The sequence below is a fragment of the Triticum aestivum genome, chromosome 2D, assembly GCF_018294505.1.
Source record: "Triticum aestivum cultivar Chinese Spring chromosome 2D, IWGSC CS RefSeq v2.1, whole genome shotgun sequence".
In the NCBI taxonomy this organism is placed as follows: Eukaryota; Viridiplantae; Streptophyta; class Magnoliopsida; order Poales; family Poaceae; genus Triticum; species Triticum aestivum.
In genome coordinates this window covers 10,044,086-10,115,713 of record NC_057799.1, presented here as the reverse complement: position 1 = coordinate 10,115,713, position 71,628 = coordinate 10,044,086, and the positions used below count along the sequence as shown (strand labels likewise).

Here is a 71,628-nt window from a genome sequence, read left to right as displayed (position 1 = left end):
ATAATGCCCTCTAGACTGACTGCTGAAAATATCGGTCTATGCCTCAAGGGGCATTGTAAAATAATTTTTTTCAAAAATTTCTTTCATAGACATGTTTGGCACATGTGTGTCACCTTGTACAGGAAAATTTGGGTGATTTGGAGGTGGTGGAAAAATTCACCTTTTTTCAAAAACTGGCTTAAGTTAGACCAAATGGTCCCTCCGGAATGCGGGCATTTTTTTGACCACCTCCAAATCACCTCAATTTTGGCACACATGATCTCTTGCACAAACAATGCTAGGTTTCCAAGGTTTTGTATTTTTTTGTATTTTTTTGAATTTATAATGCCCTCTAGACTGACTGCTGAAAACATCGGTCTATGCCTCAAGGGGGCATTGTAAAATACTTTTTTCCAAAAATTTCTTTCATAGACATGTTTGGCACATGTGTGTCACCATGTACAAGAAAATTTGGGTGATTTGGAGGAGGTGGTGGGCAATGTCAGTTCGAAAACTCTAGAGATACTTCCTCAACCAATGATGCGACCCAGGGACCTTCATGCAAAAACTAGGCACCTGCATGCAAGAGTCGGGGACCTGCATGTGAATAGTGATTCATCAAGGCCTTGACAGCTGCTGGCACAGCGGCTGCCGCCCGATTTGCATGCAGCGAAGATGAACGTGCATGCAGGTTTCTCAAATATTTCCAAGCACACCCTACTGGGCCCCGCTTATTTAAAAAATACGTCAGTCATTAATGATCTATAAATGAAGAATATGCATGATGATTATGAATATGCGTGCAGAAATACATCACAAAAATTATTCTACTCGAAAATAACAAGTGCTCCATGCTAGCCCTTATTCCTGTTCGAAATACATCATCATTCTTAAAGTTGGACATCAAATGATACACACAGAAAATGAAAACGAAAGATGTCGAACTAATACAGTAACATGGCAGTACAACTACACTTCACTAAATTACCGTCACGATGAAATAGAATGTAAAGACCACGTCACACAAAGCTGAATGGCACACGACTTTCTCTGGCTCATCGTCAGTTCATGCTGTATGTAGACATCACAGTTCAGCCTCGAGATCCTACACAGAAGAATAGAATAAATCACATGGACATCAATTATGAGTAAAACACATGCAAAAAATAAATATGAACATATTTCGTACCTCTAGCAATTTAGCGCATTTACGTCGATTGTGACCAGGATTCTTGCAATAGCTACACATATTCTGTGATCTTGACTTATTTGTCTTTGCCTGCAGCCTTATCTTCGGTGCACCTCGGCCTGGCACATGCACGGGATCCAGAACCTTATCAACTTTCTCCGAGTGCGGCATCAACGGGCCAAACCTAATGCTATTATGCTGAGCATTAGTTGACTCCTTGCTGTCAGCTTGTTCAAAACTTGATTGCTTGCCATGATGTTGTGCTTCCAAAAGCATCTTTAGACGGTGATAGTCCTCATCAGAGTGGCATGCCTTGAAACTTGTGGCGTGACTACAATTCCGCAACTCGCGGTACCTCTGCAGGCTTACCGAATAGTCATACATCTGGTTTTTCCTGGTAGGTGCGTATGCACATTTTGCATTCATAGTCCACCTAGTGGGAACGCAACAACTGGGCAGAATTGTTTGTTTTAAAATCCCCAATATGTAAAAAATGTGGGAACATGGTGTGCCTGAGCATTCCAGCTTACGGCAAGAACAACTCACCCTGTGCAAAAGACCTCCTTGCTCTTCAATGCGCACTCCAAACTTTTTATCCATTCTTTCCTGCTTGGACACAACATAAGTGGAATCTTCTGATCCATCTAGTATCTCTCTCATCTGACATTTGCTGACGGCATCTATGCTCCATAAAACCATCTTAAAGACACTAGGTGTGAAAACTGTTGCGGCGTGTTTCTCAAGCGGCGAAGCATTTTCCACTGTAAATGGAACGGACTGCAAGGCTTCGACGTCTTGGAGAGCTTCGTTAATCCGTCGCGACGCAAGGCAACGCTCATAGTGCTCTAGCATTTCAAACAACGACATCTTACCCTCAATATGCGTATGTAGCACAGAGTTCAAGCTCTCACTCCTCTGATTGCTGCTCAATCCTAGGAAACAACGCCCCTCAAGATATGGAGCACACCACAACTTTCTCATCTGATACATCTGATGCAGCCAAGACTCCTCACTGGTTACTTTATTCCGTTGTAAGAATTGTATCCATTTTATCTCATGCTCTTCAATGAAAGAAGTATCATAAATGAAAGATCTGAATTCCTCCTTTACGTCGTCATCATGCAGATGGCGTACAATGTTCTGCTAAATGTGCCATATACATAGTCTATGGTTTGAGTCTGGCCAGACCACCCTGATTGCTCTCTGCATTGCAAGGTCCCCATCTGTGATCACAGATATCGGATGCTTCTGTGCCATGCAATCAGAAAAGGTCCGCAACATCCACTCATATGCCTGGCTTGTTTCATGAGAAATTATACCACAGCCAAAAATAACAGTGCTGCGGTGGTGATTCAACCCCACAAACGGCACGAATGGCAGATTGTATTTGTTGGTTCTGTATGTGCTATCGAAAACAATGACGTCTCCGAAAGCCTCATAGTCAAGTCGCGATTGACTATCAGCCCAGAACAATCCCTTCAGATGGCCATGCTCGTCTACCAAGTACTTGAAGAAAAAATCCACATCTCGCTCTCGCCTCGCCATCATGTGCATGATCACCGTATTAGCATCACCGGCACTGATTGTCTCCTGCTTATTAGCATGGCAGAAATTATAAATGTCCCTCTTTATGCATCCAACCTTATCAAATCCACCGTATTGAAAGCACAAAATATCCATAATACGGTATTTGCGGATCCCACATTTTTCCTTGTCCGCAATGTCCGCTTTCTGCTCATCGCTAATTCGTCTGTGCGAACGCAGCAGACAAGAAAGATCCCGTGGGGCTAGAGGATGGCTGTGCTCATCGATGAAATCCTTGACAAACCACCGACCGGTTTCCTCCTGTCTCGTAATGACCAATTTAGCATTACACCCAACACGAGTTAAACTTCGTGGCCTCCTCTTTCTATCTTCCATCTTTCTTTTCATGTGCTTATCTTCGCGAAACCCTTGACGACTACACACAATTTTCCTTAAAATTATGTATTTGTTGGATCCATCCCACTCAACGTAGCTTTTCCTCACACTAAAACCTTTTTCAAGAGCATATTTGTTGTAGAATTCATAGCCTTCAGCCTCACTATCAAACATCTTGCTGACAACATTTAGATACTCGAACATACTCTCATCACTTGCATACGCCATGTCTTCCTGCATATGACATGTGAGGGAAACCAATCATCAACATCTTTCTGTTTATCAATGTTGCAGGTGTAAAATAGCTCATAGGCAAAGACAAGTGCATGGAAAAGACTTTGCTCGTTTGACATGTGAGGGAAACCAATCATCAACGCCCAAGTTTAATTCCCCGCAAGATCGGACGGCTAATAAAAGTCAGACGTGATCAGAGATGTAAGTACTGCTAAATTGAATTGCATGCACTAGGGAAACCTAAATCGATGATGACTAAACAAATCTAAGTAGGAAGTGCAGGCTACGAATCAAAGTAAGTTGAGATTCAGGTGATTCATACCTTAAGATGCAAGTCCGGAAGCGATGGGATCAGTGGGGGGCTTTCTCCTATACCGCCGCCGCCGTCGCCACCGACACTGCCGCCGCAGATGTCACGCCTTATTCTTCTTCCTGCCGCCGACCACGTCTTTTATAGTGAAGGGGACCAGGAGGAGGACGAGAACGACGCCGACGACGGTGAATTGGTTCCTCTCGCCGGGCTCGTCGGACAGAAGGAAGAGGACGAGAAGGAGGACTTGACCGAGCTACTAGATCTAGACGTGGTTCTGGTCGAGAAGGAGGACTTGACCGAGCTACTAGATCTAGACGTGGTTCTGGTCGTGGACGTGATCGGTTGAATTTTTTTTTACCCTGGACCATTATGCCCTCCTCTGATTAAACTAATTAAGTTAATTCATTTTTAATCCCCCACCAGATCGGACGGCTAATAAAAATCGAAGGGGTAAGTACTTGAAAGTACTCCCAGTACCGCCCCAATCACCGTAAAAGGGCTCATTTTGTAAGCATGCCTTCTCAGTTCAGCACCCAAACTTAGTTCTTACCCTATTTGTGGCTTGTTATGCAGCAACAAAATGCTCAGCTAGGAGTGCCGGTTCAGTGAACAAGCTGTGCTGTATGCTTGCTATGATGATTGTCTGAGCAAAATTGAACAAGTTGAAAACAGGTGCAGGACAGAAGGTCTGAGCGTGTGCATATCAGTTGAGCTCCTGGTTGAGTTCCTGTACTGACAGCGATGGGGAGGGTGAGGCTTCAGGTTCAGGTCCTGGCAATGCGTAGGGGATCGCCTCACTACCGCTCCAGCATCAGGATGCAGCGGTCGAGGAGGGTCCAAGATGGTTTGGACAGGGACTTCAGCATCAGCATCAGATTGTTCTCATGCTCGACCACCTCGCGTCCTGAAGACAAAGAGCGTTCCGAAGGCACCGTAAGAACCGAACAGCAGCGGGAGAGGTGATGCCAGAGTAGAAACTAGAAAGCTAAGGGTTCGTCTGGTGACAGTCAATAGATTGAAACATCTACGCCAATCCTTCACTGAGAAAAAAAAATCAGAGCGAACATCCCATAGCTGTGCTGTGATCAGGCAGTTACAGAGCAAGTTTGAGCATTGGCATGCTCTGAATAAAACACACGAGTACACTCATAAATTGGTCTAGCCGGATGATATAAATGCAATGGGCATGCTCTGGCATAAGTGGGGTAAGTTTGCACTGAGTGACAATAAGTACCCTGGGCTGTCCAAGCAGTTGAAGACGAAAAAAGCTCTTGCCAAAGGCTACCCAAGTCCTGAATGTCCCTGGAGCTTTCGGGCCGAAATCCTTACCTGAGCAAGAGCTGCAAGACCATGTGAGCAGCTCAACCCTTTTTGTCAGATTGTGGCAATCATATGTTTTCCTTTTGCAGTTCTTTGTGATACATACCTCTGTTAGTTCTTGCAGATTAAGTGTTTGGCAGATTGATTATTTGGTAACCAATAATACATACGGCTGGGTGGCATAAAACTCTACCTCACCGGCGTTGGTACTTTATATTTTCCATGCAATATATTGAATGAAACAGAAATATCTTGTCTTTCTCTTATACCATAAACATATATGATATATCTCTTCAGTTCAACATCCTTTGTTCCAAGTTCTTACTCAACTTTTGGGCTCTTAATGTGAACGGTAAAACATTACCGTGGAATTTCCTGATGTTATCATGGCGGGAAGACGATCCACTCCCTGTACTTTGGTAACACCCACATCTTGAAAAGAGTCGAAGCCGACTGTAGCCTTTTATTAGAAAATGGAAATGCTCATCGTCTGTATCTTCGTTCCGTGGTGGCTACCAGATTATGGAATCAGTTGTCTGATACTCCCTCCGTCCGGAAATACTTGTCGGAGAAATGGATGTTTCTAGCTAAAATATGTCTAGATACATCAATTTCTCCGACAAGTATTTCCGGACTGAGGGAGTACAATTTAATGTAGCATGCTTGCTATTTATGTAATACTCGTATCACAGTAGCTGGCTTTTGGTTGAGTGAGCAAAAAACATCCTGCAGTTCTGAACTTCTGAATACTATTCCTTGTGCTGCAGTGACATTGCGTTTCAGCGAGTGCAGTGGACTTCGACCAACTGGGTCTGTTTGCTTCAAGATGAGGAGTCTGGCAAAGTTTCATATCAATGGTAAGGAGTTGGACGTTGGCACTGGATTGTGTGTGTCCATGGCTCCTTCTGCAGCCACTGCTGCAGCAGCATCAGGTTGAAAACAACGGATGCCGCGAACGAGTGAAGTTGCTGCAGAAGAAGGCAAGCTGCATGACCAAGCTGCCCGCACCATTCCCATCACCCTACTAAACTCCGCCTGGTGGATCTAGCCTGGCCTGGAAAGAGACACTGGCCAACAAGATTCCTAGCAACATCAGGAGGATCAGGTATTTGCGCTTGCCATCATCTAGAGCATTGTTTGGTAGTACAGCACCGTAGTGGGCTCTGTTCATCTACCATGTCATACGAATTGGCATGCCTCTGTTTTCTACTTTTTTGTTGCTTCACCAAAAACTTTCAGAAGAACCTCATTTATGGAACTTTGTAGTCTAGAATCAAAGCCTGTGCCATCCACCTCCTCCTACAGTCAGCATTGCATGATCTAGTCTATAATCAAACCGTTGGTTGATTGGATAGAACCTTAAAGATTGCACACATATGATACTGTTGGTTGTCCTTACATCGCATGGTCTCAATTTTGTCTCTGGTAAGCTTGATTTATAGTTGGAGCAATCGGTATTTTCCTTCCAACGTTATGTATGTTCCCCTCTCCTTCCCTCTTTTATCTCTCGTAAGGTTGATTTATTGTTGGAGCAGTCGGGTGCCACCTTCAACATAACAGTAGTGTGCTGCATCTATATAGCCACTATAATAAAGGGCGTTCTCCTTGTCCAACGGTGCCCTGTGTGGTGTGTGCTATGCTGGCTGAGAAACTTTCCATACGAGGCTGTTGCGGCAATAAGTGAAGCTAACCATATTGTATGTAATCCTATCCATGCAATTTTTAAGGTAATATATAATCTTTTCATGCTTATTGGTATCGCTTTTCCCTGGAAATTAATAACTATATTTATAGCTTTCTTCAAAGTGCCACTTGCCTTGGTGAGTGGGTGCAAGTACAAGCGTGGGTCGTGTTGTCGCTCCAAAAGGTCACCATAGTTACCAGGCAGCAAGCCTGGTAAGCCATCTCAAAAAACAACAAAAAGTCACCGGAAAACGCTTCCTTCCAACCGACTTATTTCTCGCTCGCGTAAATCTCCTCGCGCACCGTCCGATCGCGAGAGATCCGACGGACCCGGTGTAGCGCACGACGCGAGCTGACAAGGACGCGTCTATCGGGTCGGGTTGTCTCACCCGCACCCCCTTCCCTCACCCCTACCCGCATTGCAACATTTTGAAGGAAATATGCCCTAGAGGCAATAATAAAGTATTATATATTTCCTTATATCATGATAAATGTTTATTACTCATGCTAGAATTGTATTAACCAGGAAACATAATACATGTGTGAATACATAGACAAACAGAGTGTCACTAGTATGCCTCTACTTGACTAGCTCGTTAATCAAAGATGGTTATGTTTTCTAGCCATAGACATAAGTTGTCATTTGATTAACGAGATCACCTCATTAGGAGAATGACGTGATTGGCTTGACCCATTCCGTTAGCTTAGCACTCGATCGTTTAGTATGTTGCTATTACTTTCTTCATGACTTATACATGTTCCTCTGACTATGAGATTATGCAACTCCCGTTTACCGGAGGAACACTTTGTGTGCTACCAAACGTCACAACGTAAATGGGTGATTATAAAGGTCCTCTACAGGTGTCTCCAAAGGTACTTGTTGGGTTGGCGTATTTCGAGATTAGGATTTGTCACTCCAATTGTCGGAGAGGTATCTCTGGGCCCACTCGGTAATGCACATCACTATAAGCCTTGCAAGCATTGTGACTAATGAGTTAGTTGCGGGATGATGTGTTACAGAACGAGTAAAGAGACTTTCCGGTAACGAGATTGAACTAGGTATCGAGATACGGACGATCGAATCTCGGGCAAGTAACATACCGATGACAAAGGGAACAACGTATGTTGTTATGCGGTCTGACCGATAAAGATCTTCGTAGAATATGTGGGAGCCAATATGGGCATCCAGGTCCCGCTATTGGTTATTGACCGGAGACGTGTCTCGGTCATGTCTACATAGTTCTCGAACCCGTAGGGTCCGCACGCTTAAAGTTACGATGACAGTTTTATTATGAGTTTATGTATGTTGATGTACCGAAGGAGTTCGGAGTCCCGGATGAGATCGGGGACATGACGAGGAGTCTCGAAATGGTCGAGACATAAAGATCGATATATTGGACGACTATATTCGGACTTCGGAAAGGTTCCGAGTGATTCGGGTATTTTTGGGAGTACCGGAGAGTTACGGGAATACGTATTGGGCCTTATTGGGCCATACGGGAAAGAAGGAAAAGGGCCTCAAGGGTGGCCGCACCCCTCCCCTTGGTCTGGTCCGAATTGGACTAGGGAAGGGGGGCGCCCCCTTCCTTCCTTCTCTTTTTCCCTTCCTCTTTTCCTATTCCATGGGAGGTGGAATCCTACTAGGACTAGGGAGTCCTAGTAGGACTCCACACTTGGTGCGCCCCCTCCTAGGGCCGGCCTCCTCCTCCCTTGCTCCTTTATATACGGGGGCAAGAGGGCACCCCAGAGACACAACAATTGATCCTTGAGATCTCTTAGCCGTGTGCGGTGCCCCCCTCCACCATATTACACCTCGATAATACCGTTGTGGAGCTTAGGCGAAGCCCTGCGTCGGTGAAACATAATCATCGTCACCACGCCGTCGTGCTGACGAAACTCTCCCTCAACACTCGGCTGGATCGGAGTTCGAGGGACGTCATCGAGCTGAACGTGTGTACAACTCGGAGGTGCCGTGCGTTCGGTACTTGGTCGGTCGGATCGTGAAGACGTACGACTACATCAACCGCGTTGTGATAACGCTTCCGCTGTCGGTCTACGAGGGTACGTGGACAACACTCTCCCCTCTCGTTGCTATGCATCACCATGATCTTGCGTGTGCGTAGGAAATTTTTTGAAATTACTACGTTCCCCAACAGTGGCATCCGAGCCTGGTTTTATGCGTTGATGCTATGCACGAGTAGAACACAAGTGAGTTGTGGGCGATATAAGTCATACTACTTACCAGCATGTCATACTTTGGTTCAGCGGTATTGTGAGATGAAGCGGCCCGGACTGACATTACGCGTACGCTTACGCGAGACTGGTTTCACCGTTGCGAGCACTCGTTGCTTAAAGGTGACTGGCGGGTGTCTGTCTCTCTCACTTTAGTTGAACCGAGTGTGGCTACGCCCGGTCCTTGCGAAGGTTAAAACAGCACCAACTTGACAAACTATCGTTGTGGTTTTGATGCGTAGGTAAGAACGGTTCTTGCTAAGCCCGTAGCAGCCACGTAAAATATGCAACAACAAAGTAGAGGACGTCTAACTTGTTTTTGCAGGGCATGTTGTGATGTGATATGGTCAAGACATGATGTGATATAATGTGTTGTATGAGATGATCATGTTTTGTAACCGAGTTATCGGCAACTGGGAGGAGCCATATGTTTGTCGCTTTATTGTATGAGATGCAATCGCCATGTAATAGTTTTACTTTATCACCAAGCGGTAGCGATAGTCGTAAAAGCAATAAGTTGGCGAGACGACAACGATACTACGATGGAGATCAAGGTGTCGCGCTGGTGACGATGGTGATCATGACGGTGCTTCAGAGATGGAGATCACAAGCACGGTGCTTCGGAGATGGAGATCACAAGCACAAGATGATGATGGCCATATCATATCACTTATATTGATTGCATGTGATGTTAATCCTTTATGCATCTTATCTTGCTTTGTTTGACGGTAGCATTATAAGATGATCCTTCACTAAATTATCAAAGTATAAGTGTTCTCCCTGAGTATGCACCATTGCGAAAGTTCTTCGTGCTGAGACACCACGTGATGATCGGGTGTGATAGGCTCTACGTTCAAATACAACGGGTGCAAAACAGTTGCACACGCGGAATACTCAGGTTAAACTTGACGAGCCTAGCATATAACAGATATGGCCTCGGAACACGGAGACCGAAAGGTCGAGCGTGAATCATATAGTAGATATGATCAACATAGTGATGTTCACCATTGAAACTACTCCATCACACGTGATGATTGGACATGGTTTAGTTGATATGGATCACGTGATCACTTAGAGGATTAGAGGGATGTCTATCTAAGTGGGAGTTCTTAAGTAATATGATTAATTGAACTTAAATTTATCATGAACTTAGTCCTGATAGTATTTTGCAAATTATGTTGTAGATCAATAGCTCGCGTTGTTGCTTCCCTGTTTTATTTTTGATATGTTCCTAGAGAAAATTATGTTGAAAGATGTTAGTAGCAAAGATGCGGATTGGATCCGTGATCTGAGGATTATCCTCATTGCTGCACAGAAAAATTATGTCCTTGATGCACCGCTAGGTGCCAGACCTATTGCAGGAGCAGATGCAGACGTTATGAACGTTTGGCTAGCTCAATATGATGACTACTTGATAGTTTAGTGCACCATGCTTAACGGCTTAGAATCGGGACTTCAAAGACGTTTTGAACGTCATGGACCATATGAGATGTTCCAGGAGTTGAAGTTAATATTTCAAGCAAATACCCGAGTTGAGAGATATGAAGTCTCCAACAAGTTCTATAGCTAAAATATGGAGGAGAATCGCTCAACTAGTGAGCATGTGCTCAGATTGTCTGGGTACTACAATCGCTTGAATCAAGTGGGAGTTTATCTTCCAGATAAAATAGTGATTGACAGAATTCTCTAGTCACCATCACCAAGTTAGTAGAACTTCGTGATTAAACTATAGTATGCAAGGGATGACGAAAGTAATTCCCGAGCTCTTCGTGATGCTGAAATCGACGAAGGTAGAAATCAAGAAAAACATCAAGTGTTGATGGTTGACCAGACCACTAGTTTCAAGAAAAGGGCAAAGGGAAGAAGGGGAAGTTCAAAAAGAACGGCAAGCAAGTTGCTACTCAAGTGAAGAAGCCCAAGTCTGTACCTAAGCCTGAGACTAAGTGCTTCTACTGCAAAGGGACTGGTCACTGGAAGCGGAACTACCCCAACTATTTGGTGGATAAGAAGGATGGCAAAGTGAACAACGGTATATTTGATATACAGATTATTGATGTGTACTTTACTAGTGTTTATAGCAACCCCTCGGTAATTGATACTGGTTCAGTTGCTAAGAGTAGTAACTCGAAACGGGAGTTGCAGAATAAACAGAGACTAGTAAAAGTGAACAAAGGTATATTTGATATACAGATTATTGATGTGTACTTTACTAGTGTTTATAGCAACCCCTCGGTAATTGATACTGGTTCAGTTGCTAAAGAGTAGTAACTCGAAACGGGAGTTGCAGTATAAACAGAGACTAGTAAAAGGCGAGGTGACGATGTGTGTTGGAAGTAGTTCCAAGATTGATATGATCATCATCGCACACTCCCTGTACTTTCGGGATTAGTGTTGAAACTAAATAAGTGTTATTTGGTGCTTGCGTTGAGCATGAATATGATTTGATCATGTTTATTGCAATACGGTTATTCATTTAAGTTAGAGAACAATTGTTGTTCTGTTTACATCTATAAAAAACCTTCTATGGTCATACACACCAACGAAAATGGTTTGTTGGATCTCGATCGTAGTGATACACATATTCATAATATTGAAGCCAAAAGATGCAAAGTTAATAATGATAGTGCAACTTATTTGTGGCACTGCCGTTTAGGTCATATTGGTGTAAAGCGCATGAAGAAACTCCATACTGATGGGATTTTGGAATCACTTGATTATGAATCACTTGATACTTGCGAACCGTGCCTCATGGGCAAGATGACTGAAACGCCGTTCTCCGGAACTATGGATAGAGCAACAGATTTGTTGGAAATCATACATACAGATGTATGTGGTCCGATGAATATTGAGGCTCGTAGCAGGTATCATTATTTTCTGACCTTCACAGATGATTTGAGCAGATATGGGTATATCTACTTGATGAAACACAAGTCTGAAACATTTGAAAAGTTCAAAGAATTTCAGAGTGAAGTGGAGAATCATCGTAACAAGAAAATAAAAGTTTCTACGATATGATCGCAGAGGTAAAATATTTGAGTTACGAGTTTGGCCTTCAATTAAAACAATGTGGAATAGTTTCACAAATTCACGCCACCTGGAACACCACGGTGTAATGGTGTGTCCGAACGTCATAACCGTACTTTATTGGATATAGTGCAATCTATGATGTTTCTTACCGATTTACCACTATAGTTTTGGGGTTATGCATTAGAGACAGCTACATTCACGTTAAATAGGGCACCATCAAAATCCGTTGAGACAACGCCTTATGAACTGTGGTTTGGCAAGAACCAAAGTTGTCGTTTCTTAAAGTTTGGGGTTGCGATGCTTATGTGAAAAAGTTTCATCCTGATAAGCTCAAACCCAAATCGGAGAAATGTGTCTTCATAGGATACCCAAAGGAGACAGTTGGGTACACCTTCTATCACAGATCCGAAGGCAAGACATTCGTTGCTTAGTATGGATCCTTTCTAGAGAAGGAGTTTCTCTCGAAAGAAATGAGTGGGAGGAAAGTAGAACTTGATGAGGTAACTGTACCTGTTCCCTTATTGGAAAGTAGTTCATCACAGAAATCTGTTCCTGTGACTTCTACACCAATTAGTGAGGAAGTTAATGATGATGATCATGTAACTTCAGATCAAGTTACTACCAAACCTCGTAGGTAAACCAGAGTAAGATCCGCACCAGAGTGGTATGGTAATCCTGTTCTGGAGGTTATGTTACTAGACCATGACGAACCTACGAACTATGAAGAAGCGATGGTGAGCCCAGATTCCGCAAAATGGCTTGAGGCCATGAAATCTGAGATGAGATCCATGTATGAGAACAAAGTGTGGACCGTGGTTGACTTGCCCGATGATCGGCAAGCAATTGAGAATAAATGGATCTTCAAGAGGAAGACAGACGCTGATAGTAGTTTCACTATCTACAAAGCTAGAATTGTCGCAAAAAGGTTTTCGACAAGTTCAATATGTTGACTACGATGAGAGTTTCTCACTCGTATCTATGCTTAAGTCTGTCTGAATCATGTTAGCAATTGCCGCGTTTTATGAAATATGGCAAATGGATAAACAAAACTGCATTCCTTAATGGATTTATTAAAGAAGAGTTGTATATGATGCAACCAGGAGGTTTTGTCAATCCTAAAGGTGCTAACAAAATATGCAAGCTCCAGCGATCCATCTATGGACTGGTGCAAGCATCTCGGAGTTGGAATATACACTTTGATAAGTTGATCAAAGGATATAGTTTTATACAGACTTGCGGTGAGCCTGTATTTACAAGAAAGTGAGTGGGAGCACTACAACATTTCTGATAAGTATATGTGAATGACATATTGTTGATCGGAAATAATGTAGAAATATTCTGCAAAGCATAAATGAGTGTTTGAAAGGAGTTTTTCAAAGAAAGACCTCGGTGAAGCTGCTTACATATTGAGCATCAAGATCTATAGAGATAGATCAAGACGCTTGATAAATTTTCAATGAGTACATACCTTAACAAGATTTTGAAGTAGTTCAAAATAGAACAGTCAAAGAAAGAGTTCTTGCCTGTGTTACAAGGTGTGAAATTGAGTAAAGACTCAAAGCCCGACCACGGCAAAAGATAGAAAGAGAATGAAAGTCATTCCCTATGCCTTGGCCATAGGTTCTATAAAGTATGCCATGCTGTGTACCAGATCTATTGTATACCCTACACTGATTTTGGTAAGGGAGTACAATAGTGATCTAGGAGTAGATCACTGAACAGCGGTCAAAATTATCCTTAGTGGAATAAGGATATGTTTCTCGATTATGGAAGTGACAAAAGGTTCGTCGTAAAGGGTTACGTCGATGTAAGTTTTGACACTAAATCTAGATGACTCTAAGTCTCGGTCTAGATACATATTGAAAGTGGGAGCAATTAGCTAGAGTAGCTCCGTGCAAAGCATTGTAGACATAGATATTTGCAAAATACTTACGGATCTGAATGTGACAGACCCGTTGACTAAAATTATCTCACAATCAAAACATGATCACACCTTAGTACTTTTTGGGTGTTAATCACATAGCGATGTGAACTACATTATTGACTCTAGTAAACCCTTTGAGTGTTGATCACATAGAGATGTGAACTATGGGTGTTAATCACATGGCGATGTGAACTAGATTATTGACTCTAGTGCAAGTGGGAGACTGAAGGAAATATGCCCTAGAGGCAATAATAAAGTATTATATATTTCCTTATATCATGATAAATGTTTATTATTCATGCTAGAATTGTATTAACCAGGAAACATAATACATGTGTGAATACATAGACAAACAGAGTGTCACTAGTATGCCTCTACTTGACTAGCTCGTTAATCAAAGATGGTTATGTTTCCTAGCCATAGACATAAGTTGTCATTTGATTAACGAGATCACCTCATTAGGAGAATGACGTGGTTGGCTTGACCCATTCCGTTAGCTTAGCACTCGATCGTTTAGTATGTTGCTATTGCTTTCTTCATGACTTATACATGTTCCTCTGACTATGAGATTATGCAACTCCCGTTTACCGGAGGAACACTTTGTGTGCTACCAAACGTCACAACGTAAATGGGTGATTAAAGGTGCTCTACAGGTGTCTCCAAAGGTACTTGTTGGGTTGGCGTATTTCGAGATTAGGATTTGTCACTCCAATTGTCGGAGAGGTATCTCTGGGCCCACTCGGTAATGCACATCACTATAAGCCTTGCAAGCATTGTGACTAATGAGTTAGTTGCGGGATGATGTGTTACGGAACGAGTAAAGAGACTTGCTGGTAACGAGATTGAACTAGGTATCGAGATACCGACGATCGAATCTCGGGCAAGTAACATACCGATGACAAAGGGAACAACGTATGTTGTTATGCGGTCTGACCGATAAAGATCTTCGTAGAATATGTGGGAGCCAATATGGGCATCCAGGTCCCGCTATTGGTTATTGACCGGAGACGTGTCTTGGTCATGTCTACATAGTTCTCGTACCCGTAGGGTCCGCACGCTTAAAGTTACGATGACAGTTTTATTATGAGTTTATGTATGTTGATGTACCGAAGGAGTTCGGAGTCCCGGATGAGATCGGGGACATGACGAGGAGTCTCGAAATGGTCGAGACGTAAAGATCGATATATTGAACGACTATATTCGGACTTCGAAAAGGTTCCGAGTGATTGTCGGGCTGTTGTTTCTCTTCATCTTCATAACTTTTCAATCTCACTAAAACAAAAGGAAATGTAATGCAATATCCTTTCTATGTGGCAACGGGCATGTCAAAAGTTTTTGCTACAGTTTCTCCAGTGTGTTTTTTATGGAAAAGTTTTTAAAACAGGATGCTTCAATGTACTTGTATGTTTAAGTAGCCAGCAACAACATCATGCACATTTGTCCCAAGGAAACCTTTCAAAATAAAAGCTACAATGGTGGAAGTACAATGAGCCAGCAACAATATCATAAGCAACAGGGGGAATTGTAATTTCAGAAAAAGAAGAACATTATATCAGGCACAACTCAATGCATGATGAAATAACTACTTTTTGTCCTCTAATGTAAATTGCACCATTCTCTTTGTCAAGAAACTAATCTATGTAACCAATATTACAAATGTGTAGTAGCAAGGGAGTTTTCTTTTTCTTTTTCTGGTCGAAGTTGATCACAGCCTAAGCTCTGTTGCTCTAGCCATGCTAGCATCTGTCTTCATTGCAGCTTTTAGGTAGGGACATTCTTGCACAACATGACCTTGCTCTTCACAGTAGGGACATTTTTTGACCCCCATTGCAGCCTTCAAGTACTGGCATGTTTGGACACCGTGACCTTCTTCGTTGCAGTACGAGCAAGGAGGCGCTTTCTTCTTTAGTCCAGGTTTTCCTCTGGGCTTGGTTTGCTTCTTTTCATCTTTCTTAGCTTTATTCTTATGTGCATCTTCTCGTTGCTCAAGAAGAGTCTTTCTCCTCTTTGATTTTTCAGTCGGATGCCCTTTTTTGGAACACGTGCGGGCTTCTGAAGCATGGCATCACCATCAGGTTGCGGCACAGTGGTTGGCTCGGGGGTTTGTTGTTGCTGTTGCATTGCTTGCCGCTGATTTGCTTCCTGTTGTTCTGGGAGTGCCCCTTGCTTTGCTGCAGCTATGAGGGGCTCAAGTTGGTGAGCTGCATCATTCATTATTTTGTAGGCAAGATCGTTGCTGCAAGCTTGTGAAGCCAACCATGTATACTTTCTGCACAAGGCGTTGTACTTGAGAGTGTTGGTTGCAGGGTGCCCAAAATCTAGGAGACATCCACCACCACTCATTGCCGTTGTCGCAGCTTCTGACCACCTCTCTAGCATGTATCTTTGTGGAATTTTTTGGACATTGAGATGCACCATTACCCTTATGATGTGTGCACAAATAATCCCATTCATCTCAAAACAGTTGCAGCTGCATTCAAACTTCTCCTCTGCCAACACAACATTCACTGAAAATATTCGGGGGTTCTCAAAGTAATTTGAGTGCAGCTCAAACCTCACGCTTGCATTGTCAAGAGCAGGGGCTAGGTTCATGATGAAGCCTGTTGATGCCATGACCTCTTTTTGAAACTTGAGAAACACGCTTCAGGTACAGAAGTGAACTGCTTGGCGCTCAAAGTTGTACCTGAATGTTGCAATGAAAAGGTCAATGATTTTGAGTTTTTCAAGTTCCCTGTTCTAACTTTTTCTCTCTACAAAGCACACACATACCTTGAGTAAAGTGGTGCAGTTGTTGCGTGTCCTATGAAAGCTTGATTGTCTTCACGGTCCAACATTGTTTCTTGAAGCACCTCATATTGACGTACAAATCTCCAGACAGAGTCTTGAGGGTTGACAAATGTCTTGAAGTAGGAGTTGAGACCCTCAGACCGCCCTGTAGTTCTTGTAAATGGGAAGAAGTTCTTTCGGAAGTATGCTGGAGCCCAGATCTCTCGCGTACGCCACATGTTGCTTAGATGTCTGTTGTCAACCAAGTCAAAGCAATGCAGCATATGCTGCCAATTCTCCTCAAACTCATCCACCGTCTCCGAATCATTGATAACCCCATAGAAAACCTGCTCAAAAATTTCATCCATGCTCAGGATCCTACCCAACTTTTCCCTTGCTTTTCGCTGGACGTGCCATTTGCAGCACCTATGCACTGTGTTTGGGAAGACATCTTTTATTGCTGTTTCCATTGCCTTGTCCTGGTCAGTCATTAGGTGCAACGGGTGCTCATTATTCATTGCAATCATCCAATGTTGAAACACCCACTTGAAAGTTTCTATTTGTTCATTTGGCACCAAGGCACAACCTAGCAGCACAGTTTGCAAGTGGTTGTTCACACCAACAATAGGAGCGAAAGGCAGATTGTACCGATCTGTGCAAAATGTTGTGTCAAAGAACACACAATCTTTGTACTTTGGGTACAATGCTCTTGTCCTTCCATCCACCCAAAATAGAGCTGTCACTTCGTTTGTTTCTTTGTCAACTTCTGCTGCATAGTATAATTGAGCATTCTCAGCTTGACGCCTCTTAAAGTAAGCAACCGTCATATCCATGTCCTGAAATGACTGATTTTGTCGCAGCTTGGAACGCGAATTTGAAACATCCCTCTTCACATATGGCAGTTTGCTCTGGTCTCCGCCATGGACCATTCCAAGCATTCCCATGCAATTTGTAGTTGACAAGTTTACATCATGCATTGTCATCAGTAGTTGGTAATCTTCTTCTGGAATTTTACGGTGTGAGCGGTAGAACCTCACAATCTCCTCATGCTGCATCAAAGGGTGTGTATGCTGTGCAACAAAGTAGGTAACAACCCACTTATTGCCCCTGAGGCCAACAATCATATGAGCTTTGCAATCATAATGCATAATCCGATTCCTCTAACGCTTGACTGTCACATCCATTTCAACCCCGGCCTGCTTGCTTGATGAGCTTCCCCCTGCTGCAATTCCTTCCGAGTGGCTGCTTGTCTCACATGTAGTCTCCGGTTTTCCAGCATGCACACATTGGAAGACCCTCTTGATAAGTTGTTGTGGACCTTTCTTCTGGCTGTTTTTTGAGGAAGCTATGCGTGAGCAAAAGCCCGTTCCAAATGCGTAGTCATTATAGAACTTTTGGGCATCTTCAATTGAGTCAAATTCCATGCCAACATAGGGCAGAAGTGGCTGAGATGAAATATCATCATCCTCATCTGCATCATGCATTCCACCATGAGTGTTTAGGACACCATCTAAATCCCCACCACCATGACTTGTGAAAGGTTGCCGAACAAAACTCTCCTCATTTGCCGCCCCATCTTCGGTATGCTACATCATTGCAACAACAGTAGAACAACACCATCAGTAGCAGTTGAACAGTATTTGAGGTCAACATTTCTTTGCAATAGAAACATTTTTATAGATGAAACATCAACATGTATATCAGTAGTATATTTTTCATTGCAGCATGTTTATAAGATCTATAGGTAGTACTGTAGTAGTACATTTTACGACATGTTTTGGTGCTGCATAACTTTTTTATCAACTTCAAATAACATTTTTTTCATCATAGAGTTTTTGTGCTTGCTGAAATCCATAGACTAACACCACTATAACATGCATAAGGTCTCTAATCTACTACTGTTTTTTGCTATTTTCAGCAGCAAAAATATTTTTCTGAAGCTGAATTTTCAACATTTTTTTGCAATATCTGAAATCTAAAGCAAAGCAAACATTCAGTAGTCTTACATCCTCTGAATTTAAAGCAAGCAAACATGCAGTGCTGTTGCATTCTCTGAATCAAAGCAACATTCAGGGTCACTGAAAGTAACCTTTTCCAATTTTACACAACCTTTTTTTCTTGTTACTGAACTGAACCAAAGCAACACAATGTGTAGTTTCAAACATTTTTGTTTTTTCTACTTTTTGTGAATTAAAACCAATTAGCATAGCAACATCCAATGAGCATAACTGGCAAATGTCAATGCAGCACATAAACAAGTGGAGGATTTCAGAGGATTTGGCAGCAGGGGAAGCTCACCCAATTTGCAGCGGATCCAGCCGGAGGAGCATCAGAGGAAACAATGGGAGGATCTCGGTACATGCGCATAGCAGAACTTTGTCGCCTGAGATCGAAGGCGCTCGCCGGAGCTGAAGTCGTCCGCCGGGGAACAGCCGAACCCTCGCCGGAGCTACCACCTATGGGGCCCCGGGAGTAGGCCATGTCTCTGGCGATGTGGTGCGCCATCGCGGGCAGGGGGTGGGGGTGGGGTTGGGGTGGGGAAGAGGTGGAGGGAAGGGGAGGCGGCCGCCGGTCGTCGTAGTAGATCGCGACCTATCCCTGGTGGGGGGAAGCGCCCGCGATCTGCGGTCACAGGTGGGGATCGGTCAAAGTTTCATTGCAACAGGCTGTCAGCTGCAACGGCTAGCGGGGCGGAGGTGGGAGCGTGCGCGTGGTTCAGCTCAGAGATCGGACGGACCAGGGTTGTTCGATCGGACGGACGCGAACGCGGTTTATAAATTGAGAGAATCATCTGACTTACGCCTAGCACCGACCAAAGTCACCATAGTTTTTTTTAGAAAAGGGCACATCCTGAAAAAGAACACTCACTACTGGGAAAGGGCTTATAGGTGAACACTAACCAGTGGTGGGCAAGGTGGCACACCTGCCACAACAATTTTAAAAAATGAGCAGTGACCGGTAATAATCTGTGCCCGGCACAACTAGGAGCTTAACTGTGGCGGGTGAAGCCCGTCGCTGGCCACAGGTATGACCCCCCAGGGGGTCTTGTTTCCCGTAATCTATTGTGATGGGCGACCGTTGGTGCCCGCCATAGTTAGTGGACCAAGCAGTGGCGGGCGTACCTTAGCAGCCGCCACAAGTTGACCTTGCCTGGTGCCCACTTTTGGCTGAACATAGCTGTGGCGGGTCACTCATTGTGCTTGCCAGTGGTGTGCTTCTCACCTGCCACTGCCGCTAATTTTTCAAAATTTTAAAGCGGCACTTGACGAAAATTACGTCCGCACGGTCTGTCGGGAAAGATACCCGGCCATGCCCACCCAATTTCAGAGCTCCCTCACCCAATCCCTCCTCCCCCAAACGCCACCGCGCTCCGCCAGTCCCCACAACCGCCGGCAACACGGCGCGCCACATGCTCTGCCACTCCCGGCCTGCATCCCTCTTTCCCCCTTCCACCCACACCAGCGCGCCATCGGCCGCCCCCGGCTCTTCTCGACCGGCCCTCTCTCCAGCGACCCCCTCCGCTCGTACTAACGGACGACATCGTAGGCCATCTCCACATACCCTTCTACCGGCACGCGTGCGCCGCCCGCACCAACACTGCTCGGCCATCTCTACACAGGGCTGCTATGGATTGTTGCTTGTATTCATTGTTTTTGCTATACATGTTCATTGATTTCAACTGGTTTCTACTATTCATTGTCTGTGCTATATATGTTCGTGTTCACGGGTTGTTCTGCTATGATGGATGAATATGATACAATTGATTGTGATGTGTGTCGATGCTCACGCGTGGTTTGATTTACATGGAATAGAAAAGGAGTGCCAAAGTTTTGATGAAATGTTGATTCACTTCCATTTCATCGAATTTCTGGCATTCTATACGTCCAATTTTTAGCAAAGGTCATGTCAATTTTCTTTTTGATAAATGGTGATGGCCGGTGGTGAATTTCATTGCGGTTTTGTTTTCTTCTTTAACAGTGAATATGAATGAGTGCGAAAGTTTTGACGAAATGTTGATTCACTTCCATTTCGTCGAATTTCTGGCATTCTATACATCCAAGTTTTAGCGAAGGTCATGCCAATTTTTTTTGATAAATGACGATGGCCAGTTGGTGAATTTTATTGGGGTTTTGTTGTCTTCTTTCACAGGGAATAGAAATGAGTTTAAAAGTTTTGACAAAATATTGATTACTTCCATTTCGTCGATTTTCTGGCACTTAATATGTCTCTTTTTTAGCACTCATCTTGCCAATTTTTTAATTATTATTAATATGTAATTCTTTTTTTACTCATTATGGATGCAATCTTCATTTTGCAGATAAAAGATGGTGAGACATACACGGTCTCGGGCCGAGGCTTTGGCTCCCCAACAGGATGAGCAAGGTTATGCTTACGAGTTGCACGAGGAGACCGATCATGCTGCAGATGGAGGGGTAGATGGGGAAGAATCAGATGCTGTTGAAGAGGAAATGCAAGATGGGGAAGGATATTCCGACGCTGCTGCTGAAGAGGAAGGAGACCTCAATGGTGCACAAGATGATTTGGAAATTCAGCTGCGAAAGCGTAGGTCACAGAATAAGGTGCCTACATCTACTTACATAATAAAACGGATTAACAAAGTGGGGAGACCCGTTAGTCCGATCAAGAACGCAACAAAATGGGGTAACGTCCTAGCTGCCATCACCCGTGGAAACTGTGACATCAACGTTAGATGCTTAAGGGGCCCTAAAAACAAGCAATAGTCAAAGCTCCTGTTAGCAAAGATGGGAGATATTTTCAAGTTCAACGACCGAGACAATGCACTTGCAGAAATCCATGCCATGCGTGTGTTCAGTAAGGCCTTGAATAGTAATAGATACCGTGCAAAAAACTACTTGACGACGGGCATGATTTAGAGTTTATCCAAAAACTATATCCTGGTAGTACCGATGAGGACCGGAAGGAGTACCTTGATTACCAAGACTATATTAAATGCCTATATAGTATATCCAAAATATATATCCTAGCAGTACCGATGCATACAAACAGGACAAAGAGAAGTCTATGCAGCTCCGAAGCCAAATGGTAGGGAATCACAATCTAGGCACCCGTGGTTATGAAGGGAAGCAGCAAATCTGGGATAAGCATGATGCTATGTTTTCTTCACAACGTCAACCGACACCCTTCAGTAATATCCTGGATCCGTGTGCCAAGAAATATCTCCGATCCCTAGCTGTGCTTCATAAAGAAACCGGACTCTACTACTTCGAAGACCCTGCAGTGGCGACGGCGGCCGAAAGAGCGGTACGTAATTAGCCTATATAACCACACTTTCCATCATATATATGTTTAGGACCAGTTTCTAGACGATATTAGTTTGTTCATACTGGAAAATTTTACCCAAAACACACCAAGGTATGATGAGTCGCTAGATGCCCCAAGGTGGTCATCCGACCCAAATCTCTATGCCCTCGAGAGGAAGGGAGAGCCCACACGAGGCCATAATCTCTACGTGGATAGTACTTTCTGGGATGCCTACTATCCCCCAAGAAAAGGATCAGTAAGTAAGAAAAATAGAGAAGGGACAGAGACAAAATAGTAAGTTAGTCAATGAAAGGTTAAAGGAAGTCTTACCTGATTTTCTAGCAGAGGTTCAGAAGCATATTCAGTCAAAAGGGTCGACAAGCATGCCAGAAATGGTGGATACGCCGCCGGCCCTTGCTCCCACAAAGATCATCAGAAGCCCTCGGTCACTAATGTCATTCATGGTCATGGTGGGTCACCACATTCGTTGGAGGAAGAATCCTTGCACTGTCCTAGATAGAGTGAGTACTAGTGGCGACTTGTTGGAGGTTGCAAAAGGTAGAGTCTTTACAGGAAATGTCATGCACAGCAGCAAATTAAATGAGAACATGCGGAAGGTTTCTTTGCTTAGGGTGTTCCCAGAATACCACAATTTGATTCTGCCACAGAACATTATAGAAGAGGGTGCTGAGCCGCAGCCCCTTTCGGTACGTTTTGCTGGTTACCTCAAGTGGCTTGCGATGCATATCATAATGGAAAAGCCATCCCCAAATAGACACTACTAGAGAAAACCCTAGTAGTAGCGCGGGTTTTGAGGCTATCAGCAGGGCGGGCAGCCGCGCTACAGCTAACTGCTAGTAGTAGCGCGGTCTGTACCCGCGCTACTACTATTGACTATATTAGCAGCGCTTTTCCGGAACGCGCTACTATTAGTCAGGCTTAGCGATTTCCTAGCCCCGCGCTACTGCTATATCTTTCATCATTTCCCCCTGGCTTCCTACCCCGTTTCAGCTTCAATAAATTGCAATTTCCAGATACTAGGTACTACTAGATATCAATTTCATAAAGCATTATAGGTACTAGGTAGTACTCCCTCGGTTCCAAATTACTCGTCGTGGTTTTAGTTCAAATTTGAACTAAAACCACGATGATTAATTTGGAACGAAGGGAGTACTAGATAAAAATTTCATATATACTCAACATGCATCCTCAAGCAGTACTAGGTGATATCGACGACGATCATCATATGTAGTTCTAGATGATATCGACGACGATCATCATATGTAGTTCTACATGATATCCACGACGATCATCATATGTAGTTCTAGATGATATAGCCACACACACATATGTAGTTCTAGATGATATCGACGACGATCATCATCCTCAAGCCTGGGCGGTGGGTGTTCCTGATAGTAATTAGGATGGCCTGTCCAACACGAAGATTCTTGCCAACAAGGAATCTCTTCCACCCAATCGAGTTTAAGTGTGTGCGACCGTCTGTGTCCATGCGGTAAGTATAGGTGGTGATGGAGCCCCTTGCGGTAAGGCGTAGTCCAACTGAGCCTTCTACATCAGGCTCGATACCACAACTCACAGATAGGTTCTTTGGCAATTTCTGAATAAGAAAAACATATCAATTAATAAATAGCCTCGCACATACTCTTGCAAATATATTTCTATTAAGTATAGATTTCTACACTATCAAAAGACACAGTACCACACATTTGTACTAATTAAGCATTAATTCTACTAATAAGTATATATGGATTATCTACACTATTAATAGTTCCTTGGATTCTACACTAATAAGCATGTGATCAGACTCTACACTAAAGCATATCATCGACTAGATTCCACATAGCATATCATTGGACTCTGCACTAAGCATATCATCGGATTCACTAAGCATATCGTCGGATAATTTGCATTTGTAAGTATAACAATAAAGCATATATATATCATCAAATTACTAAAGTCATATATATACCATTTCATGCCGATCGACCATGGTACTTGTCAGGCGGGTCACGAATGGCACACAGACAAAGTCATCATGTGGCGGAATTATGTCCCATAGGTTGCACACCTCCTCCTCGCTCAGCCTCATTCTTTGAGCTACGATGGCTTCATGAAGTTGGTTCTCATCATCTTCATCGAGTGGGTCCTCATTATCTTCATCATCTTCGTCATCTTCATCATCTTCCACCAGGTTGATATAAATGACAGCCAGCTTGGGTCTTCCTGCTCTGAAGGAGAAGCTGATCAACTCACCACCAGTAAGACGCATGCGGGCGAGGAAATGGGCCTATCCATCTCCTCCAATCTGCGACATATTGCGTCCTTTCTCGACCTCCATAGTGTACGGCCCCCCAGGAGCCTCAAATGTCACAATGTCTCCTGTCAGCTTGTTGAATTTCAACCTCACATTGCATGGGACGATCTGTGTAAAAAAAGAAAAAGACACAATGCAATAATGCCAACACTAAAAATAAAATAGTTGTTAGATTTCATCTAATTTCTTACCGCCGCATAACGAAAACTCGGCTGGAAGTAGAAGCCGAACAGCTTGCCAGTTGCAAGGCTGCTGGCGCACCTTGACTTGCACAGTCGACATGGTGGTGGTGGTGGTGGCGCCATTTTCCTAAAGCAATATGAGCAAAGCATTAACGATCCACTTCACAGGAAAGAAAAAAACAGTAGCATGTGATATTTTTGGTTCTTCTTCAGTTATATTTTCATAGTGGAACCCGATCCCAAAAAGTAAACAACAAGCTCTCAATTTGATGATGAGATTCTTCCGCGAGAAGCAATTTGATGGACAATTATAATCCTAAGATCTAGTAACATACAAGATGACAAGGTATCACCTACGAAAGCATTTCAGTGGCACCTATTGCCGAAAAAACTATTTGACCCCTACCAAAGGTATAATCCTAAGATCTGTAATAAGTTATCTACCAAATCAAGGTACCACCTACCAAGACACATTTCATCTAACTAGATGACCCGTTGCGCCAATGGCGCAAAGGGCAAGAGCAAGCCAAGTATTGAAAGAGTACACATAAACATATCTATAAACATATTTAGAGACAGACTGAAACATATGGAAATATTAAATTGCAGCTGGCAATGTCATGATTTTCTCTAACCAGTGTAAACATATATAAATAGTCTTATGAAAATATTAGTAGAAGGGCTGTTGATTACATATATAGAACAATTGATCACAAACTTCTTTTGACCACAGAGACAGTAATGAGGTCTAAAGTGTACATGCAGTATCATACATGAATGAAAATCTAAAGGCTATACATATCTTGCTCAGAGCAACGCCAAAAGGGCAAAGATACTGGATCTATTGATACGAAACAAAAGGTGGTTGCTGTTGGTTAGGACATATAGACTGAAGGTCACCAGAAACTATCTTGTGTAGTCTTCAGGCGCTGCTCTGACTTCATGCCAACATACCGTAACTTTATGCGTCAATTCTTCAATACTTGGATTAGCTACTACTTTAGTTCTTTTGATAAAACGGTTTTTACACCTGTAGCAGCACCCCTAAGATTAGCAAGTTTCCAGCAAAAGGAGCACATGAGAATCACATATCTGTATCCTATATGAAGAGAAACAGAAATTCCTTCAACACTGATGATCGATGGAGGATCATAATGGTAATGCTTGCCAATATTTTTTCTCAACCTGCAAGATTGCCAAGAACATGGACAGCATGTCATTTCAGAACTCAGACCCTAGTTGCAATTTCTGATCATCATTCCAAAGTACGAATTTAGATATGCAAGTGACAAACTGCACGTAAAAAGACACATACCATGCTAGAGGTTAGTACTCTGCGGATTGTGCACGGATCTGTGACGATGAGAGCGGGGACTCCTCGCAGTTCCAGTCATCCTACACCAGGGCTGCAAACTGCAGGTTCTAGAGCACGTCCTCGTCTAACGGCCTCAGCATTGGTTCCTTGGTCAGGCCCCGCGGGCAGATCTCCATGACGGTCCTCATCGACTCGCCAGAGCATCATATGCTCATGGCTGGGTCGATGAAGTTCCTCCTGTTGCTCAGTCCTTCTGCTGTCAGCGTCGATTGCAAATGGTGGTCAATGAACAGTAAAAGTTGGGTTTAGACTTTATTCAGAAATGAGGCATTGTCAAGTGTACAGGGTTAACAAGGAAAGGAAGCATACATGTTCTTTCATTATCTCTACCTTGAACAGATGGGCCTTGTGAAGTGTACAGGGTTAACAAGGAAAGGACAACTCCTGAGATATTGAGGTAGGCCCATAAATCATATCTTTAGGTCACAAAATAACTTTTTCCCTGTGTGAAGGTAACATGCCTATGTTGGTAATGTTTTCAAATAAGAAATTATCTCAGAACAACACAATTTCCTAAACTAGTTTACATGTATGGTATCAAGATGCATTACACAACAAGCTATATCAGTTCAGCAACTTAAGCTTGAAGATGTTCCGCTAGAATCGCTACAGCTATCTATACAAAATTTAATTCAATATAAACCTGTTGTATGAGCTTGAAAAGTAGACCACAATAGATTAATAGCCAAAGGAAGGACCGAATGATACATAATTAATCAGACTCTAATCTAATCGCCTCGAGGTCGGAAACAGGGGCACCCAGCTCTGGTTGGCCCATGGTAGCCACTCCATGGCAGATCCAGACGCCGAGCGGTATCAACCATGGCCTGAATTAGAAGAAAATTCATTCACTACGCCTACCAAAGGAAGGCCATCTTCACTCCTGAGTTGCAAAAATCAAGGAACTGTCAATAACTCACAGCAAACACAATATTCAAGTTCTTGAGTATACTGGATCAGTGAGAAAACAAAGAGTCATTGGTCAACATGTGATCCTGCTAAATACAAACTGAAACACTTGAAGATCGTAGTGAAACATCACAATATATATCTACATCCCTGCAAAATCTGTAAAAAAAATGTAGTTAGCGGCCGGTGGTACTATGTACTATGTGAACTAATAAATAATCACTATACTGGAAAAATTGATGTAACCAACTTGAAAAAACAACTATATCATTCTGACCAACTTTGTTTGAACACAACCAGACGCCAGACAACAAATAAGAATCATTTCAAATTACAAATAGAAAATATGAGAAGGACTGTTGGAGGTATGAATAAGAATAATTTCATATTACAAATAGAACATACCTTTGCATCAGTAAATGTCGATTAGCATTACATTCAGACATCCAATAGATCCAAAATGCACAGATAATTGTAATGGTAGACCACAGGGTATCCGTTGCCAGGTTATTTAGTGTTCCATGGCCTGTGAAAGTGAAGAGTAGTGTAATGTCACACAATTGGTACATAAAAACTGCTGCAACCACGAAAAGAAAAACTGGAATTTTTGTTTATACACAGTATAGTGCCTGGCCATCAATATTTTTGCATTAAATGTCAGAAAATCGTATAAACACATATATCAGGAAGTTATTCTAATAGTCTAGTAACATATAATATAATAACTAATATATTAACAACACTATTGCTTGAAGGGTCCAATTAGAAGCTCCTAGTTATTTTAGTTTGGCAAGCAATCTGTGTGTGCTACAATCTTCAAGCAGGATGGCCGTGCAAATTTGTGTTCAATCTTGGCTGATATAGGAAGAAGGCGCACATCATCAAATCCGGCGAATACCGAAAGATGGATAAACTCTCAGCCTTTCACAATGAGCATGTTGAGCCAATCAAGAAGGCAAAGAGGAAATGAAGAAAACAATTGCAGACGGATTCAACGGAAGGCGTGCAGTGGAATACTCGCTGAGGAAATCGTTGGTTGGCATGGACCAGATGCACCTCCAGAAGACCGCTCCCCATTGTATTCTTCTCCCGGCGCTGCACCTCCCTCTCCATTGTCCTCTCTTTGTCCCTCCTCTCCTACATTCTCTCTCTCCCTCATCTTCTCTCTCGAGGAGAGGAGGGACGAGGGATTGGGCTTTTCACCGCGCACAGCACGATCCACCCCTTTTTTCACCCAAACTCATTCAGCAACGCACACTGCAACACGGTCCCACCCAGATGGCTGGCCCAGGCATCATCCACCCAACTGGAAAGGCACGACGTGAAGCAAAACAGACGGTCGGATGTTTGACAGCCAGTTAAGAAGGACCAATATCTTTACACAGAGGCAAAACGGGCGATCCAGATCGTTGCGCGCGAGGGATGGCACTGGAATGGCGGGTACTCTAGCAGCGTTTATATGTTCGATTACTGGAATCTGAAAAGTTGGGCTGACGTATTGTTTACCTTCGACCTTCGGAGGTCTAAACTGAACAGTAGGGAGACATGGAAGCCTAAGTTGCGGTCTTTCATTTGCTGCTAACCTCCCTCTCAGTTTGGGTACCCCCGGCTAAATTGTCTTTATGCTCATGCTGCAATTTTCTTTGCCTTCAAACAATAAAATCTACATGTGGAAACTGTGGAGAATACATATGAACATAACATAGTTGCTGACTATTTTTCTCTTAACTAAGTTAATATACAAAAGTTTTGGTTCATATACCTTGCAATTTTAACATGAGTATCCAGATCCAATGGCTAACCTATGAACAAGGGCCAGCCTGCACTTTCCCCCTATCACAGACCTCCTTCCTCTCCCCTGCTGCTGCACCTTGCAGCAGCAACCTGAAGCCAAAAGTACACAAAATTGTACAAACTAAAATAAAAGCATGTCCAGATGCCTAGTAACTTTGAAACTCTGAGTCCTACTACAGCAGCTCAAACAGTCAATGGTCAGAAGAGGCTAATTAAGGTACTGGTACAAGGTACTTAACTGGGCATACATAATATGTAGGCTTAAAGAATTTTGATAAGATGCCAAGGCTTCTTTAGTCTATAAATGGTATACTAACCAGATTATCTGAACACCAAAGCCATGGTTGTCATTGCATATCTCTAGACTACATAATGATGCCATAACCAGAAGATTAATGCATCAGTGCATGAACGAAGCGAAAAGAAAATGAGCATGATTGGTTTGCTGCCAATATTTGGCTAGCCAAATGTTGGAATTGCCAAATATTGGCAATACCAAGACTTGCCAAATATTGGCAACTTTATGTGAGATAGGCAAGACAACTCGGTAACCAACCAAGTAGTAGCGAATATTTGGCACAATGCCAAACATTGGCATGCCTATTTTTGGCACCAAACCAATTATGCTCAATAAGCCTATAATGTCCCATGCTATATGTAGTGCACCAAATCATGGGAACAGAAGTATCACCCAAATTAAAAACGAAACTATGTGAGCACAAATTTCCAGGAAAATGGTAGAATGGTGAGACTCATTGTGTAATAAGGATTATAAGCTCGGATGCTTACATTTGAACAAATAGAAGACTAAGAAAGGGGAACATGCAACAAAAATAACTTCCCAAAATTAGTAGAAATTTTACCTCTGTAACAGAGGAACTACAAAAATGTATTAGTTGGATTGATTGTATGATTCCTAAAATGCCATTATCAGAAAATTTTAGCATCTTCAGATTAGTCCATCCAGAAAGCACACCAAGGGTAACCATTGGATTGATTGTATGATCCCTAGAATGCCATTATCAGAAAATTCAGTTGGTGACTAATAGTAAATAGAAGGGAAGGGGTTGTTTATCATGCTTACTTAGAACTTGAGGTTAATCGTACTCTGGCAACTTTACGTAAGGCCTATCTAATCCCTCTCCAAAGCAAACGATCTATCTATGCGAAATAGTTAACAGAGGTAGGCAAAAATGCTATATACCAAAGTGTATATGTCAATCTAAACTGAAGTACTGCTCACAAGAAACCAAGTATGATAACATGGTGTTCGAGGGGAGGGGTTATTTATATACAGTTTAGTTTAGTGATTTGGTACAAATAAGGACATGTACAAACCTAACATGCACGATAACCTCATGGGGACTGTTTGGTTAGATAAGAATGAGCATATATGAAAAATAGTGGCAAACATTCAGCACAAAGAAAAAATAGCTTTGCATCTACACAATGGCGAAGCAAGGTAATGAGCTAAATTGGTGCATCTAGTACTTAATTATCTGATTCAGTATACACTATAGGCTCACATAGCATCATAGTAATCTCAGGCCACTCATACGGAATCACTTTTTAGAGGTGCACTCTTTTAAATGCATGGATATCCCTTTTTTAGAGGATTAAAGAGTACTATTCAAACTGCCACGAAAAGCAGTAAAAATTGGAGCCAGGTCATAAATATACTTAGTGGGCGGTGTGGTGCTGGGTCATGTGTGCGTGTGTGCACCTGTGTCCAGCCGGCTATAAAAGCCCTATGTTGATCATTGTAATCGCCATGGAGTCGAGTTCGTGCTCAAGAAAATTGCCGTTCGTGCGGCAGGCGTATGTGCGCCGGAAATCCACCGTGTCCTGTGTCTCCACTGTATCTTCTTCTTCTTCCTTTCTTCTTCGGTGTGCGCCAGAGAGAGGAGAGCAGAGATTGAGGGGAGGACTCCGGCGAGCTAGACCAAGGAGCTGCGCCAACATATATATGCATATATGAAACACATGAACACAAGGAAAGCATCTATCAAGTACATGGAAACCCATGTCGCTGCCAAACAGGAAGAAACGGGTACATAAGCGATGAACAAAACATTAACTTTGCCCTTTGGAGCACCAACTACATAGGAACAGTATTAGAAATTGTATGAGATGTAGCATACGGCTAGTCAAATGCTAGATTTCTTGCATTGTTTGAAGTTGGATGTGCACAACATCATTCTGTAGAGATTAATCTTTCAGCACCACATACTGATCACCTAAGAAATAATGGCACATGGAGGTTCCATCCCATAACATAGCCAAGCACCAACAAAAACCCATGAAGGAAAATACAGAAGAAATCAAAGGATAATACCATAGTTCTAGATCATGAATATGAGCACTCACTTGTCGAAAATAATAGACCTAGGAATCTTATATATGAACAGCTTTCCAGTTTCAAAGACCAATTAGCTAGAGGCAAGGTTTGCTTAGCCTGCAGACAATAAAAGAATAAACAAAATAACCATGATTAGAGAGGGAAAAAATGGCCAAAGAAATAGTAGTGGGGATAATTGGTGGATTTGAAGGCATTTGCATCTTCTCCTCGCCACAAGAAAATAGTGGTGGATTCGGTGTGGTGTGTATGCACATTTCCTGGTACACTTCGTCTCATTTACCTCCATGGCAAAGCGGGACCGTGTAGACCATCAGGAGCTCATCATCGCCTGCAACCTAGGAGAATCCATAGCAGAGGAGTTAAAATGAGAAAGAACCTGGAAGATATAAGATCGTGTGTATACACATTCCAATAATAAAAGGAAGCAAGCCAAAAATGTTGTAAACAAATAGATGAAACTACTTCCAAGAAACTGATAAGTACCATCCTAATAATACGCCCCCTCCTTTTATCTACGACCAAACATGTTGAACACAATGTTTCCTCCAATAACAGTAATCCTTATCATGCATGATTTCACTCGAAATAAATCAATTAAAGCATAAAATTTATGCAGAATGCAGATTGCTAGACCCCTTTTGCAGCCAACAAATTGGAAATCTGAAAGAACCAAAATCGAAATAAAAAGGTAATGTACTGGAGATGTATGAATCTGGGCAACCGGTGGTGCAGCGAAAATACATGGAATCTCGAGAGCAAAATCTGAAGAAGGCTCTCCCAAATCCGTCTCTCCTTTTCCCCAAAATTGGGCATGGGCGAGAAGGTAAAGCAATTAACTTTTGAGCAGTATTTTTATGTGCTGAGAGCAATCAACTTGCAGGGTGGAGGAAGAGCTCACCTAGCACCTGCGTGATTACGCCTCTGCTCGCTGTTTACGTGGGTAGGAGAAGATGCAGCCTGGCACCAGTGTAGCGCGCGCTGCGGTGGAGCCCCGGGCCTCGCCCTCCCCTGCTCCTCAATGGCGGCGAACTCCGCCCCGATCTGGAACCACGGCGAGCAACGGCGCCTGATCTGAGAGAGGAGGAAAACAAGAGAGGCAGGGTGGATGGAGGGCGGCGCGAGGAGCTGCAGCGGCCGCCGCACACGAAGAAGAGGAGGCAAATCGGGAGGAGCGGCCATGGCTGTCGCGTTCGCCGCGCACGAAGAAGAGGAGGCGAATCGGGAGGAGAGGAGAAGCCATGCCCGCAGCGTTCCTGGCCGAGGGCCAGCATCCTGGCTGTCGCCGCTGCCATATGCGCGGTGGCGCTCGACGCTCCCTACACCGCGCTAGCCGCCGGAGGTGAAGAAGAGAGGAGGCGGCTGCTGCCGGAGCCGGCCGAGCGCGCAGGGAAGGAGGGATGCGGGGCTCGAGGCGGACGGGGGATTGGTGGATAGGGTTGGCCAATCCCACCGCACGCTCCTACCCACCCGCCTGCCAATCCCACGTCGCCCACGCTCGTTGCAGTCAACCTTTTTTTCACCAGATACACACACGAACAGGAGAGGGACACTGTAAAGCTGGGCCCGTGACGAAAGAAGCCCCTGCTGCAGCATGAAAGAGCAACGTCAAGAGAAACCAGCGGTTGGATGTTTGACACCGCTGTGAAAAATTGCCAGCGAGGTAAATTGTTCGATGCAGATTGCTCGCGCGACGCAGATCGCCCAGGTTTGCAGGTAGCATAGCAAGGTTTATAGGTTAAATTTGGCCCCTATTGCCTAAGATAACTGGTTAAAAAAACAAGTGGCAAATTTAATTGGGATTAACTTAGCACTTGCAAACTAAATACTTGTATCAAAACCAATATCTAGCAGATCACGGTACCACCTATCAAAGCATTTCAACTAAATTGGCACCTACATTTTGCAAAAAATAACTTATTACAGAAAAACAAAAGCATCTAGTTATCCATATGAAATTCGTAAGCCCTCGCTGCATCTAGGTAGGGCAACCCTAGGGGGGTGCTGTCGAGGAGGGGGGATGGCATGGTGACCTCGGTCAGGGGTGCTGACGAGGGGAAGGCCGGTGACTTTCCTACGAGAGGGGGCGACGACAGCGGCCGGTGAGAGGATTGAGGGCGGTCGGCCAAAGGTGCCTGGCCAGAGCTCGCGGGCAGCGACAGAGTGAGCGGCGAGAGGGTGGAGGAGCAGCGGAGGGGCGTCGAGAGGGGGAGGAGCATTACCTGCGGCGGCGGTGGCGGAGGAGAAACCCTAACCGCAGCTGCCGGCGTCGGGCGGAGGGGGACGATTGAGAGAGACGATGAGCGTGCGGGGGGCCGGCCGGGCTGCATGTTTTGTTTTGCATTAGCAGTAGCGTGGGTACAGGGAGCGCGCTACTGCTAAGCCCAATATCAGTAGTGCTTTGTCCTAAAAAAGCTACTGCTAAGTCTAAGCATGTAAAAACATCAAAAATATACATTGGTCATCATTGATCTTTTTATGTAGAATCTAAATAGTCAACATGAATCCTCACCGTACCTGTATAGGTACTGGCGAGAATTCATATTGCAGCCACAAATCCTACACATATAGTTCAATGAAGACCAAGTGCTCGAGATAGTTTGAGAGGTAACATATTTAAGGTGGTAAACACCTTGTTCGCTTAGCAGTATGGGACTAAACTTAATTAGTTGCAAGGGGGTGATACTTAGCAGCATCTAGTTTTGAAGAAAAACGCTGCTACTAATTACTTTAGCAGTAGCGCGTCCAGAAGAAGGGCGCTACTACTATATGTAGCCGGGAGGCAACGCCATGGCAATTATAGTAGTAGCGCTTGTTTCACCTAGAGCGCTACTGCTACTGGGCTATTAGTAGCGCGGTTTCCTGAAGCTTGCTACTGCTAATTAGCAGTAGCGTCTGTTTTTAAACCACGCTGCTGCTATGATTCTGTGTATAAGGTTCTCCCTAGTAGTGAGAACACCTTCTCCAACCATCCCCGGCATTGCAGAACCATCACCATCTCCCAACATCCACGGCGCTGGACAGCCACCTAGATGATCTCCTCTAGGTCTTTGCAACCCCATATCGACTAAGGATGTGCAGGAAGAGCACATGCTTGAAGAATCACAAAATCATAATTATGATGCGGAGACTCCGCCAGCCAATCCCGAGACAACCTTTCAAACAAACAAAGTTTACTCCAACAATACTGAAGAATGTGGTGGCCCAAGAAGCGACGTCTTGTCCGCCCGTTTCCGTCCAACCAGTGAAAAAAAAAGAAACACACATCTAAAGGCTGCAAAAATGAATACTAAGGCAAAAACTTCTGCCACCACACGTGCAAATGGTAGACCACCGGTAAAGAAGGCACTGAAGCAGTCCTTGGCATATGAGCAATGTGCTGACAACCCAAAATCAGTTGCCTATATCCCGGGTCAGAGAATGCTACCAGACAAAGCGTACGAGCACCTGAGGCTCGAGATGAAGATTCTACATGACAAAAATGTGGAATCAGAGCTTGCCAATAATAAGCAGGGATTCATCGTTAACCCAACACACTACACTGCGAAGATGCCAAAGGGATATAGAATTTTTTGAAAAATTCAGCATGGATAAAATATACATAGATTTCAAAGAGATCTTCTATATATTCAGATTCTATAGTATCGTAACTTGTCTAATGAGGCTATGGGCTTTCTCAAGCCACTGTTGTAAGAAGCAAGAAAATTTCTGATATCGCCATAGCCGACCCTTATCTCATGAACGAGGAAAACCTAAAAAATGAGTAATAGAGGCGATGCATGAAGATCTACCTTCTAGATTTCATGCAACAGAACAAGGTTAAAAACTTCCTCCTCGTGCCGTACCGACCCATGTACGTCCTTATTTGTCTTACACTTTCGCTTTTATACCTTTCGTTCATATATTTTTTCACGTCTCAAATTTTGTAACTTTGTCATGATCGCGCGGTATGTTTATTCTGTTTTGGGCAGCAATCATTGGGTTCTCCTACTCTTAAGACCGCAAAGGTGCAATTGTTATGTGCTGGATTCCACGAAGAGCCTGGGAAAAGACTGGTCTCTCCTGAAGGACCTTCTTGGTGATTGTCTTTTTTATTGGAATACTACAGGAGGCCGCACGGTTGAGAAAAACTACAAAGGAAGCTGATTGCCTTCAGATGGAACACTCTATCTTGTATGCAACAACCGCCGACTAGTCTGACATGTGGCTTCCACACCTGCATTCACATGGAAGAATTCATACGGTCCATTAAAATGTTAAATCATCATGATAAAAATCCTCAAATGGGGTCAAGAAGTAAAAAACAATCAGCCCGAAGCTGGCTTAGTGCTCGAAGAACTACAAGTCAAGTTGGCAGCTATCATAAACAAGGAGGTCCGCTTCTCCTCTGGCCTATTCTATAATAACTCCGAAGAATATGCATATTTGGCATCATGCACTATGTAGTTGATGACCATGTATTTTGTGTAACTCGTTTATTCTTAATGTACTTCTCGTTCTTTATTTTAAGTGATTAACACTACTTTTATTTCTGATTTGCTCGCATTTAATTGATAATTGTCCCCTATTTGCATCATCTAACTTTGCTATGGCCGCACAATATATGCTGCAACGGCATTGATTTTCATTCTAGCCTGGTGCATCAATCAGTAGCGGGAACTAACAAGGGCCCGCCGCTCAAACAACACAGACTACAGGCGGGCGGGGAGCGTTGCCCACCATAGGTATGGCCGCCGCCACTACTATGAGAGGGAAAACACAGGTGGGCATATAGAGCCGCTCGCCAGTGCTAGGGCCCTACCAGTGGCAGGAGGTCAGTGGCGGGCAGCCCAAAGAGTCTCGCTCGCCACTGCTGGGCTTTAGGCACCAGCCACTACCAGGAATTCATGCAATAGTGGTTATATTTCCTGGGAGTAGGAATCAAACAATAGATTCCTAATGATCCCCCGAGCTTGATTTTTTTTATAAAAGAAGAGCATCCCCCTCCGATTTTCAATTAAAGAAACCATCTAGTTCGATAACATGACCATACCAGCCTGCCTGAGCTTGATTTTCTTCTTAAAAGAAGCCCCCCCCCCCCCTCCCCCGATTTTCAATTGAACAAACCATCTGGTTCGATAGCATGACCATACTAGCCCGCCTGAGCGTGATAGTTGGAACAACCAGTTGCCACCTTGAACACAACAATTGTGCAGCATCTGTACAGTCGCTAATCCAGGGTGTTTGTGTTCTCGGTGTCCAGCTTTCCATACGTTCTTCAAAGTGCCACTTGCCTTGGTGAGTTGGAGGAATCAGTTGTCACCTTCGGCATAAAAGTTGTGTTGCATCTATACAATCGCAAATCAAGGGCGCTTGCGTTCTTAGGCTACCTCCAATGCATTCGTGCTTACATGAGGTGCTAAGCACATTAAAAACATTAGCAACTAAAGCATCCAATGCATAGGTGTTTAACTTGTTGGTGCTAAGCATCCTTCATGTAATGATTTTGCAACTAAAGTTCTTCATGCATTGGTCGGATTCTTCCATTGTTTTTTCCGGGGATCACCACATTCATCTCTCTCCTCTTAATTACCTTATCACATCAGATTTTTTGCCTACAAGGCAGCCTTAGCACTTGTACAAGGTGGAGCATTGGGAGGGGCCTTAGTGTCCAGCTTTCCATACGACGTTGTTGTTGAGGCAGTCAGTGAAGCCAGTCATACTGTATCCTATTCATGCTTAATGATATCTCTTCTTTTTTCATAGTGCCACTTGCCTTGCTTTGGTGAGTGGGTGCAAAGAGTTGGGTCGTGCTTGCTGTTCCTCCAAAAGGCGACCATATATACAAAATAAAAGAAGGCACACCCTGACAAGGTGCTAGCATTATATGATGCATGGCTAATTATGCAACTAATATTATGCATGCACGTATGTATCTATGTATAGAAACAAAATTAACTAGCGCATTGAAGGGCTTCCAGTGGCAACTAAAATATTTATCTTTTGGCCAAAATATTAATTTCAGCAATTTTAGTACAGCAGTGACATAGTTCAAATATTTTTCAAATATTTTATTGAATTGAAATGAATGTTTCAGCAGGACGCGTAGTATGTAATCCCGAGCTCCAGTGATCCCGGATGAACAGTAAAATCCGAAAAAATGGTAAAAAAATTCAAAAAAAACTGAAACTTTTTGGCAAGAAACTTCGATGTTTTTCCTACATGCGTGCAAAAATTCATGACGAAATGACATTCATGCAGATCTCGGCAATAAAAACAAAATCGATGCTCCAAAATGCTTCCAAAAACATTTTTTTGGAGCATGATTTTGTTTTTTTTGCCGAGACCTCCACAAATGTCATTTCATCACGAAAATTGGCACACATGTAGAAAAAACATCAAAGTTTCTTGACAAAAATTTCAGATTTTTTGAATTTTTTTACTATTTTTTCGGATTTACTGTTCATCCGAGATCACTGGAGCTCGGGATCACAAGAGAGTTTTCGTGCTTGAGCAATACTATATATGCATGGGTGTACCTAATAAGCCTCCACTTGCTTGCTGGCCGGCCGCAGGAGCTTGATTTATAGTTGGAGCAATCAGTTGCCACCTTCAACATAACAGTAGTGTGCTGCATCTATATTGTTGCTAATAGTGGGCGTTCTCCATTTCCAATGGTGCCCTGTGTGCTGTGTGTTATGCTGGCTGCGAAACTTCCCATACGAGTTTGTTGCGGCAATAAGTGAAGCTAACCATATTGTATGTAATCCTTTCTATGCAATTTTTCAGGTAAAATCTGTTCATGCTCAATGATATCTCTTTTCCTTGAGAAAAAACAGTTATAGTTTTCTTCAAACTGCCACTTGCCTTGGTGAGTGGGTGCAAGTGCAAGTGCGGGTCATGTTGTCGCTCCCAAAGGTCACCGTATTTTTTTTCCCCCAAAAAAGGCACATCCTGAGAAGGAGCATTATATTTTCTGGGACTAGGAATCAAACCATAGTTTCCTGTGCTTCATTTTTTTAAATAAAAGAAGGGGCTTCCCCTCCGATTTCCATTAAAATAGACCATACCAGCCCGCCTGAGCTTGATAGTTGGAACAATCAGTTGCAACCTTCAACCTAAGAGCTGTGCTGCATCTATACAGTCGCTAATCATGGGCGTTTGCGTTGTCAGTGTCCAGCTTTCCATACGAAGTTGTCGTTGAGGCAGTGAGTGAAGCAAGTCATGTTGTATTCTATTCATGCTTAATGATATCTCTTGTTTTTTCGAAGTGCCACTTGCCATGCCTTGGTGAGTGGGTGCAAAGCGTTGGATCGTGCTTACTGTTGCTCCAAAAGGGCGACCGTATACAGAATAAAGAAGGCACATCCTGACAAAGAGCTAGCACTATAATCTCGACCAGGGAATAGAACTATGGATTCTTACCGACCAGTCGAACCAGCCCTGCTTCCCTCATCACCATGACGAATGGATTAGACTAGGGTAGTCTACCTTTTTTTGTGTGCAAAGACTAGGCAGACTAGGATAGTCTACCTGTAGAACGTGCACCTTTTCTGAAGTTAATTGCCATAAAAAAGGTCTTCCTGATTTGTTTAAAAGATCCGTCAGCATGACCCATGCAAAAACATATTGCTTCATTCATCATTATGCATTTGCTTTGCCCGGTTAGCGGAAGGTGACGGGTGATGAGAGCTGGTGGAGCAAGGAGAAAATCCCTCCATCCTCGCCGAGCACGAGCGCGACGGCAGACGCCAGAGTCTTCGGCGTGGTCAACATGGTCACAGCATGGCAGATCTTCGATGAAATGATAAAAAAAACCAAAACTAATTTTACTCTATTATATATAGGGGATCAGCTAGGTCCGGCAAAAGCTTAATGGTCTAAAAATCCTCCAATAAGGATTTACTATGCCGGATCCATATTAGAAAAGGAGGTTAAACCCCCGGCATCTGCATCAATCGATGCATGCAGCCATCTTTATTAATTATTTCACAAAGGTCTGACAAGAACATACATCAATCCACCCGAAGCCACCATTCACACCTACAAACTCGATAATGTGGAGTTCTCTCACTCTCCATATCTAAAACCGCATTGTCGCCGATCCATCCACATAACGTATCGGGACCAAGAGCAGTTGCAGCAGACCTAAAGCGCATACCACATGCACACGTTTTAGAAGCCGTCATCATCAACGGACCACTGACCCATCTTCAGGAGAGATATCTGCATCATCCTTGTCTGTCTGGACCTCCGTCGACGCCACCACGGCACCACCGCCCTGTGCTCGTCCGTCCAGACGCGAAGTCTCTGGTAGATTTGTGATGCGTAGCACCTGCCAACCAGGCATGACTCTACGTAGCACCTGTCCGCCAGTTGGCCAGGCATGACTTGACAGCTTCACCGAAGCTCCGTGCAAGACGAAGCCGTTCCAACTCATGCCTCCGTCTTCCAGGGCTGCTCGACAAACGATGCTCCCAAGAGAGAAACGGTACCGTGGTACCGCCATCGTCCTATCTGGAAGACCAGATCCCAGGGTTTCCCGAAGCAGCACGAGTGGGTCGATAACAGTTACAAGACGATGACTTCATCAAGGTAACGGCGAAAAACGCCGCCATCGCCCAATTCGCAGCCGGGACTAGATGACGGATCATGAGATCCGACCACCCAGCCTCATGCCGACCACCTCCAGGGAAGGAGGAGGCCACCACCGCCACGCCCAGGGCCAGAGCCCCCGACGTCCTCGTGTTGCAGGTCGAGCCCAGTGGCAGCATGTCGTTGACAGAACAGGGATGGTACATGACAACAGCTTGTGCGGCCCACCGAAACCCATTTGGGATCAAATCGGGCAACCAAGCCACCGCCGCAGGACCCGTTTCCGTACGCCGCCACCTGCATGCCGAAACTGGCTGCCGCCGCCCCGCGCCACTGCCGTATGTCCAGCCGGCGTAGACCGCCGCCCCCCTGACCGGATCTGGCCGAGAAGAAGCGCCGCCGCCACCGCTGCGGCGCACAGGCTTTGCCTACGAACCCCCGGCAGCGGCGGCGGTATGGGAGATGGCGTTGGAGAGGACCAGAGAAAGGGGGCGGGGGCACTCTGGTGCGGCGCGGCGGCGCCGCACGGGAGCGATCGGGGTTAGGGTTAGGGATTGGTTATATATAGGGGATCGGTTAGAAATGCCCTAACATGATGATCTTTTGGAGCGACATGACCCACCCTTGCACTTGCATTGAACCCACTGAAGGCAAGTGGCACTGTGAAGAAAGCTAAGGATAATTGTTTCTTTTTTCGGGGCAAAGTGATGCCATAAAGCATGAATAGAATTACCTTCAAAAGCATACATAGAATTACGTACAATATGGCTAGCTTCACTGATTGCCGCAACAACCTGGTATGTTAAGTTACTCAGCCAGCAGTGCACAGCGCACCGTTCGACATGGAGAACGCCCTTGATTAGCGACTATATATAGGCAGCCTTAGGGACACCGTTTGTTGAAGGTGGCAACTGATTGCTCGACGTATCAAGCTCAGGCGGCCGACCAGCAACAGCAAGCTAATCCGAAGCTAGGTACGCCATGTAAATGCGCAATATATTGCTAGCTAGTTTATGTAATTAGATCAGGTCGATCCTACATAATTAACTACTCCCTCCGTCCCATAATATAAGAAACGTTTTTGACACTACACTAGTGTCAAAAACGTTCTTATATTATTGAACGGAGGGAGTAGTATGTTAAATTGGGTCGCAGGAAGGAAGAGGAAGGCAGGATCGATCAAGCATGCAGTTGTTACCGGGCGGACTATCCCTTCAGTTTGAAGCCGGTGAGCCGTCAACATGAACATCACTCCGCCGCCAGTAAAATAAGAGCCTTCTGTCAGTCTAAAGGTTGGCAGGACATGTGCAGAGTGGTGGAGATGGAGTTGTCCCTCGTATACGACGTCATGCACACCAAGGCGGCCATCGCACACAGCTGGCCGGGTTACTGCATCCGCATCATGTCACCGCCCTTCACCGCCGCCGCCTTGCTGCTCTTCTGCTCCGACAGCAAAGTCGGTGAGAGTGGTTGGGATGTCATGGTGACATACGCCTTGCTCCTTGTGACACTCATCCTTGATGTTGGGTGGCTACTCGGAACGCTAGGGTCCACATGGACATGTGCATTCCTGAGGCATAGGTCGCACTGGCTTGTTTGGTGCTCGCTGGGGAGGTGCCATCGGCAGCTCCGTAGCTTGGGCTTTGCCGCTGTCAAGGATCCAACTAGCTACAGGTTGTGGTCGGGCATCATGGGGCAGTACAACCTGTTAAGTGAGAACTGTCGCGGAAGAAGGGCCAGCAAGCTAGTAAAGAAGCTTTCAGCCGAAGATGCTTGGATGGAATACACATACGGCTACTCCGAGAGCATTGCACTATCACAATGTCTCAAGGACTTGGTTTTCCAAGGAGTAAGGGAAATTCTCGAGGAAGCCTTAGTTAGAAAATAGGGTTTAGGGTTTTCCGTGGGACAAAGCCTCTTCACGTCTTTCTATATATATAACAATCAGCATACTCCCCCTCAATCTGAATTTCTACTCTGTACAAGGTTTAGATTGGTACTAAAACGGTCTAGCATCTATCTGGTGGCTGGTTTAGTAAACACATCAGCCAGCTGATCGTTAGAAGAAATGAATCTGACCTCAAGAGCTCCAGAAGCAACACGCTCACGCACAAAGTGAAAATCAATCTCGATGTGCTTGGTACGTGCATGGAAAACTGGATTGGCAGTCAGATATGTGGCCCCTAAGTTATCACACCAGAGAACCGACACACGCTGCTGAGACACTCCAAGCTCTTTGAGTAGTGACTCTACCCAGATGGCTTCAGCAGCTCCATTCGCCAAGGCTTTGTACTCGGCCTCTGTGCTTGACCTCGACACTGTTGGTTGTTTCTTCGAACTCCAGGAAATGAGGTTCGGTCCAACGAATATGGCGAAACCTCCAGTTGATCGACGATCATCCGGACAACCTGCCCAATTCTGCATCAGTGAAGATACTAATGCTAGTAGAGACAGCCTTGCGAAATTTCAGCCTTGTGTGCAACGTTCCTTTCACATAGCGTAAAATCCACTTAACAGCTTCCCAATGAGCATCAGTGGGCTGTGAGAGAAACTGACACACCTTCTTCACTGCAAATGAAATATCCGGACGGGTGAGTGTTAAATACTGCAGTCCACCAACAACACTGCGATACCGGAAAGAATCATCGGTACTGAGAGGCCGTCCAGACACTCGTGCAAGCTGCTCGAAAGTAGACAGCGGTGTGGAAGTAGGCTTGCAATTCTCCATGCTCACACGGTGTAAAAGATCCAAGGCATACTTCCGTTGAGTCAATGTCATCCCCCCTGAATTGTAGGACGCTTCCAGACCAAGAAAATACTCCAACGGCCCAAGGTCCTTGATAGGAAAACTGGCAGCGAGGGCATGAACAAGACCATCAACCGCACGTGGAGAAGATCCGGCAATGACAATGTCATCCACATAGACAAGCATATAGATATGAACATCACGATAGCGGAAGAAAAACAGAGACGTATCTGCTTTGGAGTTGGCAAAACCCAAAGCGAGAAGACGAGCACTGAGCAGAGCGTACCATGCACGAGGGGACTGCTGGAGTCCATAGAGGGCGCGCTGAAGCTTGCACACATGCGAGGGAAAACGAGCATCCTTGAAACCAGGTGGCTGCTGCATATAGACGTCCTCGGAGAGATACCCATGAAGGAAAGCATTGCTGACATCAATCTGCCGAAGACTCCAACCGCGAGAAACAGCCAAGACAAGAACCAAACGAACGGTGGCCGGCTTGACAACCGGACTGAAGGTATCACCATAGTCAATGCCAAGCTGCTATGTGAAACCACGAGCGACCAGACGAGCTTTGTACTTATCAACAGAGCCATCCGGACGGTGCTTGGTCTTGAAGATCCATTTGCTCCCAACAACATTGACACCGCGCGGCCGAGGCACAAGAACCCAAGTCTTGTTGTGATGCAGAGAAGTGAGCTCATCAATCATCGCGGTACGCCAGGCAGTCTCACCGAGAGCATCACGATGAGAGACAGGCACCGCAAGAAACGCACGGCGACGGGGATCATAGCGGATAGTCCCGTCGGTAGGAACAAGAGCATGGCGAGTATGATCGCGGGTGCGGGTAACCATGGTGTGTGCAGGAGCAGCTGCGGGCGTCGCGGTCGAGGGAGCTGGACTCCCCTCGACAGAGGGCGACACGAGCTGCGGTGGCGATGGCGGAGCAGCATCCTCGAGCACCGGGGCAGGGGACACCACGTCACCGCGCGGCAAGGAGGCCGCGGAGGGGCCGGGTCCGTGGACGAGCCGGTCGAGCCGGGCGAGGCGGTAGCCGATGGACCAGCCAGGCCGGGCGAGGCGACGACCGAGCCGGGCGACGCGGGAGCCGAGCGGGGAGACGTGCATGTCCCATGCACATCGATCGCCAAGGAGAGCTGCGTGACGGCCACGTGGGGGCGGCGGGCAGAGGGCGTGCATGCGCCATGCACGTTGAGCGCCGGAGAGGGCGAAGCCGAGGAATCCTGCACAGAAGCAACAGGGCCTGGGACAGGCGTGTCAGTAGACAAATAGGACAAGTCGTATTTGCGCATATGGTCACCCGTAGCCGGTTCAGTGGGAGGAAAAGAGAGAACATCAGCCAAAGAAAAGACATCGACAGTGACCCCAGGAGTGGCATAGGGAAACACAGACTCGTCGAAAACAACATCATGGGAGATGTAGATACGTCCCGTGGAACGATCAAGACACTTGTATCCCTTATGCATCGGACTATAGCCCAAGAAAACACACATGGTGGATCGGAAAGCAAGTTTGTGTGCATTATATTTGCGCAAACTAGGCCAGCAGGCGCACCCAAAAGTATGAAGAAACTTATAATCAGGGTGCACCTTAAGGAGACGATATATGGGTGTATCTTGTTGAAGAACAGGTGTAGGCATGCGATTAATGAGATAGCATGCCGTAAGGAATGCCTCATCCCAAAAATGCAATGGGAGAGAAGAATGAGCCAGCAAAGCAAGGCCTGTTTCAACAAGATGACGGTGTTTGCGTTCAGCAATGCCGTTCTGCTGAGACGTGTGCGGGCAAGACACATGATGAGAGATGCCAGTGCGTTGGAAATAACGATGCAACCGGTGATACTCACCACCCCAGTCGGACTGAACAGCTATGATTTTAGTGTGGAGAAGACGCTCAACATGAGCCTGAAAGGCATAGAATACTTGCTCAACGTCAGACTTATGCTTAAGGAGATAAATCCAAGAGAAGCGAGAGTAATCGTCAACAAAGCTCACATAATATTTATAACCTCCGGAAGAAGCAATAGCTGGCCCCCAAACATCAGAATGAATTAACTCAAGAGGCATAGTGGAAATATGATGTGATAAATGATAAGGCAATTGTCGACTTTTAGCACGCTGACAAGCATCACACACGGAAGTCTGACGTTCAGAAGAACACACTAAATCATTATTCCTAACAATGTTGTGAACAATATTATTCGAGGGATGACCGAGACGCTGGTGCCACTAGGACGGGGTGGTCTTGACGCTGAGGGACGCTTGGCGGGTGGAGGATGACGACGCGCGACCGAACGGGATGGGGTAGAGTCCACCATGACATCTACCGTGAAGAAGGATTTTCTTCGTGGCCGTGTCCTTGACAAGGAAAAAGAAACGGTGAAATTCCACAAAAACATCATTATCAAGGACGAGACGATGAACGGAGAGAAGATGTTGATGAATGTGTGGTAGACGAAGAATATTGCGTAAACGAAGGGATGAACCGGGTATAGTGGAATGACCAATATGCGAAATAGACAAACCTGCACCGTTTGCCACTTGCACTTGATCCTTCCCACCGTAGCGCTCGTGGAAGTGCAGACGATCAAGATCATTCGTCAGGTGGTCCGTCGCACCGGTGTCCAGAATCCAGTGCGTCGGCTCATGGGAGGAGGATGTGGACGCGGAGTTGGCGGCGCGGTGGTCATGATCATAGCGGCTGCGACAGTCGCCGGCCTCATGACCCCAATTCTTGCATATCTGGCACCGGGGACGCCAGCGGCGGTTGCGACCACCCCCGTTGCCACCTCCGTTTCCTCCTCCATTGCGGCTATTGCCGCCGTTGTTGTTGTTACGACCAGAGGGGTTGCCCTGGCTGTTGCCATAGCCGCCCGAGCAGGGCGGGAGGGAACCGGCGGAGGGGCGGCCGCCGCTCGGGCGGCCAGAATCGGAGGCTCGGCCGGAAGTGTTGTTGTAGACCGGCCGAGACGCGGCGTTGGCGGAGGACTGCCAATCCTCGTGCTCAAACTGCTGCTGCTGAAGGGCCTCGTAGTGGAGAACGCTGGAGTAGAACACGGGGAACGTGATTGGCACGCCCGCGAAGTTCATGGAGGCGGCGATGGTGTTGAACGCCGAGCCGAGCCCGGTCAGCATGTAGTCGGTGATCTCATCATCGCGAAGAGGAGAGCCGGCGGCGGCCATCGAGTCAGCGAGGGCCTTGACCTTCTGCATATACTCGCCGGCGGGACGATCTCCCTTGCGCAGCGCCTGAATCTGGCGCCGGAGGTTGCGCATGCCAGCGCTGTTCTCGGCGGCAAACATGGTGTGCACAGCCGCCCAGGCGGCGGTGGCCGACCTGCAGCCAATGAGTTGCGCGGAGATCTCCACGCTCATCGAACCGAGGAGATGCCCGAGAACCTTCTGATCCAGCGTCCACCATTGCTCGTAGTCGGGGTTGGACACGGTGCGGGCGGCCTCACCGGTGCCTGTCGTCACGGTCGGCGCAGGCGCGGTGGCCGAGCCGTCGAGGATGCCGTGGAGGCGAACTCCGGCGAAGTTGGGGAGGGCAAGAGCCCTCCAGAGCATGAAGTTGCTGCGGTCAAGCGAGACCGCGATGGGCGGAAGGACGGGGGTGGGAGCCGTCGCGGCGGGTGGGGCGATGACGGGTGCGATCGGGACGAGCGTGAAGGGGGTGGTGAGCGTGAGCGCAAAGGAGGGGGTCATCGTAGGTGCCGGCGCGGTGGACATCGCGGCGGGCGCGAGGAAACTGCGGCGGCGGCGGCTAGGGTAGGCTCTGATACCAAGTTAGAAAATAGGGTTTAGGGTTTTCCGTGGGGCAAAGCCTCTCCATGTCTTTCTATATATATAACAATCAGCATACAATTACATACGTACAGGATACGTGTACATGACACGCTAGACCTATTTTAACAGCCTTCCCAGAAGAAGAAGAAGAAGAAGAAGAAGAAGAAGAAGAAGAAGAGGAGGAGGAGGAAGAAGAAAAAGAAGGAGGAGCAAGTACAGACGAAGAAATTGCTGTCCGAGTGACCGCTAAAGTCACCGCGAAAGTCACTGCCAAAGCGCAAATAGGTATGGACACCGGCCCAAATCCAAGCGGTGCCCTAAAGAGACAAGCGGCGTTAGGCAAAGTTCTTGGTATCGGCCCTGAGTTCCAAGAGTTGGTCCTTAAGTGGCATGTGGCAACCGAAATTTTCCTCCAGTGCAGGCCGAGGTCAACAGCATCCGGCAGCTGCATCGAGTGCAAACATGTCGAGGCGATACAGGGGCTGTCGAACTATATGATGTTCCTCGTCGCCGTACGCCCCGGCATGCTACCGGGCCTCAACCTCCGCAGCATGTTCGACGCCATGTGGATGGCGTTGGACTCTCTGTACCGTGACCGTAAAGGGAAGTGCACATCTGGTCGAAAAACTAAGAGGGACCTTGCAGAAATCCTGCAAAAGAAGGTAGAGGAAGCGACGGACCATCTCCACGGCAGCAGTGCCATTCTCTCGGATGGAACGTTCTATGCTAAGGTAATGCTCTTCCGGATGGGGGCATGTTGCTCGTGGGTTTGGCCCCACGGCAAGTGGTCGAAGGAGCACAATGACAGATGGACGGGACCACTTCGTAGTGTGGCGCCCGGCTTGCACCACAACTTCGACAGGGCGCTCTGGAGATGCAGGAGATGTTGGAGATCATCTTGTATGAATGGGTGCGCTTGCTCGTACACGCGTCCACACGATGTGCCCCCGACTCCCATGCCAAGCAGCTCAGCCGTGGCAGCGACCTCACCACCGTCGTCTGGATGCTTGCCCAACACGCCGGCATATTTCGCTTCCGGGCAGACAAGACTAGTGATCGGCCATGCTGGTTTTCCAAAAGTTCACACGAACCCTCTCCTGATCAAGGCTGTGACTGTGTTGCGTCTTTTGATCGTTTACTTAAAGAGCATTATGAAGCGCCTGGATCTCAGCAGACTGGGAGGTAGTTTGGTTTCAGTCAGCTGACGTCAGCACGTACACGCTGGTACACTTGTAAGCTTGTTGTCTCGTTTCCTTCACGTTTCCGATTTTCGTTTTTGTGCGTTGTGGGTTGTGTGGGCATTGGCAACATGGGTTGATATTCGGCTGTTGCCCGTGTACTGCCGTGTGCTTGTGTTTTTCTTTTCTTTTTTCTTTTTTGCATATTTGAGACCAAACAGACCTTCGACAATGTATGTGGCCTGGAATGTGATTTAATGTCATGTTGAACATATAAAAGGGCAGTTGACTTTTTCTATGTTTTATACTCCCTCCATCCCAAAATAAGTGGCTCAACTTTGTATTAGCTTTAATACAAATTAGTACAAAGTCGAGTCACTTATTTTGGGACGGAGGGAGTATTTCAGTACCAAGATGGCTATGTTGTGCTTGCTCATACAGAGATAATTAATGAGAAAAAAAAAGGAGAATGAAGTACATTTGTCTAGGGCCTCCACAAATTGTTTTTTTTAGCATAAAAACTTTATTAATCAAATGATAGCCAGGTCGTTTACAAAGAGGTGAAGAACAAAGTCAGGGATGTTTGTTTCCCATACTTCAGACTTTCTCGTGCTAATACAATGTTTTGCTAGAGCATCCGCTACTGGGTTCGCCTCTCTGCTGCAATGATCAAAGGATATATGAGCAAATTCCATTGTGATTAGTAGAAAAGCATGAAAAGAAAAGAAATCGGGCCTACATCAACTCCGTGAGTGTTGCGATGATGACAATTGCGACTAGTATACAATTAGGTATCGGCGCGTCATGTGCAACGTGCGCATCTTCGACTAGCAGGAGGGCCGTAACCAGGCCCCGGGCTACCTGGGCCATTGCATGGGGTGTGGAGGGAAAAGGCTTGGTGACTGTAGCAAGAAGGATGGACTGGGCGTATAAATATTCTGGCTACGGCACTGACTAGCAGGACAAAAAAATGTAGCTATGGTAGCAACAAGGATGGCCCCGGGCGTATAGATATTCTGGCTACGACACTGACTAGCAGGACAAGATAAAGACAAAAATAAAATAAAATAAAATACAAACATCCGACATGCCAGCCCACCTGTTAAAACCGTATTGTGTCATGTAAAGTTGCAGTTGGGTTGCAAACGCCTGCCGTTGTGTGTCTAGAGGTGGATGTGCAAAAACTGAACATACAACTTGTAACAGCCCAGAGTTCTAAAACGAGCAAGGTCAATTTTTGAACTCTAAACTTACTACTCGATTTAGGAATCAACGCTCTACTACAAAACTGGACACCCTAAACTTTCGATACCATTCAGATATCACCCTCACCTCGACTAACACCGGTTTTCACCGAGTGACCCAATTTTGACCGCTGTGACTGCAGTGTCAACATGGACAAGTCAACTTTTGACCCTTCCATACACTTCAGACCATTCTAGGAATTGAAAGAAAAAGAAAAAGAAAAAAAATCTCTTCCTCTCTCTCTCATTAGAGCTCCTCCCCCATTGCGCCACTCCTCTCGGCGGCACGCATGCACCTCTCCCAGTCATGGTCCCACTGCGTGCCTTGGTGTCCCTCCGGCCAGCCCTCTTGACGCGCCCCGAGACATCATAGCGTGCTATAGCCCGCCTCCTTCCTTCTGCACCATTTTCATAGTGGTTTAAAATAGTTTTTACTTACGATCAAGGAAAGAATACCCCCCTACCCCGATAATAAACAACACCCCAACAAAGTGCATATGAATATTTAAGGTAACTGCTAGTAGTTATTGACTGCTACACAGCTTGTTGACATTTTCGAATTAATTATGCCATTTTTGTGTGGCGCCTCGCATTTTCCCTTGTTAAGGTAACTGCTAGCTTCATTATACACACTCCATGTTGTAGAAGCTAGTTTAATCCGTCAATCAATCGCCCAGTAGACCTGCACACAGGCCGGTATTTATCTTGGACCTCAGCTAGTCATCCTGATCTCTCTCAAGCTTGTGTTGTAAATGCATATGTGATATATGATCATATATGTGATCTTGATTTCAGCGCATGCAGGAGATCGATGGGCCATTAATCAATGGAAGAACCGAAGAAGCAGGATGCGTGAACCGGATGGCGGGGTTGCTGAACTTATGGGAGATCCGGGCAGTGGTCCTTTCAAGCTTCGTAACACAGCTTGTCCTCATGTTCCTTGCCGGCATCCGCCGACGTAAAGCTCTGGCATGCTGAGGCTCATCCTTTGGCTGGCGTACCAACTTGACTAAATCATAATTTTCCTTGAAAAAAGCATACCTGGAACTATCTGGCCCCAGGCTGGTCTCATCGTTCATACTCCAAAAGGCAAGTTTTATTTCCTCCAGGGCAAAAGGAGCAGAAAGAGCATTAGCTTGGGAAACAGAAAATTATGTTTTTGGGGTTTGGTGCACGGTGGCGAATAGTGTTTTGGGATCATGGATCAACTCCAAGTAACATGACAGTTTCGACCAACCCAGTTGTGGAGATGATGTTCATTAAAAGTTAAATTCAACTGGCTTTGTCGGCGTGGTGGCCGTGTTGCCATCCTCTCCCAGTCCATCCGGGTTCAGGGGTGAGCTCTTCTGCTTGTCGAGATGGATGGTCGGGCAACGGTATGGGAGTTGCCGGCCGTGCTCTTCCTCCGACGGCGGGCTGTTCCTTTCGCATGAGGGTATTGGCGGCATGTCCTGGAGTTGGCGAGGTCCTCGGTGTCCTAGCTGGTTCTAGGTGTAGTCAGGACTGCTGTTGTTCGGTACCATCTTGTATCCTTCTTCTTCTTCTTCTTCTTCTTCTTCTTCTTGTTTCTTTTCTGATGTTTCGATGGTTGTATGCTCGGCTGTTGCTTTATAATATAAAGCTGGGCGAAACCCTTTATCATATAGTCGACAGCCTCCAAACACCCAAGTACATTATGTACGAATATATACCTTTTTTAACTGTTCTGTCCTCATCACGTTAGCTACTAACTCTGCTTTGATATTTGTGTAATCTTTTGCTATGATGCAAAATAACTGACAGAGCCACTGATAAAATCATATCATGTGAGTGTTCTTCAAGTTAGTAAGGCTTGCTGTCAAGTGATGTTTGATTAGACTAAGAATTATGTTATGGGAAAGTTCCCATAGAACCGCCTGCAAATTGTCCTATTACTGCCACGGCTAACATGCAGCCAGGGCCAGAACTACATTGTGCAACTCATATAGGCTCCATCTAAATGTGTTTTAAGATTGTTGCATCAGTGTCTTTGTCATACTATGATGTAAGCTTATATTGGGGATAATGTTCCGAGGAACTTCAAGTAGAACCAGATTTTTTTTTTCTATCGGGAAGGCTCGCATGCATGCAGCCAGGGCCACAGCTACAGCATGCAACTCTTGGCTCACTTGAAGATTACTGCTGCATAATCTGTTCTAGCTTAAAGGGCTAGCAATTTTTTTTAATAACCTGGAAGTTATTAGAACTGAAACACTGGGAAACTTTAATTAGGATATAATTTTGAACATTACGCCTTCTGTTTCAAAACGCCCAGCATATAAGGTTTTGTTAGGACGATTCTAATAATATATATTTTTATGTAACATGAACTCGATGTCATTGGATTTACCTCTCAGAGTACTTTTTTGTGGTTATGGCTTTATATCACATATGTTACGTAGTTAAGTTTAATTGTTTGTCAAAATCTTGTCTTAACAAAACCTTTTTTAGAAAAGGAGGATTATCCTCAGCCTCTGCATCAAAGTGATGCCTGCAGCCATCTTATTAACCAAAAGATCCAATAAGTATATAGTATGATACAAAAACTCATCAAGAGATAAAGTAAAGGGAGAACTCAAAGCCACAACCGGCACAAAAAAGAACAAGATGCCTATACACCTATCCTGTTGGACCCCCATCCAAACTAGTTATAGGTATCTTGTGCTATCGTCTCCCAATTGTTGCACCCATAAGCTATATGTTCCTTGGATTCCGCACAGCTGAGTAATGACCACGTACAGATCCAACTAGTTGCTCTGTAGATTACCTGCAAACCTAATACCCATATTCCAAAGCATATGGAGTATTATATTGCTGAAAAATATTGGGGTAATAATTATATTTTTATTAGGAGGGCAATAAAAACCGACTTTTGTTTACAGAATAAGCATAACTTGTACATGTACATATACACACCTGACCACATTTCTAACTCACACACCCACGGTAATGGCGAGGTATTTCACATATGCTAGTTGTTCTCCCTTTTCTAGCACATATTTACTATATATTAATTCCCACATATAAAATGACACACCAACACACAGTTAGCTTAGAAATTCATACTTCATATGCATGTGTGCTAATTAACTATTGACCTTCTCCTGTAAGCAACCATCACTTTTCCTCTAGGTCCTGGTAATATTTTGTCATTCTCTAGCTCAGGGAAAGGAGAGATTAACTCGAGCTCAAAGTTCCTCAGCAAATAGCTCCATATCACCTTGATTTGCATGAAAGCATAATCCTGCCCCAAGCAAGAATACCTCCCAGCACCAAAGGATATGTCTGAAAACTTGCCACTGGTTTTGTCCTCCTCTCTCCCCAGGCTAAACCGGCACGGATCATACACATTAGGATTCTTATAAATGTAAGGCATCTTGTTGCTGACCACTATGGAGCATGCTAAAGCATGCCCTTCTGGGATCTCATATTCCATGCCATCCCTGGTTTGCACGGTGAAGCTCTTGTGTGCATGACGGAGTAGTAATGGTGTCGGAGAATAAAGCCTCAGTGCCTCTTTGATACAGCAACGCAAGGCATCCATCTTTGACAAGATGGTGTAGTCTATGGGTTCTCCATTTTGCTCAATGATTTTCTTCTGCTCTTTCATGGCAGCTGTCATGTACTTTTGATTGCTTAGCAGGCAAGCTCCTGTCCAGGTGCTGGTACTTGAGCTCGTGTGCTGCCCGGCGAACAAGATGGCAATGAGTAGCCCAACAATCTCGCTCTCTGTCATGGATCGGCCATCACTGTATTTTGAGTCTATGAAGCTCTGCAACACATCGCCTTCGTCATCATCATTGCTGTCCATGACTCGGGCTGGGCTAATTCTTCTACGTGATCTGACTATCTCGTGGAGTATTTCTCCCAGCCTTGCACGCGCTTCGTCGCGTCGGCGGTGCGGCGGAATTGGGAGGTGCGGGAAGAATAAGTTGATCATGTGGAAGCTGTTTTCAAATAGTTCATGGAGGAGTCTCGACACTTCTTCCATGTTGTTGCCTTTGATCTCATTGCCAAGCAAGCATCTGTTTGCGATCAGCACGATTAGGTGGCCAAGCTCATGCTTTAAATCAACCGTACCACTTTGTCCCCATTTCGCAAAGTAGTCCTACATACAAAAGTTCCCATATCAAGCATTATTCTAAATAAAATAAAAGATTTATAAATCAAACAACTAATAATCATAAGGCGGAGTAATTAAATGGTGCATATCAATCAAAATAGAGGAACTTGCGTTCCTAATCAGGTTGCGTACATCTCCTGAGGCAGAGGCCGGGAAAGATATATCTTTATTATCTAAAAGTAAAATTACCTCCACTACGCAAACCATGGACTGAACATCTCTTCGCAACCTCGCCGGCTGTATCGCCTTGGTACAAAATCGGATCTGCTCATTCCTGGTAGCCATGTCCACACCAAACAGAACTCCTTGACCGAGGACGGGCACAATGATCTTAGCTGTATCCCCGAAGTCGATCTCGGATGGCGATCCCTTGAAGAAATGAGGAGTGACCTCTGGCCCAACCAAAAATGTCACCTTCAAAAATTGATCACATGTACGTGAGTTTGTAACTCAGAGAATACTCTTAAATTTAAGATTTGTTCCATCTGCAAAATAATGTTAATTAAGGTCACCTTCTTTAGCCCGAAAAGGTTCACTGTGAACACACTTCCCATCTTCATGTGTAGTTCATGGATTGCAGCATGTAAACCCTTCTTGGGGGTCACAAGTGTGAACAGGGCTGCCATTAGAGGAGCTCCACTCACAACTTGTGGCGGGCGCAGAGTAATTGATGATCTCTTTCCTTTGCGCGTAAGATGAATGGTTCTGATTCTTGCAATGATCTCGGAGATGATTGTGGTGAGAAACAAAAATGCTATGGTAAAGCATGCTGCCGTGTGTATTGTGATCCCATCCATGCCCATATGCATATGCAGCGCTCAACTTTATGCAAACCTGGCTAACAAAAATGAGTTGATTGATTGAGCTGAGGATGAAGGAAAACATATGTAGAATGGAAGTTTTTTAGAAGTTATGTACTGCTGAGAGAGAGAGAGAGAGGGAGGGGGAGAGAGAGAGAGAGAGAGAGAGAGAGAGAGAGAGAGAGAGAGAGAGAGAGAGAGAGAGAGAGAGAGATTACGTACGTACTAATTGTTTGTGCTTGAACCAGGCGTAGCTATAATCCTACAACAATTAACCAGAGACAAGACCCGCACTGAAGCTGAAAAGAATTGGAAATAGGATGAACCGTTTGGAGGTGGATGCATGAGAAAAACTACTTGTAGGGCAGGACAGGCGTTTTATAGATGCACCGAGGTTTCTTGACTTGCAGGTGGTTGCATGAGGTCTATAGAATTATATTTGTCCGGTCTCATTTAATAGTCGTTGCTGCACCATATTGTTGACTACTACAAAAGTGCCGGTTCAAAACTAAACTGAACTAATAGTCTGGTCTTGGTCCTAAAAAAGCAATTGACCAGTTGCACGAAGGAAGAAAAATGCAATTAATCTTGGTGTGACGCAAACTACTTATGACTAATCACAAACTATATGTTCATTAATGAGAAATGTTTCTATAGCTCTTGTATCTGAATAGTGGATTCTCCATGTGGTTTGAGGTTTTCAATATCTTGTGAACTAGTTACCTGGTAGTTTTGAATCTCGTACGAGGAATGATGGTGTGACTCAAACACTTCTCTTTGTGGTGTCACGTGGGAGTTTTGTTGAGTTGGGAGAGATAGAAAGAAAATAGAGAAAAGATTGCCTTCGCTTGATGAAAGCATGATTTCTTCATGGCAACTAGATCATTTCTTTTATTTTGAGGTATTTCCATTTTTTTGTTACCACGTATTTGTATTTATATTTGTATTTGTGTGTGTGTGTGCGCGCGCGCGCGCGTGCGTGTGAGCTTTTCGTTTCTACTGTTTGAACCAGAAAGCAAGGGTAAGCGTAGCATCATACGTTCATCAGATATTAAGATTGGTCAGAGATTACTCACGGTGAAATGGTTGAAAAATCAAATGCCAAGCATGCGCATGGAATTCTGCAGTTGGCATGCCATAGACGTGACGGAATTTGGAGGTAGTTGATTCCGTATAAACATCTTGCTTGAAGAAGACATGGAATTCTAAACTAGCCATGTCATTCGATTTTCGGCCAATTTTCTTATTTAATTGGTCAATTTTCATCATGATGAAACAAGCAGAGCTCATGCTAGTCGCTCAAAAAAAAAACCCTAGCGAAGTCCTGTGCTTTCTGCTTACCAACTCACAGTGGCCTTGCTTGTGGCATAGTCACAAGACCCCCGAATAATATCGGTCCAAGATTATCACAAGACTAACTAATTAAGTATGTGTGTTGCGCTACAGGACCATTTTGGTCGAGGGTCATGCATGTGTGCAAAGTTTAATCCTGTATTTCTGGTGGAAAAGCGAGAGGGCTAGCTTGTGCCTCCGATCTCATGGTAGAACGAGAACAAGGGACAACGACACACGGTAGAAAGCAAAGACTATTCGGAGGGTTACATATCTATTGGTAGGATGAAAAATCGAAAATACACACGCGTTGGATTATTCAGCACCCGTATGTGGTTGTCGTTTCTATTTTCTTGCACGACTTGTCTTCAATACAGTAACCCCATCTACTCTACTCCCTCGGTCCTTAAAAGAGTGTACTTTCAATTTTTTTTTGGAAAGTCAATTTTTTTATGTTTGACCGTATTTATACAATAATAGATCAACATTTATGCCATCAAATTAGTAGCATTAGATTCATGATATTTTCGTCATATACCTATTTGGTTTCACAAGCATTGATTTATTTTTGCACAAATCCGGTCAAATTTTGAGATAGTTTGGCCCTCCAATAAAGTTTTTTTTTTGCGGGAAAAACTTTCAATCTACTCATCTTCAATCATGCTAGTACAACGAACACTAGAAATAATAAAAGTTACATCCAGATCCGTAGACCATCTAGCGACGACTACAAGCACTGAAGCGAGCCGAAGGAGTTTAAAGTACACTCTTCCAAGAACGGATGAAGTGCGTTACAAATACTACAGTACAACAGTCCAGCACGTAGTTGGACCGGAGACCAAGGTTGGCAGCTGACCAGTCGCCATGGACATGATGAACCAAACTCTCTGACGGAAGCTTGCTGTCTGGTGGCAGTAGCGTCGATTCTCTTGTCATTGATTCCCTTTGTGAGGCCGGCTCTACTAGGTGGTAAGACACGGGAGCCAAGCTTACTTGATGTCCATGGAACCTTCCCACCATTGGCAGCCTCCAACACCTCCGCGCATTTCCTTCTCCTGGTGCGCCGGTACCGCCGCTCATACTGCTGAGGCTTCACGAAGTGCCCATGGTCATCGTGTCCACCCCCGGGCGGCAATGGAGGTGCTGAAGACGAGCGACCCCGTCGTCCTGTTTTAATCACCACTGTTGGGACGTGGTCTATCATAAGAAGGATGTGCTGAACGTCCAAACTTTTCTAGCCGGTGACTACAAGTACTGGAAGGAGGGCATGGATCAGCTCATTCGGGCTTGGATCACGGAGCGACGACGGCACTCTGTCCCACCTTGGCTTTGATTCCCAATCTCCTTTTTGCTTGCTCGTGTAATCTAGTTACCCATATCCTTGTCTATGAAAGTAATTCGTGTGTTATTCAAGAGATCATAGGAGGAAACATAGCTGCATGAATCTAGGTACATATGAACCCACTTCAGAAAACACATTTCTAAATGTCAAAAAATTCTGAAAAAAGTTACACGTGTACACTCCACATTCTTTGTGCGCACCAAAAGTTTCGCTTTTTTTGGTCCTATGCAGAAAAGACAAAAAAAGTGTCGTGGAACCCTATTTAGAAGCACTGAAATTTGTCTTTTTTTGCGAAGGCAAATTAAAAAGACATTTTGCACAAAACTTCGTGCCGAGCACATATCTTGCGAACATGTACGCCTGAAATTTTATTTTGAATTTTTGACACTCTAAAACATGTTTAAAATGCTTTTTTTAAAAGCGGGTTCATATGTACCCGGGTTCAGGACGTGCCTTCTCATCATAGGAGATCCCCAATACTTGGTATTTAGAGCTAGCGCACAACCCTCCACCTCCAGAAATTCCCCATATTTTCCCCCAACTCCATTCCACCACCAACATTAACCAATACTAGTCGCCAGCCCGTGCATTTGCACGCCTAGTTATTTAATATTACATATAATTTATATGACATAAAGCGATTTGTTGTATAGATTTATATTGGGACGTGCCATCTAATATTTTTCATTCTAATAAGTCATCAAGGATTTTCAGATGGGGATTCATAGGAGAATGTATTTCCACAAAGGAGTTAGTTGGATGGAAATACAATAGTTAATAGGTGACGCCCAAAAATAGTATGTGCTGGGATAACTTGATATTAACTCTTTATATGATTTTACCCTTTATATGTTTGAGGAAGTTTGAAATAAATTTGTTATCTTATTTCAAAAGCGTATAGAGTAGCCTAATATATATTACTTACTATCTCAGGTCTACTCTATATATGTATATGCTTGGTATTATATACATTACGATCTCAAAATAATAGCATTTTTATGTACTATAGTCATCTCTGAAAACATTAAATTACATGAACTATGGAGTGCGAAGCTAATATGTTTTTATCGATAGAAACTATTTTTCCTGTAAATTAACTCATTTCAGTTAAAACAATAAGAAGAATATTCTCAGATATTTGATATGCTTGAAAATTCATGTGGAATGATGCAAGTTGAAAAACCAGGCAATGATAGAACCAATAAGTGGGGATTAAGCAAACCAACAACTTGATAGGTTTGGAAGTTGAAGAAAGTCACAACATCGAATGAGCTTTAGTTGAATAGCAATGAACCTTACATTTAAAGAAATTTTATTACATGCACATGAATCACATGGAATATGTATAAATTGAAAAGTTGGTTCGCAGATACTGTATATGTACTACATCGATCATGGACTTCGGTCACAAATGTACTTCTATCTCAGTACGTACTACATGTCAAAATACTTTGTGATTATTGAACAAACAAACCATGATCGCTTAGTTAAAAGGGGAACTTTAAGAGCGCCCAGTCATTCCAATCATAAATTTTCAACAGTTTGTAGTTCAAATGCAAATAAAAATCATGATTTTCTACAACCATTAATAGTTGGAGGCATACATTGTTAAAAAAAAATTCCAATCCGAGAAATTCTTCTACAGATAATTTGTTATTTCATCATCAAAGCAGACTTACTAAAGCAAAACATTGTAATTTTCTTATCCAATATTAAGTACGAACATGCACCATATCAAGCATTGATACTCACCATATTGTGTGTTGATCCTTGTCCATAGGGTAGCAAGAGGAAAAGCTTTGTCCGATCCATCACACATATATGCTGAACTGTATTATACAGGGGTCAGAAATTAATGACGCGCTGGAAAGAGCAAACATAGAAGAAAATATATGTGCGACTTGAACAACCTCATCATGGACGACTCCTCGCCGGTGAAGGATAAGGCATCATATGCGTAGCACGGTCTGATTTAAAACCGATAATTACATTTCTTTACATACTTGCAGTTGGACGTCTCGATTGTCTGGACCATCACAATTGGTATTTTGTTCACGCAATACCTCATACAACATAGCGAGCAGATCCAACAATAGATGAAAGAGTGATAGTTAGAACTACCAAAAGGACAGGGTCATACTGCAAATACTTATTCTGTTGTGCTGGGAGGAGTAACGTAGCTGGAGGTTTATTCCGTCCATGTCAGAGCTTTTGATGGGGAAGTTCGTCCATCCCATGGCAGGGTTCTGGAACTGGGAGAAGCTGCACACCTTAATCAATCGTGGTTTTTTTCTTTTGGAGGGACAGAGGAAGCAGATCCTAAGGATGAAGCATATGATGTAGAAAGGACCTCCAAACGTACATGCATAACATCACGGCATGAATATCTATGACTGAAATTAATCTCATCATATTAGTAAAGAAACCAAATCATGTCCACTGGGAACACCACTGATATGATCATCCAAATATATTGAGTGACGAAAATGGAAGATCTAGCGACTTCAATCCTGATCACACCCTATAGACGGATTTGTTTCTAGTACAGATAGATGAGGCTTGGCTACCTGAGAAATCTGCAGCCATGTAGCAGATCGTCCCTTCTGTCTCGCCCTGCGCCATAGGCCGCTGCACAATCGACCTTGAATTCAATATCAATGGAGCTCGCACTTTTAGGACCACATCGAGAGGAGCCATGGGAACCCATGTGCAATACGGATGGAGCTGGGAGATTTTCCTGTGAGAGTTTGAGATAGATACGGGAGCGATTGTTTTTTTAGATGGAGATACGTGAGAGATTGAAAGAATTGAGTTGTGTGAGAGAGATACGTATATGGGTTTTTTCCCATTGGAGAGGAGATGCGTGAGAGATTGGGAGAGATTTTTACGTGAGTGTTTTTTTTTGGGAGAGATTTTTACGTGAGAGTTTTTTTTTGCGTTGGAGAGATACGTCTTAGTTTTTTCACTTGTTTTTTTTCCAGTATTATAAGGATTAATCGACACCGTTATAACTCGGTACCATCATAAGATTAACGGCTCCTAATTTCTGATTAATGTGGGAATTTCTGGGGAGTCCGTAATTAGTATAGAAGGTATAGATAGATAGATAGATTTTTTGGGGAGGGTCCACAAAATTGTGTTTCTGAAAACCCTTGAGAACTCTAGACTTTTTTCACCAAAAAATTTCAAATGGAGTTTGAATCAAAAAAATTGGCGTCAAAATACATTATATTTAACCCATTTGTACACGAAATGCTCTCAGCTCTAGTTGGCAGCAGGCCTAGTTACCTTCATGAGGTCTCCAGCTCGACCCGATGCAACCGCACCATGAACAATAATTTATTAAGTAATGCTTTGAAAAGAATAATGGGCCACACGCGCTATTGTTATGTCAATAACTAGCTAATACCAGTGCATTGCAACTATTCTAGTGGTTGAACACCAATCATGTCGACCTAATTTGATTTTATTTGATTAAGTTAATGCAGAATGTGGTTTTGGGATGAGACGGACAACAGACGAACATGCAAACATCAAACCTACCTTCACGACCGCTTACTCCCCTTTAAAAATAAAGATACATGCATATGCAACATATTTGGCATTATTCAGTCGTTCAAAAGAAAAAAAAACATTTATTTCGAATGCTATCAATTTTTTCGGGGGTCACCCAAATTTCTGACGACCGGCCGATTACCAGAAATTCTGACCACGAAAAAAATCCTGCCATGAACCAGCTCAACGTGCTACCCACCTCGAACAATAGCATGGACGTTTTAAACAGTCATTTGGATCAGATATTTGACGAGTGTTTTGATCGGATCCTCGAAAGGATGGAGAAGATCGAGGCTTGCAGAGTGGAGAAACACCACTTTGTCGTTTTAGGTACAGATCTATCGCTTTATGCAACTGAAATTATTGGCTCCTGGAGCCATTTACGTCCCAATCTTTCAGGCCCATTTTGGTAGGTGAACATGCATGATTCTTTTCTATAAGTTTGTACCAAAATATGCAATATTTCAGCCAATAAATGCACAACATGTAAAAGCACATGTTTTTTTGGTAGCTAGGTGCAACCATTTGGACATAGTTGTAGCTATGTTCAACCAATTTGACTGACGGTTTAGGAATATAATTATTTATGCACAAGTATGATTTATATTCTTTGTTGCGGTTGATCTAATCTGGCGAGTACGACATTTTCTTTTTTTCTTTTCACCGATGATTCCAAGGCAATTAGATGGATGCAAGTATGATCGATACACAGGCATGGAGTTATTACCCTCCTTTTTAATAAAAAGGAAAAAAGAATGAAAACTTCTTTATGGGAAACAGATTATTTGATGTACACACTAGTAGAAAACAGGGCTTTCGTTCGGGCCTGGCCAGCCCATTAGTCCCGGTTCCGCACGAACCGGGACCCATGGGGTGCATTAGTCCTGGTTCGTGAGCCCAGGGGGCCGGTCGGACCACGTGGGCCACTGGTCCCGGTTCGTCTGGACATGTTGGTCCCGGTTCAACGCACGAACCGGGACCAATGCGCCTGCCCCTGGCCCATGACCATTAGTCCCGGTTTGTGCCACAAACCGGGACTAAAGGGTTGGTCCTCGTTGCGGCCAGAGTTTAGTCCCGCCTCGCCAACCGAAGGGCGCTCACACCGGTTTATAAGCCCGTCCCTCTCTGCCTTGTTGAGCTCCTCTCAAAATGAAAATAGATGCCCTTATATAGGGAATTTGATCTAAATTCATAGTGAGTTTCTCTGCAATTCATAGAAATTTATTATGAATTTAGGTTGAATTTTCTCTATAGGCGCATCTATGCTCATTTTATTATGTTGGGGTTGGTGATCTTTACAGACTTTTTGTGTGTTGAATATGCACCATTCAAAATCAGTCTCTGCTTTGAATGGTTCATTTTGAACACACAAAAAGTCAGGAGTTCAAATAAGTTAAAAAAAATGAAATCCCTTTGTAACAGACGAGTTTTCGTCCGAAACCCTGATACTTCGAAAGAGATTGTCCATTTTGTACACGAAGTGCATCCAGTTTTTGCCGGGACCCTCTCAACTTTCTTGCACATGCTATGTGGATGAAATGATGATACCATGCCAACTTTCAACCTTTTCAGAGTTCATTTGAAATGCTTTTTAATTTTAGGGTCTTATAGCTCAAAATAATTAGTAAATGCATGAAAAATAACAAATGAAGTCGGAAAGGATTGAAAAATGATGATGTGGCTTTGAATGGTGCATTTTGAACACACAAAAAGTCAGGAGTTTAAATAAGTTTAAAAAAATGAAATCTCTTTGTAACAGACGAGTTTTCGTATGAAATCCTGATACTTTGAAAGAGATTGTCCGTTTTGTACACGAAGTGCATCCAGTTTTTGCCGGGACCCTCTCAACTTTCTTGCACATGCTATGTGGATGAAATGATGATAGCATGCCAACTTTCAACCTTTTCAGAGTTCATTTCAAATGCTTTTCAATTTTAGGGTCTTATAGCTCAAAATAATTAGTAATGCATGAAAAATGGTGCATGAAAAATAACAATAAAATAAATAAGTAATTAGAAACAAAATAATATAAACTTTATTAAAATATATAAGTAGAAACAAAATAAAATAAACTTTAATAAAATTTATGAAACTAAAATTAACAAAGTATTTTCTGTTCAAAGCATTATAAGAAACCTCTAGTATTATTGAAACTAAAATCATATAAAATTGATGCAACTAAAATTATCGAAGTATTTTGTGTTCAAAATCATTAAAAGCAAAAAGAATTTTCATAAAGAACTTTTTTTTATAGAAACTTTAATAGCAAAAAGAATTATCATAAAGTAAAATAAATAAGTAATTAGAAACAAAATAAAATAAAATAAATAAGTATTTTGTTGTAAGTAGAAACAAAATAAAATAAATAAAGCAAAAAAGAAAACAAAAAGTGGGGAAAAAATAAAAAAATGCCACCTACTAGGCCACCACGGCCTGAATACGACTAGAAACCCATCCATGGGCCAGGATTCAGGCCCGTAGAAGGCCCAGCAGGCCCACAGGCATAGCAGTGCAAGATTAGGCCCAGAGGCCTGCAGTTCAGAGGAGTTCAATGGAGATGGCGGGGCAGGGCTTATAAACAGGTCCTGCCGCTCCTCGGCTAGCGAGGTGGGACTACACATCCCACCGCACCGCTTCCCGCCCTGGTTGGTGCCACCAACCGGGACCAAAGGCCGCCGCTTCCCGCCCTTTGGGCTGCTGAAAAGAGGCCTTTGGTCCCCGTTGGTGACACCAACCGGGACTAAAGGGTGGCATTGGTATCGGTCCGTGACAAGAACCGGGACTAAAGCTTCATGTATATAAGGCACACTTGTGAAAATTTTGGTTTGCATCTTGCAGTTCGCCCCCGACGACGTGCGCGGAGAGGATGCCGCCAGGCTGCCAGATGCCGTCGCCGTCGCCCCGCCCCGGAGCCCACGCCGACGCCGTCGCCGTCCGCCGCCCCCGCCCCGGAGCTCACGCCGACGCCGTCCGCCGCCCACGCCGTCGCCGTCAGCCGCCAACGCCGTCGCCGTCGCCCGTGCCCTGCTCCGCGCGCCTGCCCGGATCCTCTGCACGCCGACGCCATCGGCCGCCCGCACCGTCGCCGTCGCCGCCCCCGCTGTCGCCCTAGCTGGCCGGCCCCGCTGTGAGCTGCCGCCGCCCTGAATCCTTTTTTTCATTTTTTTTGTATATGTATTTTTTCCATGTATATATACTAGTAAGTGTTTAATAAAATTAGTTAGATTAGTTGAATTAGATGTTTTTCCATGTATTTTAGATTAGTTGAATTAGATATGTTTTTGTCAATTTATGTATATATATGTGCATATTTAGAAAAAATTGTGTTGAACTAGTTAAATATAATAGAACTAGTTAAACAAGTCTATTTTTAGTAAGTGCTTAGTAGTTGAACTAGTTGATTTAATAAAACTACTTTATTTTACTATAGAAGTAGTTTATTTTAGTAATTACTACTTTATTTTATTTATCGTAAGTGCTTAATTAGTAGTTGAACTAGTTGATTTAATAAAACTACTTTATTTTACTATATATAGAAGTAGTTTATTTTTAGTAAGAACTACTTTATTTTATTTATTTATAGTAAGTGCTTAGTAGTTGAACTAGTTGAACTACTTTATTTTAGCAAGAAAATTAATAGAACTAGTTTATTTTTTTAGTTCAAGCAATTAATCCCGCATCGACGTCGACGATGCCTATCCCGCATCCTCGTCGTCGACTCGGCGGAGGAGGCCGGCTTGATCAGAGGGGCCATGTCCGGGACTGGGCTCCGCCGGGCTGGTTTTGGGAGGTGCTACCTTCCGGCGGGCGTAGGTTGGTGAGGAGCCAGCCCGTCGTTGACCCGATCCTTGTTTGGTGGCTGTCGCGTGGGCCAGTGACGGTGCCGAGGCTTCCGGACACCGCGGAGGTGGTACGTCACCGTGTCAGCGAGGAGGACCAGCACATCCGTCGCTACATGGTTGCGTTGGAGGGCAGGTTCGACAATACCTGGCAGGTTCTTCAGGGATCTCACTGGAGCTATGATCCTGTGATGGTTCCGTCCCTTTGGGTGTCCACCGCCCGCGCCGATACCCGTCGGGCGCTACTGTTCTAGCTGTACTAGCGATGCTATATGTATGATAGTATTCGAGGTGTATTAGTGATAATATTCAACGATGTACGGACGCATGGAGATGATGTAGTTTTGCTTATAATTGAATGCATCCTAATTTGAATACTACTTTATTTTATGATTTGATTTTTCTTATTGAATGCTCAAAGTGGAAAACTACTCCTACTTTGAATGCTAAAATTGGAGAGCACTATGCAAGGCGTATGCATATGATTAGTTGATAGCTTATAGGGTTTTTGTTTTCGCAGAAATCTAGGAGCCCCCGGCCCCTCCATCATCCCCGCCGTCGTCCCCGTCACCGCCCCCTCCGACATCGAGGTGAGACTAGCCAAATCCTCTTTTAGAAAGATAATTAAACAATATTTCGGGTTGACTGTAAGTCTGTCGAGTCTCCACCATATATGAGAGGACGAAGAATCCCGACTGTTGTTGTGGGGGTAGCTTCTCCTTCGTTCCCGTGTGCTAGACAATTTGGTGTAATGCACTCGAGAACGAAAGGAGGAGCTACCATACCATCACCGACGGTCGCAAATGTCAGAGAGGAATCAGTGAGGGAGAGTTCCACCATATATATATGAGAGGACGAAGAATTCCGACTGTTGTCATGGGGGTCGCTTCTCCTTTGTTCCCGTGTGCTAGACATTTTGGTGTAATGCACTCGGGAAAAAATGGAGGAGCGACCATCACCAACGGTCGAATGTATACACCACGTGAGCTGAGAGTTTTCAAGAAAAGACTCGACAAACCGACAGTCAACCCGTGATGAATAATAATGATCTAACTTAGATTTTTAGTACATATATTTAATTATAGACGTTTAATACTCGGACGACGAAAGTCTCCCGGAGTGCGACTGGTGCCACGACGACCGAGGTCAGTGCGACAGGCCTCACCTGGACGAAGATCGGCGCTTCAGTATTAAGATGGAGGAGACCTTCGATGTTGAAACGGTACGCAATGACGACAAGTGTTATTTTTTCATAATTAAGCACGACTTCAACTATTTCAACGTGTACTTTTCATCTTTTACAATTCGGCTAGTTATCCCATGCCATGTAAGACGCTACGTCTTGGAGAGGATGGGTTTTGAAGACCATGAAAGTATGGAAACAAAGAAAATTCACCTAAGGACCCATCATGATATAGATTTTGAAGTAAATCTGTATAATTCTGAGAGCGTAACCCATTTTGGTTGCAAAAATTGGGAAGCTTTTTGCAAGATGTATGGTTTTGATGAGGGTATGCTTGTCACCATGGATCTTGGTGATCTTGACATCGAGCAAGACAATATGGACATTTGGGTCCGTGTTGATACGCCTCCAATTCTACCGCTATGTGAGTTTCTCAAACATAGTTATTAGCTAATTTATATTGTTCATTTCAAAATAGTTGACAGCTTATTTTCATTGACAGCTTATTTTGATTGTTCAAACAATGTGCGGAACATGGTAGACAGAACCTACTACACCGATGGCTCTGAGTTAACTTATAAGGAGAAAACTCATCTGGTCGGATTTTGTACTGATCTTGAGAATTACAATATCTATGGTTAAACTCCCCCACACTATGGTCAATACATCCCACTAGTGCACGTGTTGAACTACGGTAACTACTATGGAGATACCCTGGTAAGATTTCTTACTATTACGACATCCGTGCATCTTTTGCATACTTCTAAAACTAGTACATCATTGCTAACTATGAAGTTATTACTATGTTTTTCAACAGATAATCCCAGAGGATTGTGTGCCTCATTTGATGTATCAGAATGGTAGGCTTGATGTTTTGAACATACAACCAGGTCATCCTACGAATCTCAACTGTCCATACCGGATTTCTAAAAGAAGTGGAGACATGCAAATCAAAGAATGGAAAAAATGTATGGACAGTCACAAGGAGGTTCTTGGAAGCAAAAGGAAGCGAAGCGCAAGAATTGGAGACAGGATGATCTCCATTCTCCATAATGGAGAGTCAGGGTCTATATTGTTTTATGCTATTTTACCTTAAAGAGGGTATTTCGGTCCTACCTAATACTGATGATCATGTGCTAAGAACAATTAAGTAGGGTTGGTTCGATGACTATGAGGATGATGATCGTATGACTGGTTATTAATAACGAGTAGAAGTTGTATGATGATGATTAGTAGGACTTGTTATTATATATCAGCGGGTGAAATGAACATGGATTGGATTGAAGTGAAGGCAACATGCATGTGATGCATGTCGAAAGTAGTACAATCCAAACTTGATCAAGTTAGGATTAGTATTACTTTCGACATGCACCACATGTTGCCTTCACTCCAATCTAAGCCATGTTTAGGCATAGCAGTATGTAGCGTTGGTAAACCAAGCACGGAGATATAAGAGAGGACACTTCTCTCTAATAGCTACCTAATAACAACCTAAATTAACCCCAAAACCCCTAAATCAGCCCCTTTAAAAAAAACAAAAACCTCAGCTCCAGCCAGATGCTGACGCGTGGATGCCTGTTGGTCCCGGTTGATGTCACCAACCGGGACCAAAGGCCCCCCGTCCTGGGCTAGCCGCAGCGGCCACGTGGAGGACCTTCTGTCCCGGTTCGTGTAAGAACCGGGACTAAAGGGTTAGGGCATTAGTAACGACCCTTTAGTCTCGGCTCAAAAACCGGGACAAAAGGCCCTTTTTCTACTAGTGACATCAGCTAGTAGCGATAATAAAATACATACGAAGTTCAGATTATAAGGGATTTGTCAACTGTTTAGTCAATGTTGGGTATCTTCAAAACCTATATACGGCAGATCTGGCACTGTCCTGTGACTGGAATATGAGGCCCTGCTAGGGCTGAAGGAAGTAATTCAGAAATCAGTAATACAGGATCGGCAAGGTTCATTCACTATGAGTGCACTCATGTGCCTACAAGATTCTGTAGGTACCCTGCCTATGGCGGAGCTGGTGGCTGTGGGGAGCTAGTATATTTGGTGGCAGCGACACCAAATTGTCAAGGGTAAGGATGTTCGGGCGTCGGACCAAACTGCAGTTTCTATAAAGGTTCTAGCGACGAACTTTACCCATTCACTAACACCAAACCAACCGGTGGTGTAATGTGATCATATGTGGCACAAACCAAATAGAGGAATGGTAAAGGTAGATGTGGATGCATCCGTTTGCTCGGAGAACATGACTGGAGCCACAGGAGCAGTGGCTCGGGACAATCATGGTGATTTTATTGCAGCGGCTCGTGGTTTTTACCTCCTGTTGCTTCGGTGGATGCGGCGGAGATAACAACTATTCGGAATGGGTTCTACTTAGCAGGTAATATCGGCTTTAACAACTTACTCATTGAGTCGGACAGTTCAAACGCAGTTGTAGCTCTAAATCCGGAGGAATTCCTAGGCCAGGAATCAGCTATCTTGCTGGAGTGCAAGGAACTGGGGCTGGACTTCTCCCAATACGAAGTAATGAAATGCTCCCTTGAAGCTAATACCGTAGCTGATTGCATAGCAAAATTATCTCATTCTAGTAAATCCTCTGAGGTTTGGGAAAATACAATCCCCGGACGTTATTTCTCACCTTATGTAAATGACCTCGCGATTATATGAGAAATAAAGTTTACCTGTCAAAAAAAAAACTGTTAGTCAAAGCCGCGGCCTATCTAGACTAATCAGAATTTTCTAGATGTATCACCACTCACCACGTACGTATTGTTAGTGACTTGACAATGTCAGGATTAATACTGCCAAACATGCATGCATGGAAGTCTTGATGCAGATCACGTGGATTGAAAAACGATAATGAGTTCGGTCCACCCAACTGTACACTTGTAAGACGTGGAAATTTTGCAAGTCTCTCAAGGGTATGCGTGGCGACTGGCCACTTGTAATAGTTGAAAAATCAAAGGTCAATAGCGTGCATGGAATAAGAGTGAGATTTCATGGTTGGTGTGCAATAGATGTGATGGAGTTTGGAGGTAGTTGATTCCAACGTCTTGCTTGAAGAAGACGTGTACTCCCTCATATGAACGTCCAGCCCGGAAAAAACCAGTATTGAGAAAAATATAACATTGATGTGGATACATAAAGGATCTTGAAGCTCTAGGGTTGTAGTATTACTAAGTGGTGTGTTAGTGTGTGCTTGAAGTAGCGATGTGTGCAGGCCTGCAGGGTGTATTTATTGCCTCCGTTTCAAAATATTTGAAGTTTTATGTTTGCCCTAAGCCAAACTTTTTTAAGTTTGACCAAGTTTATATAAAATATAACAAAATCCACAACAGTAATCCAGTTTCATTAGATTCATCATAAAGTATATTTTCATACATATATACTTGTTTTTATGGATATATATATATATATATATTTACAAACTTGGTCAGACTAGAGGAAGTTTGACTTAGGACAAACCTAAAACCTGAATTTGAAATGATTTTTTTTACAACTTACAGTTAAGTCATCTCTGGGTTTCAACTTTGCGACATAAAAAATGAAAGACGGAAAAAATTTGTACATTTTTAAAGCGTATCATCCGACCCGGCTTACGAATTTATACCAACTATCAAGGAATTCCTAAAGTTTTGGGTAGAATGCTGGTATGAGGAAAATATACAGTTTGAATTTATTCAACTCCCATACGTTGTTGTCGTTTGGACATGATCTGGACTTTCGGTGGTGTGGCAGAATAGCAACGTGTGCCATTTCTGTTTTCTTGCATGACCTACGGTGTAGCAACTCCATCTAGCATCTACACTACACTATAAATAAGAGTACCGAGTTGGACTGGAGACCAAGCCTCCTCCAGTCGCCATGGACATTGACCAACTCCCTTGCGGGAGCTTCTGCCTGGTGGCCGTAGCCACCATTCTTATGTCCTTGATTCTGAGGCAGGTTCTGAGTGGTAAGCACACCGGAGCCAAGCTTCCTCCAGGTCCATGGAACCTCCCCGTCATCGGCAGTCTCCACCACCTCGTCGGCACCAAACTGCCGCCCCACCGCGCATTCCTTCGCCTGGCGCGCCGGCACGGTCCGCTCATGCTGTTGAGGCTCGGCGAAGTGCCCATCGTCATCGTGTCCACCCCCGAGGCAGCGATGGAAGTGTTCAAGACGAACGACCTCGCCTTTGCGACCCGCCCGAGCGGCCCCACGGTGGACATCATCAGCAGCGGGGGCAAAGGCTTCGCCTTAGCGCCCTATGGTGACCACTGGCGGCAGATGCGCAAGGTCTGCATCATGGAGCTGCTCAGCACGCGGCAGGTGCGCCGGATCGACTCCATCAAGCAAGCCGAGGTGACACACCTCATGGAGTCGGTGGCCACCGCGTCTTCTGCCTCGTCGTCCGCCATCATCGACATTGGCAAGGAGCTGGCCAGGCTGACGAACAACATCATCGCGAGGGCGGCATTTGGCGGTAAGTGTCGGCAGCAGGAGGTGTACCTCCGAGAGCTCGCCGTGTTGGCTTCGCTCGTGGGAGGGTTCAGCCTGGTGGAACTCTACCCGTCGTCGCGGCTGGTGCGGTGGCTGACCGGCGACTCCCGCGACGTGAGGAGGAGCCACGCCCAGATACAACGAATCCTGGCAGATATCATCCAAGAGCGCAAGGAGAAGAAACAATGTAATGCCTCGGCTGCTGCCACTGCTACTCCTAATGAGGACGAAGACCTGTTGGGTGTCCTCCTGAGGCTGCACGAGGAAGACACCCTTAATTTCTCTTTGACGTTCGAGACCGTCGGGACCATCATCTTTGTAAGTGATTCCGCTTCTTCATACTATCACTCGTTTGCAACCAGTTTTATTTAGCTACTACTAACCGATTCTTGTTTCAAAATATATATATTGTTCGACTTTCCCCATCAGTTCGAACTTCTTTTTCCCAGACTTTTAGTTGAACTGTTTGATACATGCAATTCAATATTGCCTAAAAATAATATTCAATAATTTGCAACAGGAAATATTTGGAGCTGCTACGGACACCACAGCTTCCACGCTGGAATGGGCCATGGCAGAACTCATCCGCAACCCACACGTAATGGCAAGGGCAAAACTCGAACTCCAGCAGAGGCTCGGACACCACCGCAGGTCCACCGTCACCAGCGCAGACCTGGATGGCTTACACTATCTTCGGATGGTCATCAAGGAGACCCTAAGGTTGCACCCCTCCGTGTCACTGATACACAGGGCGGCCATGGAGGATTGCCAAGTGATGGGCTACCACATACCCAAGGGCACCTCCGTCATGATAAACGCCTTCGCGGTTGGCACGGACCCGACACACTGGGGTGAGGATGCCGCGGAGTTCAGGCCAGAGAGGTTTGAGGAGATGAGTGTGGAGTACTTCAAGCAAGGGCCACAGATGGAGTTCATCCCGTTCGGAGCTGGTCGTAGGCAGTGCCCTGGAGCCTTGTTTGCGAGCACGACGATGGAGCTTGTGCTGGCAAACCTCCTGTACTACTTTGACTGGGCGATTCCGGGTGGGGCAGGCCCAGAGACGCTGGACATGGGCGAGGTGTTTGGTATCGTCGTGCAAACTAGGTCCAGCCTGCGCCTGCAGGCAGTAGCATCTTGTCATCTACAAGAGCATTAGTGCACTGCAAGCTTTACTACCTCATCCGTTCCTAAATATAAGTCTTTCTAAACATTCCACTATAGATTACATACGGAGCAAAATGAGTGAATCTACACTCGAAAGTACGTCTATATATATTCGTATGTAGTCTGCATTAAAATCTCTAAAAACACTTATATTTAGGAACGGAGGAAGTAGTTGTGCAAGCAAGTTGTAGTAACAAACTACATAATGTCCTTTCTAAGACGGCCATCACCAAACCGTCATTAAGTCAACATAAATCTCCGGATTGCATGATTTCTTTTACTGTGGACGAACCTAACAAACTAGGAAAGAACTCATAACACCTCTTGAAACTGTGTAATCTGATTACCGATACCATTCCTGTAACCAAACACCTCTAAGTGCATCACAACGTTCTTGTTGCCAGCGATATTGCTGAGCCTACTGCTTAATAAAGTTCTGGTTACATGAAAAAAAACATTGGCAGGCCGCGGTCGAGCTGCCGGGCATGAAAGTCATCGCTGCAGTTGGCAGAGCATCTCCACCCACACCCCTGAATACGACTCGTGACACCTGACCAGCAGCTTGTCTGTTAGATATCGGGCCAAAATGGTGGAGCCCTTCTTGTAAATTTCAGAATGTCTGATGTTTTGGTAATTGCTCTGACCCTAGTTATTACAGAGAGCAAATATTAAGGGGGTTTTATGCAGCAACTTATCTATATCGCATAGCCCATGGGGCATATAGTACTCCATCCATTTTTATTTACTCCGCATATTAGCTTTGAAATAAGTCAAACTTTATAAAGTTGACCAAGTTTACCAAAAACAATGTAAACTTTCACAATAATAATGGTATGAAAATATATTGAATGATGATTCTAGCGGTATTGACTTGGTATTGTGGATGTTAGAATATTATTTTTGTATAAACTTGATCAAAGCTTAGAAAGTTTGATCCGAGACAAAACTAATATGCGAAGTAAATAAAAATGGAGGGAGTACATAAGACTTGAGGTACATAAAAACGGAGAGAGTACATAAAATTATTACTCCTGTTAAGAAATAATATCATGCACGCAGACAACTCCTAGTTGTTTAATAGAAAGCAAACGAAGTTTCGTGCAAAGTGCATATTGCAATTTCTCTTTTTCCATTTTCACCATGGTGCGGATCTACAACAGGTCAAGCCTGAACTCTGAAGAATGCACAAGCTGCAACAATCTTGGATAAAAGACTTAGTTAGAAGAAAATAAGCCACGTTAACTGACTGTTTTGAAGAACCAACCAAAGGATCAAATGTACAGACAAACTGGTTACATGTCCACTAGAAGATTTCTACCCAAGTATGTAGTTGTAACAAAAAAAAAGGAGCATACCGTTTCCTTGCTGATGAGTTGCACCAGCTTCTCCATGCAAGTTTATATATCACAGTAAAATTTACTAGA

General features: G+C 44.4%; 2 protein-coding genes, 1 long non-coding RNA gene and 1 pseudogene across 5 annotated transcripts; 1 reads left to right on the top strand and 3 right to left on the bottom strand.

Moving 5' to 3' along the window:
• Positions 1–15,726: 15,726 nt before the first annotated feature.
• Positions 15,727–18,071, bottom strand: LOC123055462 (protein FAR1-RELATED SEQUENCE 5-like; annotated as a pseudogene).
• Positions 18,072–24,432: 6,361 nt separating this feature from the next.
• Positions 24,433–32,302, bottom strand: LOC123051037 (uncharacterized). 3 transcript variants are annotated; one of them, XR_006423930.1, is made up of 11 exons: positions 31,723–32,302; positions 31,105–31,159; positions 30,833–30,920; positions 29,329–29,473; positions 28,434–28,555; positions 28,178–28,347; positions 27,077–27,197; positions 26,406–26,830; positions 26,072–26,204; positions 25,703–25,958; positions 24,434–25,572 (listed from the first exon to the last, which is right to left on the bottom strand). It is a non-coding gene; the product is annotated as an uncharacterized lncRNA (long non-coding RNA). The 3 variants fall into 3 exon arrangements; XR_006423928.1 differs by lacking the exon at positions 29,329–29,473 and adding an exon at positions 30,189–30,415 and having other exon boundaries at positions 24,433–25,572; positions 26,072–26,830; XR_006423929.1 differs by lacking the exon at positions 29,329–29,473 and having other exon boundaries at positions 26,072–26,830.
• Positions 32,303–49,843: 17,541 nt separating this feature from the next.
• Positions 49,844–53,338, bottom strand: LOC123048215 (obtusifoliol 14-alpha demethylase-like). The gene is made up of 6 exons (XM_044471363.1): positions 53,020–53,338; positions 52,697–52,921; positions 51,483–52,492; positions 50,827–50,875; positions 50,058–50,153; positions 49,844–50,020 (listed from the first exon to the last, which is right to left on the bottom strand). Exons 1-6 carry the CDS (start codon positions 53,314–53,316, stop codon positions 49,844–49,846), a joined length of 1,854 nt encoding a protein of 617 aa, XP_044327298.1. The 5' UTR covers positions 53,317–53,338.
• Positions 53,339–68,419: 15,081 nt separating this feature from the next.
• On the top strand, positions 68,420–70,847 carry LOC123048214 (desmethyl-deoxy-podophyllotoxin synthase). Its single transcript, XM_044471362.1, has 2 exons — positions 68,420–69,358; positions 69,561–70,847. The coding sequence occupies exons 1-2, from the start codon at positions 68,423–68,425 to the stop codon at positions 70,194–70,196; spliced, it is 1,572 nt and encodes a 523-aa protein (XP_044327297.1). The 5' UTR covers positions 68,420–68,422; the 3' UTR covers positions 70,197–70,847.
• Positions 70,848–71,628: the final 781 nt, after the last annotated feature.

Bases quoted from the DNA above. Each gene is read 5' to 3' on its own strand.
- LOC123048215 (XM_044471363.1), bottom strand. From the start codon at position 53,316: ATGCATATGGGCATGGATGGGATCACAATACACACGGCAGCATGCTTT. The intron at 50,876-51,482 runs GTCAATAGTTAA...AGATGGCTGCAG, and splicing joins ATGGTTGCTTACAGGAGAAG to GCATCACTTTGATGCAGAGG. The intron at 50,021-50,057 runs GTATATATTCGT...GGGTGTTTGGAG, and splicing joins GGACAGAACAGTTAAAAAAG to GCTGTCGACTATATGATAAA.
- LOC123048214 (XM_044471362.1), top strand. From the start codon at position 68,423: ATGGACATTGACCAACTCCCTTGCGGGAGCTTCTGCCTGGTGGCCGTA. The intron at 69,359-69,560 runs GTAAGTGATTCC...AATTTGCAACAG, and splicing joins CCGTCGGGACCATCATCTTT to GAAATATTTGGAGCTGCTAC.